Genomic DNA, 63,457 nt, shown 5'->3' with positions numbered 1-63,457 from the left:
GAGCATCCGATCTTCAGCCTTCTGGCCCAGGATCTCTGACAGACCGAGTCATGCAGATTATTAGGGCTGATAACTCTGTCTTGGCAGATATAATCAGTCGACTATTCTGCAAGTGTGTCCTTTTCTGGACAGTAATTTGTCTGTAGATGGAAAGAGGCAATTCTTGTCTAGTGGCTGTCTCACCACAATTGGAATAACTCCAAAGATGCTCAATTTCTTCTTAGAATCCAAGACAGGAAGCTGTCAGGAGCAGACAGGTCTCTAATCAAAATGAACATTAATACAGAAATGTTTGTAACATCAATTCTGTGGACTTCGGATGTTTTGAAAACCAACTATTCATGTAAGGTAATCTGGACTACTCCTCTCAGCTATTTCTAAATAACTATAGCAAATACCCTAACAATAAACTCAAAGCCATGAATTTGCTATAGGCCCTTAACTCACAGTCTAACCATCTGAAGTCAGTTAAAAAAGTTAAAGAAGGACTGAGTCTAAGCCTTGTATTCCTAAATGTGTTATATAGGCACAATGCCTATGAGAGTAACAATATTCATCTCACTTTTATATCAATAAAAAACTCGTACCAATGAAAACCTTAATTTGAAATCAAAGTAAATTTTGTACTGTAAGAAATAATGACTTCATCTTAATAACAGTTATACTTATTACTACCAGTAGGTTATGGCTATGCAATAAATCCTAGCTAATCCTCCTCCCTGTTCCAACAAAACCATTATTTTTCCCTAGAAAGACAGCCCAATATTAACCACCTCAGTTTCCAAGCCCAGGGAATAGAGGCACTGACTCTTCATTAACTTCTTCAAGCTGATTATGGGCGTTGAGATATTAGAAGAGGGGCAGGAGGAAGAGTAAATTGATAAGCCTCTGACACTGTGTCTTCACTGCATCCAGCTGGAATTCCAGAACATCAGAGGTTCAAGCAGGTCTGCTCAGCTGGCTTGATGAGAAGATATACCAAGGCTATATATTCTGCAATATACAATTCTCAAAACAAATTTTAGTATCAAGATAATTTTTTGTTTGAATTCTGGAATCTCGTTTTCTGGTGGCCTGTCTCTTTCATGTCTAATCCATATAATTCTGGGAGTCTGTGTGAGGGTGTGCTCCCACCATCCTCCCATTTCTACCTCCCTGCTCTCGAATTCCACAACACTAGGGAATCCAAACTTTCAGGCACCAAGGCCCTCCACTTCCACTGGATGCCTAACCCCTTACCCCATCCCCCCCTCCTCTAATTACTATGAGTGTGTGTTCCCACCATCCTCTCATTCCTGCCTCCCTGCTCTTGCAATTCCCCAACACTAGGGAATCCAAACTTTCAGGTACCAAGACTCTCTACTTCCATTGATGCCTGCAAGGCTACCCTCAACTACCTTCCAGGTGGAGCCATGAGTCCCTCCTTTGTGTTCTAGCCTGGAGATTTTAGAATGACTACTCCAGCTTGTTTCTTAGGACCATTTGCTTGAAAAATTGTTTTTCAGCCTTTTACTCAGAGTCTGTCTTTTTTCACTGATGTGGCAAAATGTTAGGTCCTGTTTATGTATCCAGTCCATTAGCCTATGTCTTTTAATTGGGGAATTGAATCCATTGATGTTAAGAGATATTAAGGAACAGTGATTGTTGCTTCCTGTTATTTTTGTTATTAGAGTCGAAATTATCTTTGTGTGGCTATCTTCTTTTGGATTTGTTGGAAGAGGATTACTTTCTTGCTCTTTCTAGGGTATAATTCCCTCCTTGTATTGGAGCTTTCCTGCTATTATTCTTTGTAAATGCTGCATTTGTGGAAAGATATTGTGTAAATTTGGTTTTGTCGTGGAATATCTTGGTTTTCTCCATCTATGGTAATTGAGAGTTTTGCTGGGTATAGTAGCCTGGGCTGGCATTTGTGTTCCCTTAGGGTATGTATGACATCTGTCTAGCATCTTCTAGCTTTTATAGTATCTGGTGCGAAGTCTGGTGTAATTTTGATAGGTCTGTCTTTAAATGTTACTTGGCCTTTTTCCCTTACTGCATTTAATATTCTTTCTTTGTTTTGTGCACTTGGTGTTTTGATTATTATATACAGGAGGTATTTTCTTTTCTGGTCTAGTCTATTTGATGTTCTATAGGCCTCTTGTATGTTTATGGGCATCTTGTTTCTTTAGATTAGGGAAATTTTTCTTCTATGATTTTGTTGAAGATATTTATTGGCCCTTACATTGGGAATCTTCACTCTCATCTATACCTATTATTCTTAGGTTTGGTCTCCTCATTGTGTCCTGGATTTCCTGGATATTTTGTGTTAAGAACTTTTTGCATTTTGCATTTTCTTTGACAATTGTGTCAATATTTTCTATAGTATCTTCTGCACCTGAGATTCTCTCTTCTATCTCTTGTATTCTGTTGCTGATGCTTGTGTCTATGACTCCTGATTTCTTTCTTAGGTTTTTCTATCTCTGGGGTAGTCTTCCTTTGTCATTTATTTGTTGTTTCTACTTCAATTTTTATGTCCTGGATGGTTTTGTTCAATTCCTTCACCTGTTTGGTTTGTTTTCCTGTAATTCTTTAAGGGATTTTTGTTTTTCCTCATTAAGGGCTTCTACTTGTTTACCTGTGTTCTCCCATATTTCTTTAATTGAGTTATTTATGTCCTTCTTAAATTCCTCTATCATATTCATGAGATGGGATTTTAGATCTGAATCTTGTTTTTTAGGTTTGTTGGGGTATCCAAGGCTTAATGTGGTGGGAGAACTGGTTTCTGATGTTGTCAAGTAGCATTGATTTTTGTTGCTTATGTTCTTGTGCTAGCCTCTCGCTATCTGGTTATCTCTAGCGCTAACTGCCCTTGCAGTCTCTGACTTCTTGCCTGTCCCTCCTGTGATTCTGGTTGTGTCAGAACTCCTCACAGTCCAGCTATCTCTGTAAGTCTGTGATTCTGGGATCCTGGGATCCTGATATCCTTGGTGTGTCAGAATTCCTGGGAGTCAATCTTTCTCTGAGTATTCCAGTAGTGGTTGGGTAGCCAGAGCCCTGTGTCTGCTCCCAGCACAGGTGCAAGCTTGAAGGAACCTGTGCCTATGGCTGGGTGTGGGTTCATGTTTCCCTGGTTTCTGTGAGGGTCCCAGTTATGCCAGGTGTTAGGAAAGATGTGACCTCAACTGAGATCTTGAATATGTCAGAGCTCCAGTGATTCTGGGTGTGTCTGAGTCCCTGGGAGTAAAGCTTCCTCTTTGATCCTGTGATCCTGTAACCTTGGGTATGTCAGAGCACCAGGGAGTTGAGCATTTTTGGGGTTTTGTATGAGTGAATACACAGACAGCACTCCAGGTCTGTTCTAGGCACAGGTTCAAACCATAAGGAACCAGTGTCTCTGGCTGGGCAGGGGTTCCTGTGTCCCTGGATCCTGAGAGTCTGAGTTACTCTGCATGTTGGAGCAGATGTTGGTGCCTCACCTGCGATCCTGGGCATGTTAGTGCACCTGGGAGTCACACTCCCTCTGGGTGTTGTGGGACTGGGTACAGAGCCAGTGCCTCAGGTCTGCTCCAGACACAGGTCCAAACAAGAAGGAACCCATACCTCTGGCTGGGCAGGGGCTCTTGTGTCCCTGTGATCCTGGCCATGTTAAAGCTTATGTTCTTTCCTGAGGAAACATGGCAGGGACCAAAGGCCACACACTGCGCAGAGGTCATGGAGGTGTACTTCTCACTGGCTTTCCCTCCAGGGCTTTCTCAGCCTGCTTTCTTGTCCGGCCAAGGACCACCTGCTCTGGAATGCCACCCACGGGTTCCTTCCAGTCTGGGTCCAAGCACTGAGCAGATCTTGGGTGGCAGCTCTGCCCCCAATCTTTAAGAACCCAGAGGAAGCAGGGCTCCCAGGTGCTCCAACTCAGGCAGTATCTTAGGTAAGTAGACAGCTACTACTGCATAGTTCCTAATGTCTGTCTCTGTCTCTGTCTGTGTCTCATGCTTGTGGTTCAGGATGTGAGCTCTCAGCTACAGTCCCAGCACCATGCTTGCCTGACTCCTGCCATGCTCCTAGCCATGATGGTCATGGACTCCAGTCATGAGCCCCAGACTACAGCCTTTTAATTTCATATGTCAGTTTGCCTCATTTCCCTGATGACTAGAGTCCTCTTCAGAAAGGCTTCCCCTAGCTGCTCTGTGAAGTGTTCCCCACTTTCCCTCAGTCATTTCTAGGTTCAGGTCTATGTTAATGGCTTTGTTGCGCTTGAAGCTGAGGATGAGAGGTCAGTCTTCCACATGTCCTGTTTGTGCAGCACCACTTGATAATGAGGTTTCTCTTGGTAATTGAATACTTTTCTGTTCAATGAGTGTTTACTGCTTGTCATTTTACTTCGGAATACACCCCTTATTTTATTATCTAAAACATTTATTTTACCGAAAACATTCTCATTCAGGCTGGGAAAAGGCCTGAATAGACTTACTAGCCCCACTGGGTGTCTTCTGAGATGCTCAACTCACATGATCATTTGGCTGGGGAAGCAAAGGGGCAACATCTGGATCCCCAAGAGGTGTCCTGGAAAAAGTGCTATCAGAAAGGAAACTCATATGGCCACTGGTTATAGACGGAGAAACTAAGGACCAAAGGAAGTTCCAGCAGATCAGGACTCTAAGGAGAGTGCTCACAGATGTCAGGATCACAAAGAGACCCTGCCTGGTTTCTCAAGGAGGTCCTTAACCAGGTGAGGATGGGTCTCCTTCAGAGCTTGGTAGAATTGGTCTTTGCAGGCTTGACTCCAGGATTGGCTGAGGCTGAAGAGCTTCCTCATCTTGTCTTGATTTGTGGTCTCAGCCCGCACTGCCTCATAAGAATCTTCACTCAGCACCAGACCATGCAGCCTGTCCAGTAGAGGGTCCACTGATGTCACTCAGGTCACCAGCTCCCCCCGATGCTGGTCCATGAAGTGTAGCAAGGAAGGCGCATCTAAGGGTAAAGATGAGAAAGGCACTGAGCAAAGAAATGTTCCTTCGGGGTCTCTGACTGGCTGTCCACTTCTTGCCCTTTTCCTGCAATTGCTCTTTTCTTCTGCACCCCTGGCACCTTTCTTCCTCTGGAAGGCTAGTAGAAAATTATCATTACATTCTTGAAACCAGTATCAGTGTGACACTCTGCATAACCAGGGGTAGAGGTTCTAGGTAGGGTATTCAGTTTGTGATTGAGTAGAGGTATTGTCACCATGGAAGCAGGAAGGGGCATGAGAGGCATTCTGCACTGGGTATGAGCCTCTCCTATATTCTGGTGAGGTTTGCAAACTGAGGCTCCTTCATTGAGGTTATATCATCAGAATAGTATTGGCTTCTCTAGCCTTTTAGAGTTTTTACTAACCTTTGGGGGCTGAAGCAGTCCTGGGTAGAGCAGGTCTGAGGTCTCCTACAAGAAAAGAAAGATGAACCATCTAATTATGTCCATCCCAACACTCAGTGCATTCTGTGAATTTCTTACACATGCCTGGGATTTTGAGTATGAACTACAGAGATTCTGATATAATCTGTAAAGTCAACAGTTTATCAGTTATCCAGGGCATCTTAGGCCTAGCCCATCATCATAGTGAGAATAGACCTGAAAACGAGAACTAGACACTTCTCACACATGATCTTAGACTTAATTTTATCCTCAACTGAATTCCTTGTGAACAACAATGAAATCCTTTGCAAGATGGCTTAAATCTTTTGGTAAAAAAACATCTTTTTGTCCTTGTTTGATTTTGTATACTCACATATGACAAACTTGTGTGATGGATTTGATGGTAGAATTAAGGTGAAGCAAGACTGAGCACAAGGGAATAGTGAATGAATTTCATCCACATGTGAAGGAGATTAATAAATTGCAGCTCATGAATAAGCCTCAAGGGTTTGAGAGGTTCCTACATCTACTGTGCTCTAACAGTTTAGGGAAGTCAGTCCAAGGTTCCAGTTTGTGGTATTGAAAAGCTCTGGTTCCCATATTCATGGCTTTGAGTTTAATGTTAGAGTGTTTTCCATATTTTATTTAGAAATAGCTGAGAGGAGTGAACAGACAACAGTCCAGGTTACCTTATATGATAGTTGGTTTTCAAAACATCAGAAGTCCACAGAATTGACGTTACAAATATTTATATATTAATGTTCATTTTGATTAGAGACCTGTTTGCTCCTGACAGCTTCCTGTCATGGATTCTAAGAAGAAATTGAGCATCCTTGGAGATACTCCAGTTGTGCGGTGACAGCCACTAGGCAGAATTGCCTCTTTCCATCTACAGACAAATTACTGTCCAGAAAAGGACACACTTGCAGAATAGTTGACTGATTATATCTTCCTAGACAGAGTAATCAGCCTTTAATAATTCTGCATCACTAAGGTCTGTCAGATGATTCTGGGCCATAAGGCTGAAGATTTGATGCTCCAACGTTCGGTAGTATAGGGGCTTTTCAGGTGTTCAGCGGTCTCTAGAAATTGGCTAAGTTTTAGAAGCTATGTTTAGTGCTTCCCATAATTTCAGTTAACTCAGTCATTCTGGATTTCTGACAGGGTTGAAAATTTATAGTCTCATAGCCAATCCTGGCTATGTACTTTGAGAGAAAAGACTTGAGAGAATGGTTTTCAGCTGACATTCATTCTAAAGCCAAGAAAAAAATCAGGTTCAAAACTAAGTGTTTTAGTTAGGAGAGATAACAGAGGTTCTGGTTAGTCAACAAAATGATGGACTGGGTATTAGGACTATCTTGTACCTCACTGGTACAATTAGGAATAAGTATGCTCTAATTGTATTTTGAGAAAAGTTTTACTTTAAGAGAAAGGGTGATATGTAGGAGGAGCTAAGGGGGAAGGAGTACCGAGAGGAAGAGATGGAGTAAGGAGAGGAGAAGATGAAGGAGAGGAGAAGCTAGGTGATGAGAGAGAAAAAGAGAGAGAAAGAGAGAGGGGGCATGAAGGCAGATGTTCACGTGTCTCCACCAGTCAAAGATAGTTTATATATCTAGCTTGGGTATTGGGTTACACTTCTGATTAAGCATTAGCAAACTTATAAAGCATTTGATTTACATTTTAAAAAATTGTATAAAAGCAAAAAGGAAAAGGGGGCATGGGATAGGGGTTTTCTAGGGAGGGGAAATGGGATAGGATTTGAAATGTAAATAAAATGTAAATAAAAAAAGAAAAGCTCTGGTTCCATTTTTTTCTCTGTTTCCATTTGTATGCAAGGAAAATGTTATGGAGTACAATGCACTCTTGGTGGACCATCTTGGTGCAGCCTGATCTGTAGATAAATTGGAGCATCTATGAATGAAGAAAGTGACAGAGTGACCATGAATTTTAAAACCAAGATATAAGACTGGGGATACAAGTGGGCCACGATTATGAGCTTCCAATACTTGAATACTCTTCTGTCTTAGGGTTTGTATTCCTGCACAAACATCATGACCAAGGAACAAATTGGGGAGGAAAGGGTTTATTCAGCTAACACTTCCACCTTGCTCTTTATGATCCAATGAAAATCATGCAGGTCAAGAAGCAGGAGTTGATGCTGAGGCCATGGTGGGATCTTACTTAATGGCTTGCTTTCCCTGGCTTGCTCAGCTTGCTTTCTTATAGAACCCAAGAATACCAGCCCAGGGATGATACCACTCACAAGGGGCCCTCCCTGATTGATCACTAATTGTGAAAATGCCTTACAGCTGAAACTCATGGAAGCATTTTCTCAACTGAAGCTCCTTTCTCTGTGATAACTCCAGCTTGTGTCAAGTTGACGCAAAACCAGCCACTACACTCTCCCATATGGAAAGGAATAGATCATAATGAGTCCCAAAGGACAGGATTAAAAATTATGTGGAGGCTGGGTATTGGGGCACACATCTTTAATCCCAGCAATTTGGAGGTTGAGGCAAACAGATCTCTGTGTGTTCAGGGCCTGGCTTTGTTACATAGAGAAAAACTGTCTGGAACTACCCACCCATACCCAGAAGGAAACTACACATTTGTTATATGGAGCTTCTAAATGTCTTGAAACCAGAAAACTAGAAATGAGATTTTGTCTAAGGGATGGAATAATGGACAGTGGCAGATTGGTAAAATGTAGGTAGACTAGGAACCTATTATTAGGTAAGTATAAAAAACATAATACCATACAAGGCTTGAGATGGAGATTCTAGAAGTAGTGGGTTTCAAAACAAAAACCCAATTGAAAACATGGGATACCTCTTTAGGAGTTTGTGGTCAGGGAAGTCCTGGAGATCCCTAAGACAATATAGGCTCATGTCATTCTGACTAGTTCCCCAGAAGAACTAGTAGATAAGGCATTGTTTTTTATTACAGCTCACCTCTTAGACAGGTGATATAGAGAATTCATGCTGGAGGTGAGTTGGAAGCTTTCTTCCTGTTGTTAAGCCCTCAGGTTGCTGAGGAAGGAAAGGCATCAACAACAGTCGGACCCAGCTGTGTTCTCTACGGTCATAAACCAACCTGCCAAGGTGGTCCCTCTGCTGCACAGTGGCACAAACATGATGTGAGCAGTCACTAGCTCTGTGATTCCCACGCCATAAGAGAGACTGCATCCTTAGCAGTGTAAATCTTGTAAAACAAATAAACCATCCAGGTCTGTAGAAATCTTAGAGTCTTGAGAGAAGCTGCTATTGCTGATCAGCTATTTGGACATTGTACTAATGCCCTTCTAAATATCCATATTTCTGCCACAGACAAAAGGTACTTTCAGCCTCCATTAGAGAAGCCTTTCTTTGGTGTGAATGGAGGTGACTGCACACACTTATGGCTGTACAGGGTGCTGAGGAAAAAGTATGGGTGAATATTCATCCCTATAATTAAGTCATTTATATCACCCCATTAAGGCTTAAATAACATTGTGGAAAGAGAATTAGAGAGAATACAGCAACATACTGTATGGAGAAGGCTTGTGAAGTGCTGTCTTATAAGCAGGTTATTTCCATGGCCATCATGAACTCATAGCACCCACAGCTCCTGTCTCTGGACCCTCATTGGCTGGGCCTGTCCATCAATCCACTATCTATTGGGAAGCAGGATACAGGGACAGTGAACATACTGCTAAACAACTGGCAAATAATAAATTGTGAAAGACAGGGAGGTAAATATTCCATCTGTATACCTGCTGGTGAGATCACTATGTTTTTCAGGATAGTACAAAACCTTTGGTCACACAGATGGTCCAAGTTAAATTCTGGGATAAAAAGAACCCTTTTGAATGTGGCAAAGTGATTTATAGAAAAGAAGTAGAACTGGCAGGAGAAGGAGGTGGAGAAGAGAGGACTTTTCTTTCTTTTACTTTTATACATTTTTAAGGTGAAGTGACCAGAATGTATTGTATGTATGTATAAAATTAATAAAATAATTTATTAATACAAATTATATATTGATTTAACTTCACGTCTCTCATTTTGGCAAAATCTCTTCACTGTAAACCTGAGTTGTTATGTGAACTGGAGCCAGATCTTTGTGTACCTCAATCTGTAACTTCCAGGGCAATGGGAGTAGGAATTCAATATAGGATTGAGAAAACGTGGTTTAGGGAGTGTGGCGCTTTGCATCTGATGTGTTCCTGAAAAATGATCATGTGTTGAAGGACTGGTCCTGTAGCAGTATTCAAAAGTGACTGTCCTGAGGGCTGTGAGTCTATGAATGAAGCCATACACCAATGCTCTCATCATGGAGTGAGTACTGAGAATGGAATGAGAATCACATAAGAACATACAGTTGGAGAAGGAGAGTCACTGGGCATGTCTGGGAGAAAATGTAGTGTATGGACTTCCTCTTTCTATCATCTTACCTCCACTTCCTCCTCTTTTCCCAGTCCCTCTTTCTCTCTGCCTTTGTTTTCTTCCTTTTCCTTTTGAGATACCACACAAACAGCTCTCTCTCCTCCCATGCCCATGATATCCTGTTTCACAACAGGCTCAAAGAGATGGAGGCAGCTGACCATGGATGGAAACTTGGTTCTAAGACCTTGAATCAAAGGGAATCTTTCTTCCTCTAAAATTTTCTCATATATTGGTCACAATTGTGCAAAGATGACTAACATAGTGTCATAGTTTAAACTGTGCTCCTACCACCTTTTATTGATCTAGAAATCTACATGACTGATCTATTTTGTGGCACCAAGAAATAATGAGAATACACCTCTCCTTAATCATTACCTTTCTTCAACTCTTAGGGTCTCTGGTCTTAAACTAATTTTACCTGGTTTCAGCAAGGCCTCCCATATGAGCTTTATATACCTCTTGTCTCTGATTTGCAGCTTAATCCCTGAACCCATGTGTCCAGTGTAAATCTCAGAGAAGAGCTGGGATTCCCCTGGGCTTCGGTAACACAGTTCGAGTTCCTGGAGATAGATATATAAAGATAGATGATATATATATATATATATATATATATAGATAGATAGATAGATAGATAGATATGGAGAGACAGAGAGAGACACATAGAGAGACAGAGAGAGATTGAGAGAGAGGCTGTGTGAGAAGCCTCTACTCATGTGAATCAGGACTTTCTATGGTCCCATAGTCTCTTCATCTTACACACCATATTAAACACTGACTATCTTTTGCACTGAGGTGACCCTTAACCTTTGAACCTACATCTTTACTCTCAAGGCTGAGGACCCAGCTGTGACCCAGCATGCTGGTTCTTTTCTCATTATTCTGACAAAACCTGACAGAAAGCACCACAAGGAAAGGCTTATATTGTTTAGTTTCATTGTGGTGAATGCATGGAAGCTGGGGGTCCATTTAAAGTGAAAAAAGTTGTGGCATGGACTGTTATATTTCAGAGGCTTAGGAATGAGCAGTCTGAGGTGGGAGCAGAGCAAGGCTGTAAGCCTCAAGACTTGCCACATATGGTTTGTTTCTGACAGACAGGCCTCACAGATCTGGTTCCACAAATTTTCAAAATACTACCACTGTCTGGAGACCAACATTTACTGTTTAACATCTACACCTGTAGGAGACATTTCAGATTCAAACCATAACAGCCATGGATGAGTGAGAGCTCATCCTGAAAGCCCTGCTCACAGATCCTCAGCCTGGACTGCTTCTCTCCATGTTTACCCGAAAACTTCTCTGTGTCAGTCTGAATCAGATTCTTCAAGTTTCCAGGCCTACTCTGTATTCTTGTTGGGTTCCTTAATTTTCACCTAACTTTGATGTATTCTTGCTCATCCCAAATCTTAATGCTTTCTCTCCAATCTCAGCTTTTTACAAATCCCTGTAACCAGCCCACAGGTTCCCCAAGTCTTGCATAAGAAACACCTGGATGCTCACCATTGGGATAATTTCCACCTCTTTTGAGCCAGACAGGATATAGCGGGAACCAACATAAAGAGCATCTACTGGGGGTGGCTTGTTTATGCGCACAAATTGAAACTTCATTTCTTCATCATCAATGGCCTGGGAACATTACAGACAGTGGTTTATCTAGATTTCTGGACTACAACATCTAATCTGAATAAAGTGAGGTGGTTGATTGGCACATTTTGTGGGATAGGGTGATGACACCTCATGAGTTTCCTTCTACCTTGTGTTCTGACATACTGATATTTGGATTGTTGACCCTGTTCATGATCACTGTGGGAACAGAACTGCCACAGAAGAAGAGAGCTGCTGCAGTTTGCACATAGGCATTTTCATCCTTCTGGTTGGTTTGGAAAGGTGTTATAGCAGCTGTTTGGGAATTCATAAATTCTCATCAAATACAGTTGAGTGAGACTCTGGTGTGTGGGTTTCAGAAAAAGAAGAAGGCACACCTTCTTAATTATTGTATAATAACACGTTCTTAAAAAGGTTAATTATTGTATAATAACACCTTCTTAAGAATTGTATATGCACACCAGATTCCCCATATAGACATATATCCCAACTCTCAGTTCAGAATCTCTCCAAGGGGCTCAGTAGCTATAACTCAAATTTTCTTTTTGCCCACCATGGCCCCACATTTGTGGTCCTCAGTGTCACCTTCCGAATAGTGCAGTCATTGGGTACCAGGTAAAGGTGAAAGGTGACGTCCTCGAGAGAGTGGTGATAGTAGATGAGTGTGATTGAAGTGATAGGGATGAGTTGTCTGACAGCAGGAATCAATCTCAGTAGAACTCCTATTGGGGAGAAGCTTGGGTTTTCCAGTACTGCATAATGCTGTCCCACCCTTGCTGGGGTTTCTAGGACCATCCCATGTTCTTGAAAGTGAGCAACATGGAACAAGGAGGTGTCCACCATCATATCTGTGAAAGAAGAGATTCAAGGTTTGTAGTTATAGTATTTCCCTCTATCCATGCTGGGCTGGGAAACTGGTACCCCATGATTGAGAATGATTGTGAATTTGTGGTTTGAATGAGAATGGGCTGCTCTAATTGTTGGAACTGCTTGGGAAGGATTAGGAGGTATTCCCTTGTTGAAGGAGCTGTGTCACTGGTGGGCTTCAAGGTTTGCAAAGCTCATACACTATCAGTTTTCTTTCTTTCCCATCAGAATGTAAGCTCTCAGCCATTGTGTAAGCTCTGGTGCCGTGCCTGTCTGCTTGCTGCCATGCTCCTTCCCATGAAGTCTTTGAATCATCCTCAGAAATTGTAAGCCCCGATTCAATTTTTCTTCTATAATTTGCCTTGATTATGATTTCCATTTAGTCTGTATTTATTTTCTTGATGCTTATTAGAAAAATTGACTAATATAAGATTTACTAATTAACTTCCAGAGATAACACTGCAGAACTATCAACTGTTTTCTGCCTACAAATTCTTGATGCCAGGGAGGATAAGTGTGACTTGCTTCCAGGGGTTAACTCATGCAGACAGCCTCTCAGTGGAAGGCAGCTTTTACTTGTCCCTGGATAGTTGCTACTGGAATATTCACAGTGGAGTGAAGGTTCATGATGCTCTTCTCCATGAATGATATAAAGAGGCTACTACCAGAAGCTTGACAACCCTCAGGTTCACTAAGGCGCTGTCATCACTAAGCTAATTGTTTTGGGATTTTTGTAGTGTCCACTAAAGTCTATGTTGCTGGACAGTTTTGCTGTTATGAATGAGATCCAGGGTACCTTTGTCCACTAAAGTTAAAGGCCTAAGAATCCTTGGAATTGTTAATCTTAAATGTGAACCTAATGAAATCTAGCATCACGTTGGATCTAGGCTTGTAGGCATAATAGAAGATTATCTTGATTAGGGTAATTGATTTGGGAAGATCAGCCACAGGTGGTAACTCCATTTCATGGAATAGGATCCAGGACTGAGTTAAATGGAGAATGTCACATGAGCACAAGCATTCACTGTTCTCTGCTCCCTAACTGTTGATACAAGTTTACCGGATGCCACACCTCCATGTTCTCAGACTTCCATAGCATAATGAACTTACTTTACCTTTGAACTGTGAGCAAAAATACATCTATTCTTTCCTAAGTTTCATTGGTCAAGTATTGTTTTTTGAGTCACAAATAAATTAACCTGGACAGAGATTTGATATTAGGACTTGGGCTTTTGCTATAAAAAGGCAGATCCAGTGGTTCTTAGGCCTTTGGAACTCTTTGGGGATAGATTATCGCAGAATTTGATACTTAGGACTGGAAATACTCTACTGTCCTGAGAGCAGAGCTTTTGGTGACATTCTGGTGAATGCAGGGAAGACAGTAATGCCTATAGAGCTAGTGGAGGCCAGTTCACGAAGTTCCAGAGAGTAGAAAGGTTTTTATTGGGAAATTTAAATGGAGAGAATCTATTCATGCAATAATGTGTTCTAGAATATAGATTTATTGTATTAATACCCTGAATGTGAGTGAAGATGAGTTTCAATGTAAAGGACTAATTTGGCAAGAGAAATTTCTTGAAAAACACTTTCTGAATGATTCTTCAAAATCATCAGTAATTGTTAAAGAGATCTTCATCATAGAAGAGAAAACTGTATTGTACTGTGTCAGTAGGAAAGGTGTCTTGAGGGTAAAATCTTACTCTATAGGATTCATCTTATGAAGAGCCAAATTAATTGAAATGCAGAAAGCCATAACTGATGGTTTTCTCTGTTCCAAACAACTCAAGTGAGCATTTCCCTCCGGTCAGTACCTTATACAGCTATCAGAGTGGCCACATCTCAAAGCTGTCACTAGAACTTGACAGTATCATCTCTGTAGGGGTCTTTTATGTTTGAAAGATGCTCTATTGAGGGGGTTCATTGAGTCATGATGCACAGCTTCAGAGAGAAGCTGAGGCCAGGCAGTGTGTCTGAGTCAAAGATCCTGTGAGGAGGTCCTAGGAGGCCATTCTATGAATGTTTGAAAGTGAAGCCTAAGAGGGAATGTAAATCCTAGGATGTTGCAGAAACCAGAATCACATTTTTTTTCTGTCAAATAAAGTTTTATACAAGGAGTTTTAAACACAGCCTAACAGAGAGGCTATGTGTGTTTCATTTGTGGAACTTGAGGGGTGGAGCTATCTAAGTGCTTTGTAGTCCAGTGAATGACACCATGAACTCTGTGGCTGGACACAAAGCTGCAGAATTTGTGATGATGGAATTTGTCTTGCTGTGGTCTGAGCACTCCTTGCTATGCTCTGACTCTTCCATGTTAGAATGTCAGTGTTTATTCTGTGCCATTGTATGTTGGAATTATGTAACTTGTTTTTAATTTCATAGGAGCTCATGGTTAAGACATTGCCTTGCATCTCTGTTTAGAGGCCAATTTTTGAACTCTTTGAGTTATTAAGCTCTAATGGGATCTTTGAAACTAGATTGTATTTTTCATGATGAGATGAAACTGAAATTTTAGAGACATAGATTAAATAGTTATGATTTAACGTGATATGCTTGGTTATGAAGTTGAAAATGATTAGAACTGTGAAGTTTAATGTTCCTTGTCAACTTGATGTGGTCCCTGCTAATGGACCCATTCCCATGACCCTGGGGTCAGATTTCTGGACTTCATCAGGTGGTGAGGGACAAGAGAACAGAGGACATCTCTTCTGTTGCTGGCCCATGCTACCTGATTGCAGGTGGGTGGTGGTGCCAGCTCTCTCTCACTATGTACTCAGGACTGGCTCACCCACTCCCCCTTGATCAGGGCCATCACTATTGTGCTTTTCAGGTAAGCTGCAGGCCTGGCTCCCCCGAGTGCTGTGCTAGTCATGGGCAGAGCCAGCTCACCCACTGTGATGACCTAGGATAGTTCTCTCAACTGCTCCAGGTGGTGAGGGTCTCAATTGTGTGTGTGCATATGATGCTACCCATCATCTTCATACTATGAACAAACACCTTCCTTTGCTATGAGTTGTATTCTATTGATGTCTACAGTGATCCTATTGCTGTTCTCCTTGTAGCAGGAGAGGAATTAAACCTCACCAGCTTCTTGTACGACTCCCGATTTTCTTGTTATTTTTGCTTTCTTTGGTAGAGTCTGGCTGTGTGGTCTATAATGCTCTTGAATTCTAATTTATTCTGCCTCACCATCCAGAGTGCTGGGATCACAGATTGTAGTAATGGCTTTTAAAAAATGAGATCATTCATTGAGAACCTTGTACTTATCAGACCATTTTCTGAAGGTATCTTTGGAGATCACTGTGGTTGGAACATTTTATGAGCCTTCTATCTTATTAGAATACTCCACTTTTGTGGCTCTAGTTCCCAAATGGTATGTGTTGGCATCATTTCTCCCTGCCTGTAAGAGTGTAATGGCTTACAGTGTTGGTTGACCCTGAATAATAAATATTCCTTATAGTTTCCAAAATTCACTTTAAAAAAAACATTTTCAAAGCAGTGGCAGGCCCCTCCTTCCTGCCACACCTATGTCTGCTGCAGTAAAATGCCCCACAGGAGGTGTCCATTATGATACCTCAGAGTAGATGCTCGCCTGAGGAGCTGTTCACTCTAGGTACACATTCTCCCCTGCCTAATATAGAACCTTGGTGAAACTCCACTGCAAGACCTGTCCCACAGGAGCTGGCCACAGTGGCGGCACCTCCTCTCCAGCCTCCCCAGAAATTCCACAGAGATGTTGCCTCAGCAAAAGCCAGCTGCAATTGGGAAGGACTTCCCACCATAACCCATGAGCCTGATGTAGGGAAATGGAGGTGAAAAAAAGTCACCAATTCCTTTTCAAGGAAAACCCACCAATCTCTGAACTTCTTTCCTACAAACCCCCACCAATCTCTGAGCATTAAACTCCACCAATCCCTGAACAGAAATACCCATATATCCTTAAACTCCCCAAGTTCAGGACTTGAAATCTCATCGACCCTGAATCTTTAAATCTCTGCCATAAAAGCTCCACCCCCCAGAAATACTATATAAGCCTTGTCCATACTCCAATTCCTTGCTGTGCACTCCTGGGAGTGGGAGCAGAGGGCAGCCATTTCTGATCTCTCCCTCCAGAACCTGGAGCCTACAATAAATGTCTTTCGTGGAATTTTCTGCCTTGTGTGACTCTCTGATTGGAAGACTCAGAGAAGAAAAGAAGCAATGAAGAGAAGAGAAGTGAAGAGATGGAGCAGGGCTGAGGGTCCTTAAGCTCCTGAGCTCAGCTAGGGAGACCCTCCCCTGGGAGCTGCAATGCCTCTGCTGAGGATGTTTCCTCTCAGAGCTGTGTGGTTTCTGAGTTCCCATGTCTCAGGATGATTTTCCCTTGGAATACCTTCTCCCCTCAGAACTGTATAGTTCCTGTGCTTCCAGTCCCAGGATACCCTTCCATCTGAGCAGAAACAGTACACTTTGAGGGACATATATTTAAAGAGTAATTGATAATCAATTAATATTGTAACTGAGGTAATCACTGTCTAATTAGGGATTCCTTTTGGTAAAATAGAAGTAAAGTTGTAAGGCTTGGAGTCATGTGCTTTAAAGAAGATACATCAGACAAGAAGGGGTGACAAAACATATCATTGTCCACCTCTGTAAACTGCTGTGCCTCATTAAGGAAACCTTGAAACACTTCTTTATCATCCACCATCTTTTAGTTCCTATATGGCCTGTCAAGCCCACCCATTATTACAACCTTTCTCCTTAAGCTTCTATTGGTTACCTTGGAGAGCTACAAAATGAGGGAGATACATTGCAGTCACAGCTCCTTGCTCAGCCTTGATGTCAAACAGAGGTCCAACCACCATGTGACTGTGTTGAAAGGGAGTCTTGTCCAGGTATTGGTTCCAGGCACAGAATTCAATGCTTATTGTCACTGCACTTGTCACCACAAAGTGGAGTCCTGTACTGGGACAGTGGTAGGAACCAGCCATGGGCAATTGAACTCTGAAAGAGGAGAAACAGAGACCAGTTCAAACCAGTACTACCCATCTGTTGTTTGCAGACCCAGTGCAGAGATCAGGACACAGCAGACTTCAGGCAGCTGGCTCTGAGTTTTATTTCTTTGCTCTATCTGTGGATCCATGATTAGTCATTTAATCTCCCAATCTGTTTCCTCATCTGTACATAGGGTTAATGACAACATCATCTTAGAGAGCTTTGAGTACAGAGTGACCCAATACAAACCTCCATGTAACACATGTAGGGAACACTCAGCTGTTCCTGTGATGGTGATGAAGGTCATGAAATAGGTGTGTGTGTGTGTGTGTGTGTGTGTGTGTGTGTGTGTATGTGTGTCCCTGTCAATGTACATGTATGTGAATTTTGGGAGATAAACCTAAGACATTATGCACACCTGATAAGGGCTCAAACAATCAGGTACATCTTCAGTTTTTAGTTTTATATTCTTAAAGTGTATGTATACTTTCCAATAATTGTTGTCTATCTGATGATAATAGTGGTAAATTGTTGACCCCAAAACACTTTAACAAGATCTTCAGTTATTTTCCCAATGCTGTCTGTTTGGAGAATGTTGGGTAGACAAGTGCCAGTTCTGTGGTAGGAAATGAAGAGTGACAGTTTCTTTAGCTGAGATAGTGTGTCAGTATTGGAAGAGGGTAACATGTCAGGGAAGATACCATCATTGTGTATTTAGTCAGTCATTATTCATGAGACTATAATTTTTTCTTTTCTTTTTATATTATTTTTTATTTTTTCCATTATTTACATTTTATTTACATTTCAGATGCCATCCCCTTTCCCCATTTTCCTTCCCTAGGAAACCCCTATCCCATGCCCCCTTTTCCTTTTTGCTTTTATACAATTTTTAAAATGTTAATCACAAGCTTTATAAGTTTGGTAATGCTCGATCAGAAGTGTAACCCAATACCTAACCTAGATATATGAACTATCTTTGACTGGTGGAGACACGTGAACATCTGCCTCCATGCATCCCCCCTCTTTTTCTCTCTCATCACCTAGCTTCTTCTCTCCTTCACCTTCTCCTCTCCTTACTCCATCTGTTCCTCTCGGTACTCCTTCCCCCTTAGCTCCTCCTACATATCACCCTTCCTGTTAAAATAAAACTTTTTATGAGACTATAATTTTTGGAGGATAGGGCTACCATACACATGATAATTTTCTCAGCTTCAGGGGGTTCTTGGCACACAATGGTTGTTAGTAATGTAAGAATGCAGAGAATACAGGGATGTAATGAAAACCTAAGAGACAAGAAAAACAAATAGGAGGGTGGTGCTGTTTATAGCAGGAATACAGTAATCACCAGAAAGTCTGCATTTTACAGACTGAGCAAAGCTAGCACAGACTGTTCAGGTGAAATGAAGTACTCAGGTCAGCACAGTTGTGGAAGACTATGTCCTATCTTAATCATAGGGATGCCTAGTAAAATTATTGTGGATGAAATCATAGGATGTCATGGCCATATATTACTGTGACAGTTGTACTATCACAATAATGTAATAGTGTTGACAAAGAAAGAGTGAACATAGCTGAAACAAATTGGAAGTGGTTGATAGATCTGAGGAACTGGACAGAAAAGTACTTGTCTCCTGTTTTATAAATTTTTGAAACTTTTTTGGAAGAAAAATAACAGCCCCAAATTCTATTGTAGTCCTGTTCTAGTCTTCTGCATTGGCATAGGAAGAAGTTACAATAGAGACTGGGTTGGGGGTCTATCTGTGGGGATCTCTTATGAGAAATAGACTGTGAAAAGCAAACCTCTGCCATTCGAAGCCTACTCACAGGTACATGTTCCTCTCTCTGTCTACCACCTCAGTAGCCACAGGTCCTGTAGGGCCCATGAAGTTGTCCTCAGTTCCCAGAGGTTCCATGCGTTTCTCTTCTGGAGAGACAGGAGAGCATGGATGAAAAATCTTTAATGGTACATGTTATAAGTCTTACTCCTGTAGAAGAGGCCTGGGAGTGGTCAGTCTGTAATGTAATGTACCATAACTGAACCCTTTTCTAGATTGACCAGCTTAGTCCTTATCATGAAGTGCAGTTTCAGTCTGTATCACTGGCCCTTGGGCTGCCTGCATATATATATGTCTGTGTGTGTACGTGCATGCGTGTGTGTATGTATGCACACGTTTGTGTGATTTTGTTTTATTTTCTTTACATTGTGCTTTTTGAGCAGCCATCCAACATATATGCTTTTAAGCCAGCCTTTGTGTTTTCTTTCTTCCTAGCATGTCTCAAGTGGGTATGCTGAGAACAGAACTCAAAAAGTAGATGAGTAGAGGGACATGGAGGTGAGTCCTAGGCTATAGCAGAGCAGAATGAGAGTGGGAACCCTGGAACAGATCCTAATACAAGCTACAGACTTGAGAGAGGGGCAACAGTAGCCTCCAAGGCTGAGAGAGGAGGAAGTAATCTTCCCTCTGAGTTCTAGCTGTGGAAGGTCTTGTAAGGGTGAGGCTCTTGCTTATGGCAAGCTTGTACTGTTCCATTCCAGAGACAGGAGGATAGAAATGATGACCACTTCCAGGACATTTATTACAGATAATGCTTTTTGTATGGGACAGGGAATGTGCAGCCATAAAACCTCACTAATATCACTGCTTCAACAAGATCTTTCCAATAACAACAGTAGTTGACATGCTAATTTGGATGAGGGAAATCTCTTAATGCTCCATGCCAAAATAATGAGCTATAGGCACTTAACATCTGATAGGAGAGAGGTAACCTCAGTCTTCCCAGGCAAGGGTTACCACATAGGTTTTACAATCCTAAGTGGCCACCCTCAAACATGAATACATGACCAACAGTAAATGGACTCATCACATTATATATAGACATATATTTAAGAACAATAATATTAAACAATTGGTCAGGAATTTGAGAGTTTGTCGATGGAACACAGGAGGAGTTGGAATGAATATATGCAGGGGCAGGAATAATGTAAATACAGTACTTGTGTATGAAATAAAATATTCAAACAAGAAAGAGAAATGATGTCTTTCCCACAGATGCTCTTGCATCCAATACTTACAGACTCTGGGTCAATTCCTTTACACACCTGACTGTTGTCTCTGCTGCTTTAATAAGGCTGGGCTATCACCTACTTCTTTATCCATGTTCGTAGTAGGGACCATTCCATGTGGCTTCCTACACATAGACATATTGTTTCCCTCAGAAGTCATGAGAAGCATGGAGAGTCAGGGCTGTGTGCACAATATCCCCACACAAAAACCAACCCATCTGGATTTTTACTCTGTCCCATGCTTCTTCTTTGAGCCACAACAGTATGAAGGCCCCCATCCTCCTGTGCATCTATGGTGCCAGAACCAGGATAATCTCAACTCCTCTTTTGTTTTATATGAATGTGTTCCCCAGTGTTCACACGTTAGAATGTTAATCCTGAATGTAATGCCACAGGCCTCATTGGATGAAGGGTGAGACACAATGAGATCATGACAGCTCTGACTTCATTAAGGGGTCAATAAATCACCACAGAGGTAGATTCCTGTGCCCTCACCAGATTGCCACAAAAGCCAGCTTAACTTCTTGCTTTCAACTTTACCTGTGGTGAAATCAGATGGAGCAAGAAAGACTTCTCTAGAAGCAGAGTCCATGCCCTTACCCTTCCTTAAATCCATAACTGCACTAAATATCTCTGTTCTTCATATGTGGTGCCCCGTGTCAGACATTGTGTTATAGCCAGAAAACTAATAATCACTCACTGTAAATGCCAATCACCTAGACAATACCTTCTCTGATGGTATTGTCTCCCCCTTTTTGTTCTCTACTCTAAACTCACAAAGCCTGCATCCTAGTCCTAGGATGAACTGAGCAGTGTCCTGAGCCACCACCTACATCCTTTGACAGGTATTCCTGCTTCTGACATGGTCCCTTCCAGCACATTTTCTGCACAGTAGCTGACCATAAAACATGGGAAGAGATGCCACTTCATGACTGAGGCCATGCCTCTCATTGCCTCTGGGGAGAAGTAGAAGTTTCTTGGCATGGGCCAGTCTTCTTACTCTGGACCCAGTCCACTCCAGGGCCTTCTATATCTTCTTTTCCAGCCCATTGGTTTAGACCAGTGGCTCTTAAATTGCCATGTTCAAATGTCACCTGGATAGCTTGCTGAATCAGAACTCTCATTGAAGGAAGCTGCCCTACCTGAAATTCTGAATGAGCAGAGATGGAGTGAGGCCTGAGAACCTGCATTTCTGTTGATCTCTCAGGTGATGGTGAAGCAGAGCTGAAGGTCTCCACACATGATTTCATCTCCCTCCTAGAAACTTCTCTCTCTGCTTCCTTATACTTTATACCTGGTGTTTTCTTTTTCCTTCCCTAGATTTTTCATCTTTGAGAGGTTACCATAGCTCACCTCAGCTTTGGATGAGTTCAGACAGACCACCATTGTACTCACAGACTCCCCTGGTATAATTATGTGGTCAGTAGGTTCCCTCTTTGCTAGACTGAGGTAATAAATGTTGGGCCATGTCTGCTTTGTTCATGAATGTGCCCTCGGATGCCCAAATAGTGTTTGATGCATAGTGTTTCTTCAGGAATGTTTGTTCAAAGATGGGTGACCCTCCTATGTCTAGAGCCCATTCCATTTCACATGCAGCACAGAAGCTACAAACTTGAGAGCAGATGGAATTCACAGTAATGAGCTGAAATATGCCAAAAACCAGGCTTTAGCACAGTCCTTGGGGGTGTGTGTGTGATGGAAATGGACTTCTTCTCTGAGGCTTCATATTTCATAGTAGTGTGTGTGTGTGTGTGTGTGTGTGTGTGTGTGTGCATGTATGTGCATGTTTGTGAATGTGCATGTGTGTGTGTTGGAGTATGCACATTATCTTGGTGTATTTGTCTGAGCATTAGAGTTGAAACAGTGATACACAGAGTGTATTTTGTTCTTAAGCATTTCTCTATGTCTTTCTTCACTATGGGTTCTGCTTTTATTGATCCAGTGGTTTGTCTTTACTCATGGCTAATATCATCACACTTGCTGTTCCCAGAGGACTCTCTACAAATTGACCCTTTTATATCTTTTCTGAAGGAAGAGCTTAAGTAGGCATGTTGTATGATTCTATTTTTGCTAAAAAATAAATACAACCTTTGTGCCTACAGACCCTTCCTTACTTCAGTCACTGTGGTTTCCTGGTTTCCTCCAGGCTCTCTGTGTTTTTCCCATTTCAGGTCCCATTTCCCAATTTCTCAGCTTCTAGCCAGCCACATAGGGCCAGGGTTGAGGAGAGGGAAATCTTTGTCTCCCTCCTCTTCTTACCATGTGCTGTAGATGAGCAGGTCTGCAGTCTTTGCTTCCAGAGTCCTGAGCTCTGTCATCACTTGGTCACTGAGAGAGGCCTGGTCCAGCCTACTAGTACAAGATGGGGCTATTTCTTCTAGGATCCACTACAGAATCTTGAGAATTCAGAGTCCACGATCTTGGAATCTGTTGTCTATGGAAGGAGCCAGTGAGGAGGCTCATTTAAACTTATAATTGATCAAAAATCAGGACAAGGAGAGAGACAGAGAGAACAGCAGCAGGCTGAGAAGAAGGAGATGTGTCCATGAGGCAGTCTCAGTGTTCAGTGAGATCTGAATCTAAGAAGTGGACCTTTGAAACATTCCAGAGGTGAAACATGAGGCTGGCCCTTTATACCTCCTCTCCACAGGTCAGTCTTTGGAAATAGATTGTCCCAGGGAGGGGAACATGGCCACAGATAGGGGACTCTTGTTGGCAAAGGGCACATCTGTAGGTATCAGAATTCCAAAAGGCTGAGAGTCATGTCCATATCCCCAAAGGGATTTTGGGCATCTCTTCAAGGTGCACACATAGTGCCAGGATTCAAAGTTTCATGTTTTCATTCTCACCTCCCCCCTCCATTCCCTTGGTGGTAAGGAAGGAAACCTTGTCCTTACACAGAAGCCAATACCAAGGTCCTCTGGTCCATTCTTATGACCCCAGGTTCCAGGGTTGCTGATCCTGTTAGAGTAGTGCCTGACTTCTCTGGGTTTCAGAGTCCTCAGTTCCTAAGCATGGACACATCACTCCCACTCTGCCTGCTGAGAGGCACAGACAGCACAGGAGGGGAAAGTCTCTTCCTCTCTGTGAGGCTGTGTAATGATACCAAGCTGCTTTTTGGGGAGGTCAACAGAGCCTTTGAGTTCAAGAATGTTCAGTCTTTAGGAGGGAAGAAAACAGTTAAGAATCCACATGTAACTGAGCTGTCTAGAAGGCAGATGTGCAGCAGAGGTCAGTTCTGGACATGTTCTTCAGTGTGTGAGGAACAGTCATGGCTGAAAATATGCTGAGGAACAAAGGTCCCAACATATAAATCTTTTAAAATAATTTATTTATTTTGTTTATATGAGTATATTGTCACTGTCTTCAGACATATGCTAATGCATGTGATTGCACCATGCCCAGCTCCTTACCTACTATTATTTTTGTTTTTATTATCTATATTATATGTTATTTTATGTGTACTATGTAATATACATTACATGTCCATGAGATGGGTATCACATTCCATTTAATCCATGAGGACACCGAGTTTTCTAGAAGAAAGTGATTTTTTCAATCACAGGGTATAAGTGGCACATCCGGTTAGGAGAAGGCTGACTATGAATTATCTATCCCTTTTCTTTTCTATGTTTTGTCATCTGGGAACTCACCTATGTCCCTTCCCCTCCTTATGTCCAGAAAGGAATTGCAGGGCTTGCTTACCGCAGGATGCTGAGGTTGCATTCAGGATTCCTGAGCCTCTCACACAGCAGCCTCACACCACGGTTACCCAGGTCATTCAGCTGCAGGTCTACCTCAGTCAGGCTGGAGTGGACACTGAGCACTTCGGCCAGGAGTGAGCAGTGTGTGGATGTGAGGCCACATTCAATAAGCCTGCATGGGAGATGCTCACATCAGCTTCCCCAGGGCTCATTGCTTTTGAAAACTTACCTCTGGTCTCCATTTGTCAGCCTTGGTGGTTAGCTCTCTGTGTGCCTTTTCTGCTCTAGGGAGATAATTCCATGTTCTATTCGCTGAGCTTCAGGAGCAATGGATATAGGTCAGGACCAATTCTCTGCTACCATTGGACATGGCAGAGCTCCATAGGCCCAGGATAGCTCACGGGTACATTTCAAGAATCATGTGACATGAAATTTACCAGATACAGAATAGGGCATGATCTCATTCATTAAGTCAAATCTTAATCCAGATAAAGTCCATAGAAACCAAGTAGAAGTCTGATTACAAGGGCAGAGGGTAGGAGGAAATGGGGAGATGCCATTTCTTGGACCAGAAGCTTTCTTCCCTCAGGCTTCCCTTTGCTTCTGTGCTCTTCACTTTTGCTTTAGCCATATCCCCAGGAAGTGTGCTCCACTGAAGCCCTCATGAGTCATTTGCTATCATTTGGTAGTGGGATTTCTTGATGAATGCAGACTCTCATGATTCCCAAGAATAGAATCCCATTTGTGTATATTGAAAAGTCTGCCATATGTCATATGTATGGTAAAGGGAGTTCAGTGAATACTTGATAAATACTAAGCCTTTCCTTAGAGTCCTCCTTTGCCTTTAGTCTCCTCCCATCTACCTGCTTCAGGGGAGAACCCAATGCAGACTCACCACAAGATCTTTAGTTGGCAGTCAGGGTATCTAAGGGTTTTACAGCCCTCCTGCAGTCTGAGGCCTCCGGGTAAGTGCACCCAGGAGCCCCCCAGACACATTCTGGGGGATCCATAGAACCCATAGCCAGCGCTAGCATGCCCCTTCCGCCGCTTGCCCCTTTTGCAGTCTGAGGCCTGCGAGTGAGTGCACCTAGGAGCCCCCCAGACACATTCTGGGGGATCCATAGAACCCATAGCCAGCGCTAGCACGCCCCTTCCGCCGCTTGCCCCTCCTGCAGTCTGAGGCCTACGGGTGAGTGCACCCAGGAGTCCCCCAGACACATTCTGGGGGATCCATAGAACCCATAGCCAGCGCTAGCACCCTCCTTCTGCTGCTCAGCCCCCCCTCCGGTCTGAGGCCTGCAGGGTCTGAGTCCCAGACCAGACCTCTACCAGGTCTGCAGTTGTGTGGACCCCGGATTCCACCTGAGACATACTGGAAGGTCCGCTCAACCCAGAGCCACAGAGGAACAACTGAACTCAGAGTGTCAGACAACATACCCTGAGATATCCAAAAGGAGACACTGCACCCAGAACAGCAGACATCTAGCTGGACTGCTACCTTGGAGGCACCATATCCTGAGGCATCCTAGAGATACCACTGTAATCAGGGCAGCTGGAAAAAAATCACAAAGACATCTGGACTCCTAGAAGACCAAACAAAAGCGAGACAACTGGAAAGACAGGCTTCAATCAGAGACAGAAGTACAGGTAGCACTAGAATTAACCAGATGGCAAAAGGCAGGCGCAAGAACGTAAGCAACAGAAACCAAAGTTACATGGCATCATCAGAACCCAGTTCCCCCATCATAGCAAGCCCTGAACACCCCATCACACCAGAAAAGCAGGATTCAGAATTAAAATCACTTCTCATGATGATGATAGAGGACTTTAAGAAAGACATAAATAACACTCTCAAAGAACAGATAGAAACCCTTAGAGAGGAAACACAAAAATCCCTTAAGGAATTACAAGAAAATGCAACCAAACGGGAGAAGGAATTAAACAAAACCATGCAGGATCTAAAAACGGAAGTAGAAACAATAAAGAAATCACAAAGGGAGAACACCCTGGAGATAGAAAACTTAAAAAAACAATCAGGAGTCATAGATACAAGTATTACCAACAGAATACAAGAGATGGAAGAGAGAATCTCATGTGCAGAAGATACCATGGAAAACATTGACACAACTGTCAAAGAAAATGCAAAATACAAAAAGCTACTAACCCAAAATATACAAGAAATCCAAGACACAATGAGAAGGCCAAACCTAAGGATAATAGGAATAGATGAGGGGGAAGACTCCCAACTTAAAGGACCAGTAAATATTCTCAACAAAATTATAGAGGAAAACTTCCCTAACCTAAAGAAAGAGATGTCCATAAATATACAAGAAGCCTACAGAACTCCAAATAGTTTAGACCAGAAAAGAAATACTTCCCACCACATAATAGTCAAAACATCAAATGTACAAAACAAAGAAAAAATACTAAAAGCAGTAAGGGAAAAAGGCAAAGTAACATATAAAGGCAGACCTATAAGAATTACACCAGACTTCTCACCAGAGACCATAAAAGCCAGAAGATCCTGGACTGATATCATACAGACCCTAAAAGAACATAAATGTCAGCCCAGACTACTATACCCAGCAAAACTGTCAATCATTATTGATGGAGAAACCAAAATATTCCATGACAAATCCAAATTTACACAGTATCTCAACACAAACCCAGCACTTCAAAGGATAATTGGTGGAAAACTCCATCACAAGGAGGGAAACTACAACCTGGAAAAAGCAGGAAAGTAATCCTCCAAAAACCGTAAAAGAAGGTAGCTACACAAACATATCTCTACTGCCAATAACAAAAATAACAGGAAACAACACTCATTTTTCCTTAATATCTCTTAATATCAATGGACTCAATTCTCCAGTAAAAAGACATAGACTATCAGACTGGATACGTAAACAGGACCCAACATTTTGCTGCATTCAGGAAACGCACCTCTGTGGAAAGGACAGACACTACCTCAGAGTAAAAGGTTGGAAAACAATCTACCAAGCAAATGGTCCCAAGAAACAAGCTGGAGTAGCGATTCTAATATCAAATAAAATCAGTTTTCAACCAGAAGTAATCAAAAAAGATAAAGAAGGACACTTCATATTCATGAAAGGAAAAATGTACCAAGAGGAACTTGCAATTCTCAACATCTATGCCCCAAATGTAAGGGCACCCACATACATAAAAGACACTTTACTAAAACTTAAAGCATACATTGCACCCTACACAATAATAGTGGGAGATTTCAACACCCCACTCTCAGCTATGGACAGATCATGGAAACAGAAACTAAATCGAGACACAATGAAACTAACAGAAGTTATGAACCAATTGGACTTAACTGACATCTATAGAACATTTCATCCTAAAACAAAAGAATACACCTTCTTCTCAGCACCTCATGGTACCTTCTCGAAAATAGACCATATAATTGGTCACAAAACAGGCCTCAACAGATACAAAAAGATTGAAATAATCCCCAGCACCTTATCAGACCACCATGGATTAAGACTTGTCTTTGACATGGACAAAAACATCAGAAAACCGACATACACTTGGCAACTGAACAATGCTCTACTCAATGATAACTTGGTCAAGGAAGAAATTAAGAAAGAAATTAAAGACTTTCTAGATTTAAATGAAAATGAGGACACATCATATCAAAACATGTGGGACTCATTGAAAGCAGTACTAAGAGGAAAAATCATAGCTCTAAGTGCTCACAAAAAGAAAGTGGAAAGAGCATACATCAACAACTTGACAGCAAACCTGAAAGCATTAGAACAAAAAGAAGTTAGTATACCCAAGAGGAGTAGATGGCAGGAAATAGTCAAACTCAGGGCTGAAATCAACCAAGTCGAAACAAAAAGAACTATACAAAATATCAACAAAACCAGGAGCTGGTTCTTTGAGAAAATCAACAAGATAGACAAACCCTTAGCCAGACTAACCAAAGGGCGCAGAGACAGCATTCAAATTAATAAAATCAGAACTGAAAAGGGAGACATAACAACAGAAACAGAGGAAATTAAAAAAATTATCAGATCCTACTACAAAGGCCTATACTCAACAAAATTGGAAAATCTGGAGGAAATGGACAATTTTCTAGATAGATACCAGGTACCAAAGTTAAACGAGGAGCAGATAAACCACCTAAACAGTCCCATAACGCCTAAAGAAATAGACACAGTCATTAAAAATCTTCCCACCAAAAAATGTCCGGGGCCAGATGGTTTCAGCGCAGAATTCTTTCAGACCTTCAAGGAAGACCTAATACCAATCCTCTTCAAGTTATTCCATCGAATAGAAACAGAAGGAACACTACCCAATTCATTCTATGAAGCTACCATTACACTCATACCTAAACCACAGAAAGACCCAACAAAGAAAGAGAACTACAGACCAATCTCACTTATGAATATTGATGCAAAAATACTCAATAAAATTCTCGAAAACCGAATCCAACAACACATCAAAACAATTATCCATCAAGATCAAGTAGGCTTTATCCCAGGAATGCAGGGATGGTTCAATATTCGGAAATCCATCAATGTAATCCACTACATAAATAAACTCAAAGAGAAAAACCACATGGTCATATCACTAGATGCTGAGAAAGCATTTGACAAAATTCAACATCCCTTCATGTTAAAAGTCTTGGAAAGATCAGGAATACAAGGCCCATATCTAAACATAGTAAAAGCAATATACAGCAAGCCAGTAGCCAACATCAAACTAAATGGAGAGAAACTTGAAGCAATCCCACTAAGATCAGGGACTAGGCAAGGCTGCCCACTCTCACCTTACCTATTCAATATAGTACTGGAAGTCTTAGCTAGAGCAATTAGACAACAAAAGGAAGTCAAAGGGATACAGATAGGAAAGGAAGAAGTCAAAATTTCACTATTTGCAGATGATATGATAGTATACTTAAGTGCCCCTAAAACTTCCACCAGAGAACTCCTAAACCTGATAAACAACTTTAGCAATGTGGCTGGATGTAAAATCAACTCAAACAAATCAGTAGCCTTCCTCTACTCAAAGGATAAACAGGCAGAGAAAGAAATCAGGGAAATGACACCCTTCACAATAGCCACGAATAAAATAAATTATCTTGGAGTGAATCTAACAAAGCAAGTGAAAGATCTGTACGATAAGAACTTCAAGTCTCTCAAGAAAGAAATTGAAGAACATCTCAGAAGATGGAAAGATCTCCCATGCTCCTGGATTGGCAGGATTAATTTAGTAAAAATGGCTATCCTGCCAAAAGCAATCTACAGATTCAATGCAATACCCATCAAAATTCCAAATCAATTCTTCATAGAGATAGAAAGAGCAATTTACAAATTCATTTGGAATAACAAAAAACCTAGGATAGCGAGAACTATTCTCAACAATAAAAGAACCTCTGGGGGAATCACCATTCCGGACCTCAAACTGTACTACAGAGCAGTAGTGATAAAAACTGCTTGGTATTGGTACAGAGACAGAAAGGACGATCAATGGAACAGAATTGAAGACCCAGAAATGAACCCGCATACCTATGGTCACTTGATATTTGACAAGGGAGCTAAATTCATCCAGTGGAAAAAGGACAGCATTTTCAACAAGTGGTGCTGGCTCAACTGGAGGTCAACATGTAGAAGAATGCAAATTAATCCATTCTTATCTCCTTGCACAAAGCTCAACTCCAAGTGGATAAAGGACCTTCACATAAAGCCAGATACACTGAAATTAATAGAAGAGAAGTTGGGGAAGACCCTTGAATACCTAGGCACAGGGGAAAAGTTCCTGAACAGAACACCAATGGCTTATGCTCTAAGATCAAGAATTGACAAATGGGACCTCATCAAATTGCAAAGCTTCTGTAAGGCAAAGGACACTGTCAACAAGACAAAACTGCAACCAACAGATTGGGAAAAGATCATTACCAATCCTACATCTGATAGGGGGCTAATATCTAATATTTACAAAGAACTCAAGAAATTAGACGCCAAACAACAAAATAACCCCATTAAAAAATGGGGTACAGAGCTAAACAAAGAATTCTCAACTGAGGAAACTCGAATGGCTGAGAAGCACCTTAAGAAATGCTCAACATCCTTAGTCATCAGGGAAATGCAAATCAAAACAACACTGAGATACCACCTCACACCAGTCAGAATGGCTAAGATCAAAAACTCAGGTGATAGTAGATGCTGGCGAGGATGTGAAGAAAGAGGAACACTCCTGCATTGTTGGTGGGGTTGCAAGCTGGTACAACCACTTTGGAAGTCAGTCTGGCGGTTCCTCAGAAAATTGGACATAGCACTACCTGAGGACCCAGCTATACCACTTCTAGGTATATACCCAGAAAATGCCTCAACAAATAACAAAGACATATGCTCCACTATGTTCATAGCAGCCCTATTTATAATAGCCAGAAGCTGGAAAGAACCCAGATGCCCTTCAACAGAGGAATGGATACAAAAAATGTGGTACATTTACACAATGGAATATTACTCAGCTATTAAAAATAATGAATTCGAGAAATTCTTAGGTAAATGGATGGATCTAGAAAATATCATCCTGAGTGAGGTAACCCAATCACAAAAGAACACACATGGTATTTACTCACTGATAAGCGGAGATTAGCCCAAAAGTTTGAAACAACAAAGATTCAACTACCAGATGACACGAAGCTCATGAAGAAGAAAGAACAAGTGAGGATGCCTAGGTCTTTCTTAGAAGGAGTAACTAAATAACCAAGGGAGCAAATATGGAGACAAAGTGTGGGTCAGAATCTGAAGGAGGGGTTGTAGGGAGACCATTGTGTCTGGGTATTCATTCCATAGGCAGTCACCAAAAATAGACGCTGATAGGGATGTCAGGATGGGAAAGCTGACAGCAGCCTGATAAGGCTGTCTCCTTAGAGGTCTCTCAGAGTCGGACATACCCAGAGACAGATACCCACAGCTATCCATTAATCTGATCAAAGTTCCCAATGGAGGAGTTAGAGAGTAAATTGAAGGAACCGTGAACCATAAGGGCTGGTGGCCCTGTGAGGAGAGCAAGAATACCAACCAGCCAGAGCTCCCCAGGGTCTAAACCACCAGCCCAGGAGCACATAGGGAGAGACACATGACTCCAGCTGTATATGTAGGGGAGGATGGCCCTGTTGGGCATAGGTGGGAGACAAGATCATTGGTACCCTGAAGGCTGAGCACTGAGGGGGGGAATCTGAGGGTGGGGAGGGAGGCTGGGGGTAGGTGGGTAAACACCTTCATAGAGGCAGGAGGAGGGAGGATGGGATAGGGGGTTCCTGGGTGGTGGTGGAAATATGGTAAGGGGATAAAATTTGAAATGTAAATATTATATCCAATAAAAGGGGGGGAAAATAGAAAAGCGGTTAGAACCAACATTCTTAATAAAATATCAGCCCTCTTTAAAAAAAAAAACTATCTTGATACTAAAATTTGTTTTGAGAATTGTATATTGCAGAATGATCAGCCTTGGTGTATCTACTCAACAAGCAAGCTGGGCAGACCTGCTCAAACCTCTGAGGTCCGTGAATTCCATCTGGAGGCAGCGAAGACACAGCATCAGAGGATTGTCAATTTGCTCTCCCCCCCACTCCTCTTCTAATATCTCAACGCCCATAATCAGCTTGAAGAAGCTAATGATGAGTCAGCGCCCCTATTCTCTGGGCATGGGGACTAAGGTGGTAAATGTTGGGCTGTCTCTCTAGGGAAAAGTAGTGGTTTTGTCGGAATAGAGAGGATTAGCTAGGGTTTATTGCATAGCCATAACCTATTAGTGGAAATCTGTATAATTATTATCAAGATGAAGATATAAATTCTTAAATGGACCAATTTACTTTGTTTACAAATTTTAAGGTTTTCATTGGCATGAGCTTCTTAGTGATATAAGAGTGAGATGAATATTGTTACTCTCATAGGCATTGTACCAGTATAACACATTTAGGAATACAAAGCTTAGACCCAGTCCTTCTTTAACTTTTTTAACTGATTTGAGATGGTCAGCCTGTGAGTTAAGGGACTATAGCAAATTCATGACTTGGAGTTTATTATAAGGGTGTTCTCTATGTTTTATTTAGAAATAGCTGAGTGGAGTTAACAGGCAACACTCCAGATTACCTTACATGGATAGCTGGTTTTCAAAACATCAGAAATCCTTAGAATTGACATGACAAACATTTCAGTATTAATGTTCATTTTCATTAGAGACCTGTCTGCTCCGGACAGCTTCCTATGTTAAATTCTAAGAAGAAATTGAGCATCCTTGGAGTTACTCCAGTTGTGGTGAGACAGCCACTAGGCAAGAATTGCCACTTTCCTTCTACAGACAAATTACTGTCCAGAAAAGGACACACCTGCAGAATAGTCGACTGATTATATCTGCCTAGACAGAGTAATCAGCCCTTAATAATTCTGCAGCACTAAGGTCTGTCAGATGATCCTGGGCCAGAAGGCAGAAGAACAGATGCTCCAACGTTTTGAAGTAGAGCGAGTGTCCAGGTGTTCAGAGGTCTCTATAAATTGGCTAAGTTTTAGAAGCTATGCTTTGTGCTTCCCACAATTATAGTTAACTCAGTCATTCTGGATTTCTGACAGGGTTGAAAACTTATAGCTATTTACCGTAAGAGAAAAGATTTGAGTGGATGGTCATCAGCTGACATTCATCCTAAAGCCAAGGAAAAAGCCAGGTTCAGACCTAAGTGTTTTAGTTAGGATAGATGACAGAGGTGCTGGTTAGTCAACAAAAGGATGGACTCAGTATTAGGACTATCTTGTACCTCACTGGTACAAATTGGCATAATTATGCTCTAATTGTATTTTGAGAGAAAAGTTTCCTTTTAACAGGAAGGGTGATGTGTAGGAGGAGCTAAGGTGGGAGGAGTACTGAGAGGAAGAAAAGGAGTAAGAAGAGGAGAAGAAGAAGGAGAGGAGAAGCTAGGTGATGAGAGAGAGAAAGAGGGGGGAGACAGGGAGGCAGATGTTCATGTATCTCCACCAGTCAAAGATAGTTGATATATCTAGGTTGGGTAGTGGGTTACACCTCTGATTGAACAATACCAAACTTATAAAGCCTATGATTAACATTTTTCTAAAAAATGTATAAATGCAAAAAGGAAAAGGGGGCATGGGATAGGGGTTTTCTAAGGGGGGGGGAATGGGGAAAGGGGATGGCATCTGAAGTGTAAATGAAAGATCTAATAAAGAAAAAAAAAGAAAAAAAATAATATAGACTTCCCACCAAAATTAATAAAAAGGTTGATAATTGGAATCGAGTCAAGGAATGAGAAGTAAGTCCAGGTACTTATGCATCTTAAGTTTTGACAAAGAAGGCAAAACTACACAATGGAAAAAAGAAAACATCTTCAATGCAAGTATATTCATATCTATCACCCTGCAGGTATCTCAGGTCCAAGTGAACCAAAAAAACTCAATAAAGAATCTGATACACTAAATGTGATAGAAGAAAAAGCAGGAAGTAACGTTGAACACATTGATACAGGAGACAACTTCCTGAATTGAACTCCAAGAGCTCTGGCCCTAGTATCAACAATAAATAGGACCTCATGAACTGAAAAGCTTCTGTAAGGCAAAGGACAGTGTCAAAAGGGCAAGTGGTAGTCTTTGAAATGAGGAAGATTTTCACCAACTCCACATCTAACAGATGTCTGATATCCAAAATATAGAAAAAAAACCTAAGAAACTATGAGGGACAAAGCCATGAGAGCCCACCCCAACACTACTAATGATACTTGGCTCTACTTGCAGACAGTCACCTTGCTTTACTGTCATTGGAGAGGCTTCATCCAGTAGATGATGCAAACAGATGCAGAGATCCAGGAGGTCTCTGCGTGAGGTGCATCTTGGGAAATATTGTGGAAGAGGGGCATGATAGGTTGAAGGAGCAGGAGAAGTCACACACATTATAAGAAATGTACAGAATCAATTAAGCTGGGCCAATATGGGCTCACAGAGTCTGAACCACCAACCAGAGAGCATGCATGGGATGGATCTAGGCCCTCTACACATATGTAACAAATGTGCAGCGTGGTCTTCATGTGAGATCCCTAATCGCAGGAGCTGGAGCTGTCTCTGACACTGCCATCTGCCTTTGGATCTCTTTCCATAATTGGTCTGCCTTGTCTAGCTTCAATAGGAGAAGATGCACCTGCAACTTGAAATGCCAAGGTGGGTTGATGACCACGGGAGGCCTCCCGTTCTCTGAACATAAAGGGCAAAGGGTGGGGAGGTGAGGTGAAGGGTGGAACTGTAGTGCCAGGGAAGTTTAGAGATCTCTTTAGAAAACAGACAGGAGCCAATCTGATGCAACTCACAGCAGGGTCTTTATTCTATTCCAGCAAGCTTGGGGCCCCTTAGCTCACTGCTGACAGGCAGGATGGTTTTGGTGGAGAGAGGAGCCCTGACTGTCTGTTGCGGCAAGGCTTTATAGTAAGCAACAAGAAGGGAGTACGTGTGCAAGCATCTAATAGGAAAGCTACTGTGGCTTTTAACATAATTGGCTGGTGCTGGGAGTCATATTATAAACTTAATTTCTGTTGTTCTCTGCATTGGTGGTCATTAGGCAGGGAGTGGGCTTGCAACCATGGGGTGCAGATTTGTTGGGGGAATAACCTGGAGATACTGGTAATGTTGGGGGTGTAACCTGGAGATGCTGGTCTTGCTGGGCATGTAACCTGGAGACTGGAGCTAGGCCCAGGTTTTGCTGCGGGGGCGGGGGGGACGACTTGGAAACTAATGCTAGGTACCAGCCTGTTAATTTACCTGAGTCAAACTTAGGTCAGGTTCTCTAAAATGGACTCTGAATTTAAAAGATTTGGCCTCAGAGAACTGGGAAGAGAGGAGGGGGGAAGTTGCAATTGGGATGTAAATCAATCAATCAATTACTGAATAAAATGGGGTACAGACCTAAACAGAGAATTCTCAACAGTGGAATCTTTAAAGTATATGAAGCACTTAAAGAAATATTCACCATCCTTAGTCATCAAAGAAATGCAAATCAAACAACTCTGAGATTCCATCTTACACCTGGCAGAATCGTTAAGATAAAAATTCAAGGAACAGCTTATGTGGTGAGGATGTGGAGCAAGGGGAACACTCCTCCATTGCTGGGGGCAGGGGGGTGAAAAGCTGTACAGTCGTTTTGAAAATCAATTTGGCAGTTTCTCAGAAAATTGGGAATAGATCTACCTCTAGACACAGCTATATCACTCCTGGACATGTATTCAAAAGTAGTTCCACCATACCACAAGGACACTTGTTCCGCTGTGCTCATCGCAGCTTTATTTATAATAGCCAGAAACTGGAAACAGTCTAGATGTCCCTTAATCGAGGGATGGATAAAAAAAAAATGTGGTGCATTTACACTATGGACTCAGGTATTAAAAACAATAGCATGGTGAAATTTGCAAGCAAATGGATGGAACTAGAAAAAGATCATCTTGAGTAAGATAACACAGATCCAGACAGACAAACATGTTAGTTACACATTGAGACATAAACACAGCCAAAAACCCTCAGACCCACATTTGTCTGGTGTACAAGAAGGGTAGGGGTAAAAGATGGAGCAGATTTTGAGGGAAGGCCAACCAATGACTGGCCCAACTTCAGACCTATGCCATGAGATGGAGCTCACCCCTGATACTTTTAATGCTGTTTTCCTATAGTTGAAGACAGAAGCCTAGCATAACTGTCCTCTGAAAGGCTTCACTTTCTGAAAGGCAACTGGTAAAAATTGATGCAGAGATATATAGCCACATATTAAATGAAGGTTGCAGAATCCTGTGGAAAGGGAGAGGAAGGATTGATAGAGTCAAAAGACACCACAAGAAACTACTACTACTACTTCTTCTGCTGCTACTGCTACTGCTACTGCTACTGCTGCTACAAACCCTACAGAATCAACTAACCTGGGCCCATAGGGCCTCACAGAGACTGAACTGCCAATGAGTTGCAGTGCATGTGATGACCTGGACCCTCTGCACATACATGACATTTGTGCAGTTGAGTCTTCATGAAGGGCTGAATTGCTTGCCTCTGCTTTCTGAGTTTTGGATGACAGGTGTGCTCAGCCAAGCTCAGCTTCTCCAATTCTTAATGCTGTCCTCTATGAGAAACTTTTTTGTTTTGATAACTGATATATCATCAGTTTTCTACAAGCATTTATTAGTCCATCCTAATAATAAAAAATAATCATTGACACCTTCCTGCATGTGTGTAAGACTGTTTAATCTCTTGTGCTCTTTGCCCACTTCCCCCTTCTCCTCACCCCGTCCTGTTCTCTCACAGTCACTCCACTACTTTCAAGTCATTTGGTTTTCACATGAGCTTTTTATTTCCTGTCAAAATGGTGTCAAAGTATTGAAATGAAGGAATTTTTCCCCTTTAGCCTCCTGAATGATAGGATTTCAGGATTATGCCAGCAAGTCCAGCTCAGATTATTAGGAGAAAAAGTTTCAATAGATAAAAACAGAAGATTTAAATAAAAATGGTTACTCTAATGGTTTGTATATACTTGGGCCAGGGAGTAGCACTGTTAGGAGGTGTGGCTTTGTTGGAGTAGGTGTGTCACTGTGGGCATGGGCTTAAGACCCTCATTCTAGCTTCCTGGAAGTCAGTATTCTACCAGCAGCCTTCAGGTGGTGATGTTGAACTCCCAGCTTCGCATGCACCATGTTTTCCTGGATGCTGCCATGTTCTTGCCTTGACGATAGTGGACTGAACCTCTGAAGCTGTAAGCCAGCCCCAATTAAATGTTGTCTTTATAGGAGTTGCCTTGGTCATGGTGTCTGTTCACAGCACCATGTTAGGGTTCACAGCGGTTAAACCCTAATTAAGACAGTTACTTACCCCAAGAATCTCTCTATTTAAGTAAACACTCCCTTCCCTGATGCCCAGTGTATGCTTGATCATGGCAAAAGGCAGTCCCTATGTAATTAGAATATTTGACTGTCTTCTCTCCCAGTTTCTCTGGTCCTTGGACAGCAATTGTATTTCTCCTCTTGTAATTGATTGGTAGGTCATTGTATAAAATAAATACTAATGAATATTTATGGGATGAATCATGTAGAGGGAGGTGAGACACATATTGATACTAAGTAATTGATACTTCCAGGGGTAGCAAATCCTGGAATAACTCTACCTTACTACTGGGATTGGCAGAAAGTTAAGGAGCCTTTGAGGTGAGTGCCAAGGCCAGGCTGCTTTCATTGACACATACAGATATTATCTGGGCAGTGAAACCATAGGGACTCTCATACATATGCATTCTGAGATGATGGGGAAAGATTTCAGGGCCAAGGTTACTTTCATAGGGATAGCGATGGTGCCTACAGGAATAAGCTGTTTCTCAGAGAGAAAGTATGTTAAGAGGGAGGATTAGTAACTGTGGCCATTGGAATCCCATGAAGGGTAAAGATAATTTGAGTAAGAGAAGCTGGGTGTTCCTCACTGAGGCATAGGGAGAGACAAGTTTACAGTACCATCCCATGATCGAGCACACTGAAGGAAATAGAGAAATGTTCAAAACACGTGGTCTCATGTTGGGCCTTGGACGAGGTAACTCCATTTAATCTGTTACCTTTGGTCACGTAGGACAGGTAGAGGGCGTGATTAATAAGTCTCTACTTCCAGAGATTTAAATATTAATGAATTATCAAAAGGCCAGGGGCGTAGCTAATTAAGTTATTCCCTCCCCTTTCTCCCTTCCCTATAAGACTGGTCTCCCCTGGCTTTTTTGGGGGGGGGGAAGCGCACAACACCTGCATCCATTCACCATGCCATGAACAATAAAAGCTTTGGAAAACCGGACTCCACGTGTCCATGGTCTCTCCGCCTGATTCCCAGCTTTTGGAACCCTGGAACCTTGCCGATGCAGCTGCCGGCCTGCCCACCGACAACTGCGTGAATGTGGGATCTTCCGCTGGCGGCGCGGGAAGCTCTGGTGCCGGACCGCCCTGAGACTCTGTCACCGGACTCCCTCCCCCTTCCCCCCGCCCGCGAGATTTCTGCCCCACAGTCTCATGAGACCCACAGGGAATCTGGAGAGAGGATTGTGTCTGGATACTCACAGGACCATCCTTGGGGCCATCAGTGCATATCCTTGCTGTCTTTCCATATTCACCTGGAGACTCCTCACATGGCAGCAGAACTGAATGCAGAAAGTGACCACCATGAGCTCCATGTCTGTCTGTATCACCAGGTGCTTCACATTTGTCTGGAACACTGTGTGTGCAATGTCATTTGGGTCAGGCACTATTGTTTCTTGAAGATCATGCATTACGTGTGTCAGGAGCTCCTTTTCCTGATTTTCATACAGACAGTAGAGCAAACCCATAGAAGGTGGTTGATAGGGTTGGGTTTTTGCCAGGATCTTCCATAGCAGCTTCAACTTTGTCTTCTTAGAAAAGTTGCAGTGAAAGAACTTTTCCATTTCTTTCAATCCCTCTTTACTCAAAAGACCAAATAGAAAGCGCACAGTGGGTGCCTCAAACAGGTTGTATCTTCCATACTGTTCTACCAGTGTTCCCACAATTCTGTCATCTTCCATATCACCATGTCTTTCCTCACTGTCCTCCAAGATGTAGGACATTGCTGCAAAGAACTCCTGGAGACACAAGTGGGCAAAGCTGTAGCTCAGAGAGCTGGGCTGCTTTTGAAGAACACCAATCTTCAGGAAAGTGGCAATGGCATCCTCTGCTAACCCTTGGTTACAGAGGTCGCTTTCACTGAACAGGGTCCTTCTTTGGCAGATCCCCTCAGCAGCCAGTGAGCAGAGGGCTCTGAGCTGGGTCCTCATGTGCTGACCTGAGATTGTCAGAGAAAGGTATTTCAGGCAGAGGGCTGTGGTGGTCTGTGAGGTCAGTGAGAAGTCTCCACCCTGCTCCATCTGCTTTTTCAGGCAAGTGCAGACCAGCCAGCACACCCAGGGAACGTCACACAGGGTCAGGAGCACTGGGTTAGACTCAGACATCCTAAAAGCAGTAACTACATCTATTTCATTTGCAAAATAATTGCAAAAATAGTTTCTCTGTTCATACTGAGCGAATCCTAGGACTTCCACCCAACATGGCTGCTTCAAGGGAGGAATGATCTTCTGCAGAGCTGTGTTCCGAGCTGTGAGCAGGAAGGAAGCCTCAGGAAGGATGGATTTTCCTAGTAAACTTCCCAGCAGAGTGTTCACAGGCTGTGTTTGACTCCAGTGCAGACATAGCTCAGGATTCTGGTCCTCTAAGACCCATGCTGGCTCATCTATGCCATCCAGGATGAAGAGCAACTTCTCAGGGTGAGACAGGATCTGACTGATGGGAGCTGTGGGCACTTCCTGGCCTTGTGCTATGAGCTCAGCCAGACTCAGCTGTTTGCACTGGGCCAGCTCTCTGCAGCTGAAGAAGAAGACATGCTGGAAGCGATCCCTGTAGAGCTGACCTTCCTTCCAGGCTCTCCTCACCTGCCTGACCAGTGTTGACTTGTCAATGCCAGCAGCCCCTTCTATTATGACCAACTGAGGCTTTTTCTTGGTATCTAAGTTTGGGCCAAATAAATCTTGGATCTCAATCACATGTCCTTCTTCTTCTGGTACACATGGATGCCAGCTTTTTTTGACCAAGTTCTCTGAGCCTCTTGGGCACAATTTTTGGAAGAGTAGTAGGCTTGTGAAATTTTGGAACAAATTTTCCCCTTTCAATGAATGTGTAGAGCAAAGTGTCACTTCTTGATTCATATGTACTTCTTGAAATGTTTCTAAAGGAAGAGAAAGTTTGAGCAGCAGTGTATACATTAGTGTTGTGTGTTCTTCAATCAATCCTCCCTTCTTTCCTTTCCTCTTTCCTTAACCCATATATTTCTTCCTTTCTTTTTTTGATCCTTTATCATTTGGATACGTATAGGTATTTGTTTAAGCTGTGGGCACGGGAATATTTTAAACAGTGTAGTGCAGAAAATTTGAGTTTAGAGTAGAAGATTCTATTTCAAGTGGTCATGTGACTAATAATAATACTGGCTGACTTTCATTCATGCTTCAGCCATTCATCGACTTCTTATCCTGTGCCAGAGTTGCTCTTGAGCTGGAGAGAAAAGCGTGAGTTCACAGACATAACTCTGTCTTCATCCAGCCTATGAGATGATGCAGTAGCTCCACTGAGCTCTGATTTCCCATTGTAATTTGGTGTCTGGGGTCTCTCCATGTAGGAGGTTGTAGAGTAGTGGGGAGATTACAGACAGTGGGGCGGATGTCTGCTCCTGACAGATCTTACTGAGTCTACCATTGCAGCCCTGACAACATCATCTGGAAGTCCTGAGACTGTGGGTCTGTGGGAAGGTCTAGTAATGCCATAGATTTCATGTTTTAAGACATAGTCTTGATTCCCAGTCTCCAGGCCTGGCAATCTTGGGTGTATTTTATTCTGTATTCAACACAAGCCTTGTTTGTGGCTACTGTTTGAATCTTTTTGCCCACTCTGAAACTGAGGTTGAATCTCAGTTGCCAGTGTAAGAGTAAGGGTGCTCAGGAGTAAGGGATACATTTCTAGTGCGGGCTTTTGTGGTCATGGTGAGAGGCCCCTTAATAATTGACCAATATTTTTCTTTTAGGAATAGGCAAGTTGTTGTGGGAATGGGTACACTTTCTTTCCTGCAGGCACCTGTTTGTGCTTGTATGGCCTTTTTGAGGCTGTGGCGTTACAGTTTTGAGTCTTAAACACACAGCCTCTAGAACTATAATTAACATGCATGCTTGAAAAAATCACTGAACATGTTACTGTAGCTATATAACTTTTCATTGAGAAGACACAGGCAGAAGAATCAAGAGTTCAGGCTGAGCTTTTTCATATGGGGAATTTGAAACCATCTTAGGCTATCAACCGATCATTCAGTCAGTCATTCTATTAGTAACTCAATCAACCAACCAAAAACAAGAATAAAAAAAGTTGTTTACTCACTTAGAAGGAGGAAGAAAGTAACCACAGGAAGGAGAGGGAGTGAGAGACCTTGGAGGGAGAGGAAATGGGAACAGGATCAGGTTTGGAGCAGGACAGGAGAGAAGCCCAGAGGGCTAGGACAATGAATGGAAATAAGCAGCCTTGGGCGGTGGGAGGTTGGGGAACCCTTTAGAAAGTACCAGAGACCCGGGAAGTTAGGAACTCTTAAGACTCAATGGGGGTAACCTTAGCCAAAATTCCCAACACTGGGGAGCAGGAACTCAAAGAGTCCACCTGCAGTAGACAGGACCTCAAGTGGAGAGACTGGGTTATTAACTCACAGTCAAAATTCCTGACCCAGAATTGTTTCTGTCTAAAAGGACTACAGGGACAACAATAGAGAAGAGACTGAAGGAAAGGTGGTCCAATGACCAGCTCCACTTGGGATCTATCACATGGTGGGGCATCAAGGCCTAACACTATTACTGATGCTTTCATGTGCTTACAGATGGGAGCCTGGCAGAGCTGTCCTCTGAGAGGCCCTACCAGCAGCTGACTGAGACAGACATAGATACTTATATCTAACCATTGGACTGAAGTTGGAGACCCCTATGGCTGAATTAGGGGAAGGATTGAAGAAGATGAAGGGGAGGGTGACCCCATAGGAAGACCAGCAGTCTCAACTAATGCAGACCCCTGGGAACACCCAGAACTGAGCCACCAACCAGGAGCATACATAGGCTGGTCTGAGGCCCCTGACATGTATATGGCTAAGGTCTGCCTGATTGGGCCTCTGGGAGATTTGCTTAATCCTCAAGAGACTTGAGGCCCCAGGGAAGGGGGAAGCCTGGTGTGGGGTGATACCCTCTTGGAGGCAAGGGGGAAGAGGAATGGGATGAGGAACTGTGGGAAAGGGGCCTGGGAGAGGGCAATGACTGGAATGCATATAAATAAAATGATTTTAAAAACCTGGCCAGTCTTTTCTTTCTGCCTGCAATGGAAGCCAAACTCAGACAATTGTTCTCAATTTAACATGCTCCACAGTTTGCCACTGTGCACTTTGCTGAGTTTCACTTTTCCTGCCCTACTCTTGCTTTCTCCAACCAGCACATCCAAAGATTCATCTCTCCAGATTTTGAGCAGAACACAAATCTCATCTCAGTATCCGTCATTAGAAGAAACTCAAGCCAAGACAGATAGGAGGATGACCTATGGACCAGAATCCAAGTTCATTCCTCAATACCAGTCAGTTGCTCAAAGTACAAGGCAGCTGCTTGTACTGCCATGGATGAGATGTTGAAGAAAATTTAGTGAGAGCACCAAGTGTACTAGCATCAGTTCACACAATTAGCACTTGAGGGTCTGGCTTTAGGTGGCAACTTGCCTCTGAAATTAGGAACTGTAGGTTTGCTCTTATTGTCTTCTGAAGGAGGACTTCTAACATCTCCTGAATGTTACAAGGTTGACACTCATGTCTGTGGCCAAGGTCTGCCTAGCTCAGGCCACATCTCCTCAAAGTGCCAAGAGGGGCCCAGCTGTTCTTAGAGCACGTTCTCCAAGACCTTCCAGATGGAATGTATCTGTCATTATGCAAACACCTAAATTGTCTTAAGTTCCATTACACTTGGAAGGCATATTGGGGAAGCAAGATGGCTCAACCTTTAAAGAACTTTCAGCTAAAGCATTTGTGCTAGAATGTGTATCCCAAGACTTCCTTTACATGCTGAATTCACTTTGGGGTCCCCTGTAATTTCAGGCCCAGAAAGCTGAGACAGGGGCTTCCCCAGGGTATGATGATGAGCCAGTCTTGCTACTTGATGAGCTCTGGGTATAGATGCTGGGATATTCTGCCTTCATCAGTAAGAAAGCAATTGAGGAAGATTTCTGACATCAATTTAGTGCACTCACATGTACATGCACAGTGTGACTCCTCATATATGCCCTCACACACACACAAACAAACATATATATATATATATACATACATATATATGTATATCAGAAACACACACATACAGACAAAGAAGGAGAAGAAGAAGAAGAAGAAGAAGAAGAAGAAGAAGAAGAAGAAGAAGAAGAAGAAGAAGAGAAAGAAGAGAAAGAAGAGAAAGAAGAGAAAGAAGAGAAAGAAGAGAAAGAAGAGAAAGAAGAGAAAGAAGAAAGGCCAATAAATCAAATCTCACATAAAGTGGATGGAAGTGGAAAATATTCTACTTAGTGAGGTATTCATTGCCTCCAAATACAAATGCCACAAGTTTTCTGTCATATATGTATTCTTGCTTTACATATTTTGATTTGCATGTTTAATTTGTTTTTGAAGTGTTCTGTAAAGTTCTTGAATTTTCTACTTACATCCCACATTTACATGATTCCCACCTTTCCCTAGTCCCGGTGAACTTCTCCTGACTCCTCTCCTCCCCTCTCACATTTAGAATCTTTTTTCTTTAATTTCTGTCTTGTCTTGAGTTCCTTCCAATGAAGATGCTGAGATGAGGTTTGTGTCCTGGTCAAAATCTGGAGAGATAAATCCTCAGTTGCACTGGTGAGAGGAAGCAGGAGCACAACAGGGGCGGTGAAGCTCAGCAGCGTGCACAGTGGCAAACTGTGAGCACATTAAATGAAGAAGAAACATCTGAGTTTGGTTTCCATTGACAGGACAGAAAACAGAGATGGGGTAATACACACAGATTCTGATGAGTCCCATTAGAGCCGATAGAGTAGGACATTTCTCAGTAACACTGTCAAAGTGTTACTGGTCACGAGGAAGCAGAGACTCCAAACCCAAAGAAGCCTGTTACCATTGTTCTTCACAGTCTAAAAGAACTAGAGTTAGACCATGTTGCTGAAGACAGCACTTATTTTTGTACAGGAGTTAAAAGAACTAAGTTGGAACAGTCATGCCATTTCATCTATGCTGGTAGGTTTTCTAGTTCTAGGACATGATATGAGTCCATTTGTAGAGAAAAGCCATGAATGGAATTAGTCCCTGCTTCTGAGCCTGAATGCTACAATACTGACCTGCCAGGGAAGTCATGCTCCATAGTGCAATAGTTGCCTGAAGATTATAGGGTAACCAACTGTTCTATGATTACTATGAGGAATTTCTGATTAGATTTGCATTCCACAGGAGGGAGTTCATACCTGGTACTATAAACGTGTTCTAAAATCCATGTCGTAGGAGTTCATGGGCCCTAAGAGAGGACCTATTACTGTTGTTTTGCTAAATAGACATATTGTTAAACCGACTTCTGATTATGTTTATACTCACAGATTAACCTCAACCTTGTCCAAATAAGCTTCTCTATGCAGTGTTCAGCAATTAACATAGCGACTCAGAGTCAAAATTCTGATTAAATGTCTATTGATGGCTTGGTCCTAGGTGGGAGTTCTAAGAGAGTTTTCCAAGGCTCTGGGAACACTTCAAGTGAGTTGGCAGAAAGAACGAAATAGTGGGAGCACAGAAAGGAGTGCGGTGAGATGTGCTTTTCTGAACACTGCATGACTGTTGTAGTCTTGAACTCAATACAGATAGAGTTGTTTTTGCAAGAGGAACACGAGTGTAAGCAGACAAGATCACTCAGTATTCTGCCAGGCAGCACTAACTGGCATGAGAGGTTTAAATAAAACAACAGTGAGTAGCAGACAAATCAACACCAATGATAACATCAACAAAACAAAAGGTCAGAGGACATGCGAGTGGGAGGGCGTGTGCTAGAGGGTGTTCTTGGGAGTGGATGTGATCAAGCTACAGTGTATAATGTATGAAGTTTTCAAACAAATTTATTTAGACCTGCAGAACCAGACACAGATCTCCACTGTGGTTACTGCACAGCAGCTGCCAGTGGTCCTGATCTTCTTTTGAGTCTCTCCTACACGGGACTCCACTGATTACACTTTATCTCATCCAGGTGGTGTGGAAACAATCTACCTGAACTCTCTGTCATTACCAACCCCCATACCTTAAGCATGCAATCCTGATAGTCCTGCTGCTGCTTCAAAGTGATCATAGCCTTCTGGTTCTTCTCTGTTTGGCACTCACTATATCATAGCACTGTCCCCACTCTAGCACAGTCATATGGAAATGAGACACAATTTTTAAACTACACATTCTCTGTGTGTTTCCTGACACAGCTATTGGCCAACTCTGGTCAACCCACGGCTGCATGTATCACGTCTATCCTCCAAGCTCACCCTGTGCTCAGGCTCAATCTAGTGAGTGTCCTTGCCCCTGCCCTGAATGCACCCTCTCCAATACCAGACCCAGCCCAGGTCCTACTAGTAGGATTCCAGCCCAGGCTGGAGAGGTCCATCTCCACTCTTCTTAACTCCAGATCCAGGCTGTGTAATACATCCCATGTGTCAGTACAACTCGGTATGTCCATATCAGACATAGAACAACAACAACAGCAACAACAACAACAGCAACAACAACAACAACAACAACAACAACAACAACAACAGAATAAAACCCATATGCCCAGGTCTCATTGCAACAACAAGAACAAAAGTTAAGACAACACTTGCTGTTTCCCAGTCCACCAGTCCATAGAAACATTCTCCAGTGAGAATTACCAAGTTTTCTGTAAAGTTCTTGAATTTTCTACTTACACCCTACATTTACATGATTCCCACCTTTCCCTAGTCCCGGTGCACTTCTCCTGAGTCCTCTCCTTCCCTCTCACGTTTAGAATCTTTTTTCTTTAATGTCTGTCTTGTCTTGAGTTCCTTCCAATGAAGATGCTGAGATGAGGTTTGTGTCCTGGTAAAAATTTGGAGAGATCAGTTCACAGTTGCACTGGTCAGGATACTGAACTTAGTGGCAATCATGGATATTATATTGTTAGGGAGTTTTAGAAGTCAGAGACAAAAAGCTTAATGAAGTTGAAAAGAATGAACTCAGGGAGAATAGATGCCCGAGTTATATATGCAAGAGAAAAAGAATACAATGCCAAATAAAATAACAATGATTTAAAAACTGAATTCAAATGAGATATAAATATCAAAGGAAACTCAACTAAATTGAAGATCAACTTGAAAAATTCAACAACACAATTACAAAATTCAAAGAAAGCCTTATAAGTAGAACACATCAAGTAGAGGATAGAAAATAAAGCATGGGAATTAGACCACATAAGTAAAAATAAATTGGTAAAACTCAAGGGGAACGTATAGGAAATGTGGGGACACCAGGTAACGACAAATCTTCTATTGATAGGTAAAAGTGAATGGGGGGAGGGGACTCCCAGGTCAATGCACAGACCAAATCTTCAATAAAATCATAGGAATCAGGAAAGACCAACTCACTCAGATAGATACAAGAAGTACACTGAATACCAAATAGAAAGGAGCAGAAAGACAACTTCCCACAACAGAGAGTTACAATACTAAATACACAGAGCATAGAGAGGTTACTGAATGTTACAAAGAAAAAGAGCCATGGCACATAAGTCACATCTGATGGCAATGTCATCAGACTGGTATCAAGCCAGAGAGAGGAAGCCAGAGGAATTAATGGATTTCCTAGTATTGGTGGATATGGAGCCTGCACTTTTCATTTTCTGTAACTAGGCAAGGCTTTCAGATGTGGGACTGGGAAACCAACCTACCCAGAAAACCTTTGATGCACAAGGTGTCCTGCCTGCAAGATGTGCTTGAGGGAGTGGCCAATCAATAAATGTTCTAACTTGAGGCCATGGCCACAAGAGGGAGCCCATGCCTACAGGACCTAGATGGCCAGGAATTGGAACTTTGATGGCCCAGAGACCTAGGGTAGAACCAATCATGATCAAAAAGCAAGGAATGTCAATGAACTGATTTTTAATGATATTCTGCTGTACTCAGAGATTGGTGCCTAGCCCGATGACTATCAGAGAGTCTTTGTCCTGAAGCTGATGGGAGAACACACAGGGAAATATTACAGAACCCCAAATAGACTAGACCAAAAAAGAAATACCTCTCGTCACATAATAATCAAAACATCAAATATACAAAACAAAGAGAAGATACTAAAAGCAGTAAGGGAAAAAGGCAAAGTAACGTATAAAGGCAGACCTATAAGAATTACACCAGATTTCTCACCAGAGACTATAAAAGCCAGAAGATTCTGGACTGATATCATGCAGGCCCTAAGAGAACACAAATGCCAGCCCAGACTACTATACCCAGCAAAACTCTCAATCAATATTGATGGAGAAACCAAAATAGTCTATGACAAATCCAAATTTACACAATATCTTACCACAAATCTAGCACTTCAAAGGATAATTGGTGGAAAACTCCAACAAGAGGAGGGAAACTACAACCTAGATAAAGCAAGAAAATAATCTTCCAACAACCCTAAAAGAAGGTAGCTATTCAAACATAACTCCACTGCCAATAACAAAAATAACAGGAAACAACATTCATTTTCCTTAATATCTCTTAATATCAATGGACTCAATTCTCCAATAAAAAGGCATAGACTATCAGATTGGATACATAAACAGGACCCAACATTTTGCTGCATACAGGAAACGCACCTTTGTGAAAAAGACAGACACTACCTCAGAGTAAAAGTTGAAAAACAATCTTCCAAGAAAATGGCCCCAAGAAACAAGCTGGAGTAGGGATTCTAATATCAAATAAAATCATTTTTCAACCAAAAGTAATCAAAAAGATAAAGAAGGACACTTCATATTCATCAAAGGAAAAATGTACCAAGAGGAACTTGCAATTCTGAACATCTATGCTCCAAATGCAAGGGCACCCACATACATAAAAGAAACTTTACTAAAGCTTAAAGCATACATTGCACCTCACACAATAATGGTGGGAGATTTCAACATCCCACTCTCAGCTATGGACAGATTGTGGAAACAGAAACTAAACTGAGACACAATGAAACTAACAGAAGTTATGAAGCAATTGGATTTAACTGACATCTATAGAACATTTCATCCTAAAACAAAAGAATATACCTTTTTCTCAACATCTCATGGTGCCTTCTCCAAAATAATTGGTCACAAAACAGGCCTCAACAGATACAAAAAGATTGAAATAATCCCTTGTACCCTATCAGACCACCATGGACTAAGACTTGTCTTTGATATGGACAAAAACAATGGAAAGCCCACATACACGTGGAAACTGAATAATGCTCTACTCAATGATAACTTGGTCAAGGAAGAAATAAAGAAAGAAATTAAAGACTTTTTAGATTTAAATGAAAATGAGGACACATCATATCAAAATTTGTGGGACTCCATGAAAGCAGTACTAAGAGGAAAAAATCATAGCTCTAAGTGTTCACAAAAAGAAAATGGAAAGAGCATACATTAATAACTTGACAGCACACCTGAAAGCATTAGAACAAAAAGAAGCTAATATACCCAAGAGGAGTAGTCGGCAGGAAATAAACTCAGGGCTGAAATCAACCAAGTTGAAACAGAAAGAGCTATACAAAATATCAACAAAACGAGAAGCTGGTTCTTTGAGAAAATCAACAAGATAGACAAACCCTTAGCCAGACTAACCAAAGGGCGCAGAGACAGTACTCAAATTAATAAAATCAGAACTGAAAAGGGAAACATAACAACAGAAACAGAGGAAATTTAAAAAATCGTCAGATTCTACTACAAAGGCCTATACTCAACAAAATTGGAAAATCTGGATGAAATGGACAATTTTCTAGATAGATACCAGGTACCAAAGTTAAACGAGGAGCAGATAATCCATCTAAACAGCCGCATAACCCCTAAGAAATAGAAGCAGTCATTAAAAATCTCCCCACCAAAAAAAGTCCAGGGCCAGATGGTTTTAGTGCAGAATTCTATCAGACCTTCCAGGAAGACCTAATACCAATTCTCTTCAAACTATTCCACAGAATAGAAACAGAAGGAACAATACCCAATTCGTTCTATGAAGCTACCATTACACTCATACCTAAGCCTCACAAAGACTTAACAAAGAAAGAGAATTACAGACCAATCTCTCTTATGAATATTGATGCAAAAATACTCAATAAAATTCTCTCAAACTAAATCCAAGAACACATCAAAGCAATCATCCATCATGATCAAGTAGGCTTTATTCCAGGAATGCAGGGATGGTTCAGTATTCAGAAATCCATCAATGTAATCCACTACATAAATAAACTCAAAGAAAAAAACCACATGATCATCTCACTAGATGCTGAGAAAGCTTTTGACAAAATTCAACATCCCTTCATGTTAAAAGTCTTGGAAAGATCAGGAATTCAAGGCCCATATCTAAACATAGTAAAAGATATATACAGCAAGCCAGTAGCCAAGATCAAACTAAAGAGAGAGAAACTTGAATCAATCCCACTAAGATCAGGGACTAGACAAGGCTGCCCACTCTCACCCTACCTATTCAATATAGTATTGGAAGTCCTAGCTAGAGGAATTAGACAACAAAAGGAAGTCAAAGGGATACAAATAGGAAAGGAAGAAGTCAAAATTTCACTATTTGCAGATGATATGATAGTATACTTAAGTGCCCCTAAAACTTCCACCAGAGAACTCCTAAACCTGATAAACAACTTCAGCAAAGTGGCTGGATATAAAATCAACTCAATCAAATCAGTAGCCTTCCTCTCCTCAAAAGATAAACAGGCTGAGAAAGAAATTGTGGAAATGACACCCTTCACAATAGCCACAAATAATATAAAATATCTTGGAGTTAATCTAACCAAGCAAGTGAAAGATCTGTATGACAAGAACTTCAAGTCTCTGAAGAAAGAAATCAAAGAAGATCTCAGAAGATGGAAAGATCTCCCATGCTCCTGGATTGGCAGGATTAATATAGTAAAAATGGCCATCTTGCCAAAAGCAATCTATAGATTCAATGCAATCCCCATCAAAATTCCAAATCAATTCTTCATAGAGATAGAAAGATCAATTTGCAAATTTATTTGGAACAACAAAAAACCCAGGATAGCGAGAACTATTCTCAACAACAAAAGAACTTCTGGGGGAATCACTGTCCCTGACCTCAAGCTATAGTACAGGGCAATAGTAATAAAAACTGCATGGTATTGGTACAGAGACAGACAGGAAGATCAATGGAATAGAACTGAAGAGCCAGAAATGAGCCCACATACCTATGGTCACTTGATCTTTGACAAAGGAGCTAAAACCATCCAGTGGAAAAAAGACAGCCTTTTCAGCAAATGGTGCTGGTTCAACTGGAGGTCAACATGTAGAAGAATGCAAATCAATCCATTCATATCTCCTTGTACAAAGCTCAAATCCAAGTTTATAAAAGACCTTCACTTAAAATCAGATACACTGAAACTAATAGAAGAGAAGGTGGGAAAGACCCTAGAATACCTAGGCACAGGGGAAAAGTTCCTGAACAGAACACTAATGGCTTATGCTCTAAGATCAAGAATTGACAAATGGGACCTCATCAAATTACAAAGCTTCTGTAAGGCAAAGGACATTGTCAATAAGACAAAACGGCAACCAACAGATTGGGAAAAGATCTTAACCAATCCTACATCTGATAGAGGGCTAATATCCAATATTTACAAAGAACTCAAGAAATTATGCTCCAGACAACCATATAACCCTATTAAAAATGGGGTACAGAGCTAAACAAAGAATTCTCAACAGAGGAAACTCAAATGGCCGAGAAGCACCTTAAGAAATGCTCAACATCCTTAGTCATCAGGGAAATAAAAATCAAAACAACCCTGAGATACCACCTTACACCAATCAGAATGGCTAAGATCAAAAACTCAGGTGATAGTAGATGCTGGCAAGGATGCAGAGAAAGAGGAACACTCCTCCATTGTTGGTGGGATTGCAAGCTGGTACAACCACTCTGGAAATCAGTCTGGTGGTTCTTCAGAAAACTGGACATAGCATTACCAAGGATCCAGCTATACCACTCCTGGGCATATACCCAGAAGATGCTCCAACATATAATAAGGACATATGCTCCACTATGTTCATAGCAGCCTTATTTATAATAGCCAGAAGCTGGAAAGAACCAAGATGTCCCTCACCAGAGGAATGGATACAAAAAATGTGGTACATTTACACAGTGGAGTATTACTCAGCTATTAAAAATAGTGAATTTGAGAAATTTTTAGGTAAATGGATGGATCTAGAAATTATCATCCTGAGTGAGTTAACCCAATCACAAAAGAACACACATGGTATTTACTCACTGTTAAGCGGATCTTAGCCCAAAAGCTCGGAATAGCAAAAACTCAACCCAGAGACCACATGAAGCTCATGAAGAAGGAAGACCAAGAGGGGATGCCTCAGTTCTACTTAGAATGAGTAACAAAAATTCTCAAGGGAGCAAATATGGAGACAAAGTGTGGGACAGAAACTGAAGGAAGGGCCATCAGGAGACCATTCCACCTGGGTATTCATCCCATGTACAGTCACCTAAGCTAGACACTGATGTGGATGGCTGGAAGTGCATGCTGTCAAGAATATGATATAGCTGTCTCCTTAGAGGTCTGCCAAAGACTAACACTTTCAGAGGACGATGCTCACAGTTAACCACTGATATGATCAGGGGTTTCCCAATGGAGAACTTAGAGAGAAGACTGAAGGAGCAGAAAGGACTTGTGACCCCTGGAGAAAAGCAACAATACCAAATAACCAGAGCCCCCCAGGGTCGAAACCACCAGCCTGGGAGCACATAGGGAGGGACCCATGACTCCAGCAGTATATGTAGGGGAGGATGGCCTTGTTGGGCATAGGTAGGAGAGGAGTTTCTTGGTCCCATAAAAAGGGAACACAGAGTGGGGGGGGGAATGTGAGTGTGGAGAGGGGGTGGTGGTGGGGTAGGTGCAGGCACTGCCTCATAGAAGCATGAGGAGGGGGCATGGAATAGGAGGTTTCTGGGTGGTGGGGGGAAGTGGGATAAGGGGATAAAATCTGAAAGGTGAATATAATACCCAATTTTACCAAACTTATAAAGCCTTTGATTAACATTTAAAAAATTGTATAAAAGCAAAACGGAGGAGTGAGGATGGGATAGGGGTTTTCTAGGGAAGGTAAATAGGGAAAGGGGATGGCATCTGAAATGTAAATAAAATGTAAATAAAAAAAGAGCTGGCTTGACCCCTATGCCAACCTTCTCAGAGACCTCTCCATGCCTAACTCTCCCCACTACAGCTTGATGGTGCTTCTTTCAGAGGACCATATAGGAACCTGAGCATGCACTTCTGTAGAACATAGTGTTCTCCTGTGTTCAGTTAGGGGTTTCTGAAAGCCGTCCTGTTCCAGCCTCTCTTAGAGCCTGTGAACTCTTTTGACATGAGGCTAGCCTGCTCATGGAAACCTTGGCAGGAGGGCTCAGTAGTTATGAAGGGGTCACAGAGTGATGGGTTGGGGTTCTTGGTGTACTTACCTAGCAAAGAGTCCCTCTTTGGCTTAGGTCTGTTATTCATCTGCTTCAACGGAACATAATGGTCTGTAATGGGGTTGGTGTGTATGTCCTCTTCATCTTTACAGCAAGCCATCCTTTTGTCACTTTTCTGCTTGGACTGAGATTTTTCCATGGTGATAGAGCTCTGGGATACTGTTTCTCTGAGCAGTTGTGCTCTTATTGCTTCAAGACTCTCTTCTGTTGTTCCAAGCAAGAGTCCAGTTGCTTCTTGTTTCTGCCAGACGCTTCTTTCTGGAAATGGGTATTCAATACTGATAGAGGAGACCTGGTAATAAAAGAAAGCAGACAAACCTCTACAGGGTCAGATGGGCCTTTGATCAGAACAATTGAAAGACACAAGTCTCTCCTGAGGAGTGGGTACTGTGTGTCCAAGTGCAGGGGCTTGGGCTTCATAGGGCAGAAGAGGGAACTCTGGGACAGGAGTGTTTAATCGTGAACATGTTCTTTAACATTTCACAGCTGAATGATGCTGGTGCCTGTTCTAGGTACTGTGTTGACTTTCCTGAAGACAGGTGTGCTAAACATTATACTGTGTTGGGGGTTTCTTAGCTTGTCTAAGGTTCTTCTTTTAGATCATTAAGGTTATTTATCTCACCTTAAGGACACACGAAAAGAATCATGGGTGTTTCCTTTTACTGATTGTTTCCTGTGTGAGGATGATGATGGAGGTGGGCCTCGGTCCTGTACCTAGGGGCCAAGGGGTGTGTATGTTGTGGGTGGACTTCATGTGCTGCAAAGAGATTTTTAGCTTGATCTGCTCTACTGGATCAGTCATGTGATTGATGCCATTCCCTTCTGGAGAAACCTTTGAAACAGACATTACACAGGAGGCTGTGAAGTGTACAATGAGATTGAGGATAGGGGACCTAGTAGGCTCTAGCCAGGGCAGCCATTGTCCTAATGTGGACTGAGTAATAACAGTGATTGGATCCAGGTGGACCTTGTGCATAATTTTTAAAGGACAGGATAAAACTGATGTATGAGGATAAGGAGAAATGGAGAGATCAAGGGCAGGAGTTGAGTCAGAGGGAACCAAAAGCCCATCCTTAGGAAGACATTATTCACTACATTTTGCTTATGGGGGGGTCTGGTCCTTCACTAAATCTTTGGGTGCTGTTCACCCCTTGGGTTTGTTGGGTTTGTGGGTGCATAGCAGTATTGTTCCTGAAGTAAGGCACTAGCCCCACAGTAGCAGTGTGCAGGAGATCTAGCTCTCTTTAACCTTGGAGAACCACAGCAGGGAAGACTGGCTCAGCCTAGGCAGAGAAATTGATGGAGACAGAGGAGTGGGAAGGTGGGCATCTAGAGAGTGGGGAAGTGTAGACGTAAGAAGAAGGAGGGATGCAGGTCAGAGCGTGATGGTTGGGAGGATAGAGGATGCAAATCAAGGGATGAGGGGTTGGGGGTTCTGGGGTACCAAGGACAGGATGGTAGGAGGATAGAAACACAGGGATGAAGGATGCATCAAGGACCATGCAGGACATTCGCTATCCCAGTGTCCTCATCTTGTTCCTTTTCTAATGTCCCACTCTAAGGAGATCAATATTTCAGCCATTACTGTGACCCAGTGTATGGTGGGAAGATACAGGACAGAGGTGGAGTAAAGGCTCAGTCGAAGTTCAGGCTATCTGGTTTGATAGATTTTTAGAAGTCTTCTGTCCCTGGGTACCACACAGGGGGAGCAATACTGAGCCAACTAACAATTTGATGGAAGGCACATTACCCAGAGAAAGCCAAAGAGTCACAAAGGGGACAGACCAACACAAGACTTCTTAGAGGCCCTGACGTAAGGATAAAAGGAACATTAGTTTTGCACCCTTGTCCAGGAGTGGACTTGGTAAGGCTGGTTTAACACTGAAGCCTGTGCCTCAGAGAAGTCAAGATTATAGTATCTGGAAATTCATTCTTCCCTGTGTGCACTGTGGCTATCAATCTTAAGGCAACTGTGTTGAGGTGTCTTGTGTTTCCTTCATTAACTTTGTTTAACGTAGCTCCCTGGGGACCTTGATTCTCCCACACCACCCCCTGTAAATTTTGTATATGATACTTGATATATATCACATCCATGAATACCTCATCATTCTGGATCCTTATTCCTGCAAATTCAGGGTAGACAGGAGGGTGCAGGATAGACTATGACAGGAGCAGACACATGAACCATACAGGTGAATCCAGCAGTCTATCATCCATCAGAGCTGACCTGCAGACTCTCCAAGCAGAGGCTGGGGCCCTGGGCCCTGGTTTTCCGGACAAGGTCCCATGTCTGTCACAGTATGTTTTAGTGGAATGAGGCCAGCTCTTCTCCTCCCACAACTAAGTGTTTTGGTGGAATATGGGTCCCACTACTCACCCTGCTCCTGTATGAGGCCCACTGTTGTGTGTGTCCTTGAATAAGGGTTCTCAGCTAGGAATGTGTTCTGCAAAAGTGAAAGAGACTCTGTCCCATTTTCAGGAAGGCAGGCATCAGAGAGCTGCAGATGTACTTCCTCTAAACACTGGGAGCGGAAGTTGAACATGATTCAGCTTGTTTCCTGTTAAGAGTCTGCAGATGCCTGGGCTGGAGGAGTCAGGCTGAGAGCTTCTTCTAGGTTTGCAGAAGCCCTGTCTACTTGACCACAGGACTCATGTCTGAGCTCAGTTCCCTCCTCCATTAAATGTGGAACACCAGGTTTGTCAACAGGTCCCAGGTCAGCAATAGCTCCTGGATCCCCCCAGATTTGTGCTCTGGATCTCTGGGCTTCTCTCCTTCCCTGTAGCCTGCCCAGTCACAGGCTGTTCATTTCAGTAATGCATCTTAGGCCACAAACCCTGTCTAATTTGTTATTTTTTTTGGCTCTTGATGTCTCCTAAATGTCACATTCAGGGTTTCTCTGTGTAGTCCTGGCTGTCCTGGAACTCACTCTGTAGACCAGGCTGGCCTCGAACTCAGAAATCCGCCTTTCTCTGCCTCCCAAGTGCTGGGATTAAAGGCGTGTGCCACCACCGCCAGGCAGGATTTGATTCTTATCATCACCATATATTTCTTCTGTAGGTGTGTGCAGGTTCATATGCAAATGGACTCATGTGTGTGTCCTGAAAGCTTAGGGACTTGGTTAGTACAGCTAGGCAGCTAACCCAGAACACTTACTGTTTCTCCTTTCTGAAATCTGGCATTACAAACCTGTAACCATGCCCAGCAGGCATTTGTGAGGATGCTGGGGATCAGAGCACAGGTCCTCAAGCTTGCATAGCAAGTGCTTATCCTCTGAGCCATCTCTCCAGCCTCCAGCACCATCTTATCCACACTTCTGTTATCTGACTCACTGTGCAAGGAGTGTGCTGGTCCAGCCAGTCTCCTGGATCTCTCCCCAGCATCCTACCTCTCTGCTGGTACTGTCGTCCATTCTCAGTCTTGAAGCCAGAGTCACACATCTAATAGTGAATTAGTTACATATTTTCCCCATTTATATCTTACAATCCTCTCTATCTTGCTCTAAGTGACAAACACGTTTCTTCCAGTTTTTACAGGGCTCTATGTGACCTGCTCATTCCCACCTTGCTCACTTTTTGGTAATAAATCCTACTTCAAGCTTCTTACTTTTTCTGTCATGGTTTGCTGCTCTACCTTCCTATTTCTTTGAACACACCAGGAACGTGCTCACCTCAGGACCTTTGCACTGGCTTCACCATTTTCTTGAAATGATTTCCCACAGGTCAGAAGTTTGTTACCTGCCTTCTGCTGCCCTTCCAGCGTTACCCTCCTTTACTCTCCTGCTGACTCTTGTTACCACCCAACACCACAAACTGGTTTGCTTTCTGTCATGTTGTCCTGCAATGAGAATGGAAGCTCTTGGCTAACAGCACTTGGCCTTTTGTGGTGATTGTTAAGGCCTGTATGTTTTAAACTAGGTATATTTGATAAGCTATTCAAGAATACACTAAAATAATTTAAATTGTGTAATTATAGGATAAAAACACTGCCAGGAAAGGTGATTAATTTACCATAAAACATCATGATTTGATTTATAATCTTAGTCTGTTTTGAGGTTTGGCTCCAAAAGTCTGAAGATCACACACATGCTCCATGGACTTTGTACAATCATTTCCAACTTCTCTTTGACTGTTTAGACTTGAGACCAAAATAGAAACAATAAATAAATTTAAAGATCATTTGTTTAAATAATCTAATAATATGTTTTAAGTAAGGTTTAATAATATACATTTTTATATTTAGTCTGTATCTGTACATACTGTGTACAATCATTTTTTTCCTTTTTTATTGAATATTATATTTACATTTCAGATTTTATCTCCTTACTCCATTCCCCCCACCACCCAGGAACCCCTTATCCCATCCCCTCCTCCTGCTTCTATGAGGGTGTGGCCCCACCTACCCCCCCACTCCTATCTCCCCACTGTCGAATTCTCCCCCCCCCCCCAACTTGGTATTCAGCCTTCATGGGACCAAGGATCTCCACTCCCATCTATGCCCAACAAGGTCATCCTCCCCTACATATACAGGTAGAGTCATGGGTCCCTCCCTATGTGCTCCCAGGCTGGTGGTTTAGACCCTGGGGGGAAGGAGGGGGAGGGGAGGAGGAGGAAGGGAGGGAGGAAGGGCTCTTTTGGCAACTTGTGTGTGTGTGCATGTGCATGGACAAAATGTAGCAGTAGAGTTCCCTGTTATCATGGCGGATCTGAAAGGATCCACCACTGGAGGATTAGATCTTATGAGGCTTACAGGATTAGGTTTTGTTGTTGTGCTGAGAGACTGAATTACCATTGTTCCTAAACTATGTGGTGTTTTTCTTCTGGAGGCAACTTGACTGAATATGAGAGAGAAAGGTACAGCAAAGCCTGGGTTTGCATGATGTGTGTCTCATGTGCTCAAAGGCCGTGGGGGTTTGAAGCATGGAAATGGGCGTGGTAGTGACCCGACAGTGGGAACTTAGAGAGCCGAGTGGAGAGATTCTGGAGCTCTTGTCGGTGTTGAACCTTGGAGCAGGAACTTGGATGTCGGCTAAGCTGGGAGCTAGCTGGGCACATCATTATTAATACCTCCTGCTACAAGGCCCTTTAATAATTAATCGACCAATACTTTTAGGAGTGGGCAAACTTTTGTGGGAAGGGGTAACCATTTTTTTCTGGCCAGACCTGTTTGAGGCTGAGTAGTCATAGTGGTCAGTCTTAGTCTTCTAGCATCTATAACTATAATTTTTGAAAAAAAAGTCACTGAGCATGTTCCTGTAGCTCTGTAATTTATCACTCAGAAGATAAGCATGAGAATCAGGAGCTCAGGCCCAGCTTTTCCATATGGGGAATATGAAACCATCCTAGGCCACAATCAGTCTATCAGTCAGCCGGTCAGTCACTCGTTATCTCAATCAACCAACCAAAAAACAAGAATAAAAATTGTTGCCCAACCACTTAGAAGGGGGAAGAAAATACTCACAGGAGGGAGAGGAAAGGAGGAACCTGGGTAGGAGAGGAAAGGGTCAGAGGAAAAGGGAAACAGGATTAGTTATGCAGGGGTCTAGGAGAGAAGTCAGGGGGCCAGGAGAGTATATGAAAATAAGCAGCCTTGAGGGATGGGAGGTTGGGGAACTCAAAGAGTCCACCTCCAGTAGATAGACAGGACCTCAAATGGAGGGGCTGAGTTACTAACCCACAATCAAAATTCCTGAGCCAGAACTGTTCTTGTCTAAAAGAACTACAGGGACAACAATGGAGAAAAGTCTGAAGGAAAGGTGGTCCCATGACCAGCTCAACTTGGGATCTATCACATGGTGGGGCATCAAGGCCCAACACTATTACTGTCGCCGTTGCTCCTCTCTGACCAGCAGAAATAAAGCACGGCAACTCCGAGTTCCTTCTCCAAGCAGTTTATTCACACTTTATGATACAAAAATAGCACATTCTCCCCTTCCGCGTCCGGCTTATATCCCCTTAAGGCCAGCCAACAATTCTCAGCCACGTGGCATAATACTATGGTCACTCTACTATCGAAAGCTTCAAATTGTTTACATATTCCTAATAAGGCTTGTTTTTACAGGTACAAGCTTTTGCCTGGCTGCCTGCCAGGTGCCATCTTCTGGGCACGGCTCTCCACATATTACTGATGCTTTCATGTGCTTACAGACAGGAGCCTGGCAGGGCTGTCCTCTGAGAGGCCCTACCAGCAGCTGACTGAGACAGACACAGATACTTACACCAAACCCTTGAACTGAAGTTGGAGACCCCTATGGTTGAATTAGAAGAAGGATTGAAGAAGCTGAAGGGGAGGGTGACCCCATAGGAAGATTAGAAGTCTCAACTAAAGAAGACCCCAGGGAGCTCCCAGAGACTGAACCACCAACCAGGAGCTTACATAATCTAGTCCGAGGCCCCTGGCATATATATAGCTAAGGTCTGCCTGGTCTGGCCTTAGTGAGAGACAATTCACTTAATCCTCTAGAGACTTGAGGCCCTGGGGAAGGGGGAGGCCTGATGGGGAGGCACCCTATCAGCGATAGAGGATGCAGGATGGACCATGGGAGACACTCACTATCCCATGTCCTCACTATCCCAGGTTTCTTTTCTACTGTCCTACTCTAAGGAGATCAATACTTCAGCCATTATTGTTACCCAGGGTAAGGTGAGAAGATACAGGACAGAGGGGGAGTAAAGGCTCAGGCTAAGTTCAGGAGAGCCTCTTTGAAGGAATCTTTAGAAGTCTTCTGTCCCTGGGAAGAATAACACAAGGGGAAGAATACAGAGCCAACTAACAATTTGATGGAAAGTACATTACCCAGAGAAAGCCAAAGGGTCACATGTATGAAGGGGACAGACCAACACAAGACTTCTTAGAGGCCCTGATGTAAGGATAAAAGAAACATTAGTTCTGTGTCCTTGTCCAGGAGTGGACTTAGCAAGGCTGGTCTAACACTGAAGCCTGTGCCTCAGAGGAGTCAAGATAATAATATCAGGGGACCCACTATGACTCCTGTGCTGTGGTTATCAATCCTAAGGCAACTGTGTTGAGGTGTCCTGTGCTTTCTTCACTAAGTTTGTCTAACTTAGCTCTCTGCAGATCTTGGCTCTCCCACACCACCCCCTGTAAATAGCTTATATGATACCACACGAATATCATCATCATCATCATCATCATCATCATCATCATCATCATCATCATCATCCCTGGCCCTCCCTCTGAATATCTCATCATTCAGGACACTTATTCCTGCAGATTCAGGGCAGACAGGAGGGTGCAGGATAGGTTATGACAGGAGCAGGCATGTGAACCAGACAGGTGAATGCAGTGGTGTATCATCCATCAGAGCTGGCCTGCAGACTCCAAGCAGAGGCTGGGCCCTGGGCCCTGGTTTTCAGGACGAGGTCCCCATGTCTCCTACATACTCCATAGTGGAGTGAGGCCAGCCCTTATCCTCCCACAACTAAGTGGTTTGGTGGAATCTGAGTCCAACTATTTACTCTTTTATGGTGCCCACTGGAGTGTGTGTCCTTGAATAAGGCTTGTCAGCTAGGAAACTGCTCTTCAAAGTGAAAAAGGCGATGGTCCATTTTCAGGAATGCAGGTGTCAGAGAGCTGCAGATGTACTTCCTGTAAACACTGGGAGTGGAAGTTGAACATGATTCAGCTTGTTACCTGTTAAGTCTCTGCAGATGCCTGGGCTGGAGGAGTCAGGCTGAGAGCTTCTTTTGGGTTTGCAGAAGCCCTGCCTGCCTGACCACAGGACTCATGTCTGAGTTCAGTTGCTGTCTCCATTAATGTGGGACCCAAGGTTTGCCAACAGGTTCCATCCAGGCCAGCAATAGCTCCTGGATTCCCCCAGATTTTTGCTCTGGATACTTTTGCTTCCTCTCCTTCCCTGTTTCCTGCCCAGTCTCAGGCTGTTCATGTCAGTAAATGCATCTTAGGCCAAAAACCCTAGGTATTTTTTTTAACTCCTGAAGTTTCCTAAATGTCACATTCAGGCGTTGATTCTCATCAACACTGCATTCTTTCTCTGTAGGTGTGTGATGTGTGTTCATGTTCATATGCAAGTGGACTCACGTACATGCACATGGATGTGACCTGAAAGCTTATGGATATGGCTAGTCCAGCTAGCCAGCTAACCTGGAATAGTTCCTGTTTCACCTTTCTGAAACCTGGGATTACAAACCTGTAACCATGCCCAGCAGGCATTTGTGAGGATGCTGGGGATCAGAGCACAGGTCTCAAGCTTGCATAGCAAGTGCTTATCCACTGAGTCATCTCCCCGGGCCCCGGCACCATCTTATAAACACTTCTGTTATCTGAGTCCTTATTGTGGCCAAGGAGTGTGCTGGTCCAGCCAGTCTCCTGGATCTCTCCCCAGCATCCTACCTCTCTGCTGGTACTGTCGTCCATTCTCAGTCTTGAAGCCAGAGTCACACATCTAATAGTGAATTAGTTTAAATATCTTCCCCACTTATACCTTTCAGTCCTTCCCGTCTTGCTCTAAGTGACAGATTCTTTCCAGTTTTTCACAGGGTTCTACATGACCTGCTCATTCCTGCCCTACGCACTTTCTGGTAATAAATCTTACTTCAAACTTCTTGCTTCCTTTGCCATGGGTTTGCTGCTCTACCTTCCTATTCCTTGAACACAGCAGGAACGTGCTCACCTCAGGATCCTTGCACTGGCTTCACCACTGTCTTGGAATGACTTCTCACTAGTCCAAAGTTTGTTACTTGCTTTCTGTAGCCCCCTGGCCCCAGAGTTCCTTCCTTTTTTCCCTTGCTGACTCTTTTTACCAGCAACATCACAAACTTTTTTCCTTTCTGTCATGTTGTCTTGCAAAGAGAATGAGAGCTCCTGGCTGACAGCACTTGGCTGCTGTGGTGATTGTTAAGGCCTGTATGCCCATGAAGTGCCTGAGAGTATCAGTACAAGAGATGTTCATAGTCTCTGAGAGGTGGCCTTTTAAAAAATACTAACATTTATTTATTGTGTGCTTGTGTGAGTATGTCTGTGTTGTACATGTGCATGTGAGTTATATGTGTTTATGTGTGTATGTATATGCTCATGCCATGGTGCACATGTACACATCAAAAGACAACATTCAGAATTCAGTTCTCTCTTTCCACCACATAGTGTCCTGTGATTGAAACAGGGCATCAGGCTTGTTGCAGGTGCCTGCTGTGTCCATGTTTTGTGTGTTTGTTTTAAATTGTATTGTGTGGGAATTTCACATCATGTAACCCAATCCCACTCTCTTGCTCTCAGGGCTGGTTCATTCAAGCCCATGTCATCAGGGCCAGCTGTGCCCTGCTGCCCAGGTGAGGTGCAGGGCCTGCTCTCCCAAGTGGTGCAGCAGGTGAGAAACAGGGCCAGTTGTCATTCTCTCCAGACCCTGGGCTCAGCTTTCCAGCCTGACATTGGTGGCTGTAAGAGCAGAGCCTACTCTTCTTTGCTCACACCCTCAGGTTAGCCTGCAACCCCCCACATCAAGTGCCAGCTCTACTGTGCTGTGCAGGCCAGGTGCAGGGTTCACTCTCCCAAGTGCTGCAGCAGGTGAGGGGCAAGACCAGCTCTCCTGCTCTCATGACCCCAGGGCCATCTCTCTTGCCAGTTATAGGGGTATGGGGAGGGGAGGAAATCTTTCCTTTCCCCAAGCTGATGCAAGGCAGAGAAATTCAGTGCCATGTCATTTGCCCAGGGCCAGCTCTCCTGTGCTCTCATCATGACTGGCAGCTGTATCATGTTCCCCAGGTGAGGTGCTGGCCCTTCTCCCAAGTGCTGTAGCAGGGCCATCTCTCTCACTTTCATGAACATAGGGCCTGGTTTGCTGCTTGCTTCAGGAGGTGAAGGAATAGTTGGAGAGGGAGAGGAGTATCTCCCCCCTCATCCATGCCACTCTTGGGGAGACAGTGGCAGTGCCAAATTTTCCATACTCCCCTGAGTACTCCAGCTGGCTAGGGCAGATTCTGGCTCTGATGCCCTCTAGGCCTGTTCTCCCAAGATGTCCAGGAGAAGAGTGGGGCCAGTTCTGCACAACCCTCAGAAATCAGTATGTCCCTGGACAGCAGCTCAGACCAGTGATTTCTGTCTGGTCTTTGGCGGTAATTCTTCCCTGCTACTGAAGGACCATGGATCCAGATGTGGCCTCAGAGGCAGCACAGGACAGGACACCACCATGGTAACAGGTGGCATCCCTGGCTACTCACATCAGACTGATCCTCACTACTGTCAAGTCTCCAGTTCTGCCTCTCTTCATTGTGCCCACATCCCCCTGTTTCTCTTTCTCTTCCATTTCTCCACCACTTACTTGCTCCTCTTAGTGGCCTGAGGGGCTTGAGTGTCTGGGGTGGTGTCAGGTTTGGTCTCAGAAGTGTGATGCCCTGCCTATGCTTCATGGCTTTGGACAGGGGTCATCTCAGGCATGGTCTGCTCCCCATGCTCCTGACTTACCCACATACTGCTGCTTGGTGGTCATCTCAGGCTAACTCCATGTCCGGGCCCCATGGTGGTTGTCTAGTGCTCACTCTTGCCCCTGCCTTGGCTATCTCCCCACCTGGGCTAGCTCCCCACTCTGTGAGTACACAGGACTTTGTTGTCTTGGGCATGCTTTGTTTAGATTGTGTTAGGTTACTAATCATTCAAAAGTCCATAGGTCAGAACATTGAGCCTAGACATAGGCTCTATCTTCTCTGCCACCTACTGACCCACACATGACACAGCAGCCACACCTGCAGGTGTTGTGGGAATCTTTTCCTGGGACAACATGATTGGTAGAGAATGGCAATGTCCATTGTGTGTGGTGCCATTCCTAAGCAGGTGGTCCTTGGTCGTGTAAGAAAGCAGGCTGAGCAAGCCCTGGAGAGAAAGCCAGTGAGAAGCAGTCATCTATGGCCTCTGCTGCAGTGTGCAGCCTTTGGTTCCTCCCGTCTCCTCAGGAAAGACTGTAAGCTGTACAGTGAAGTGAATGTGTTCCTCCCCAAGCAGCCTTGTTCAGTCCTGGTGTTTATCTTTGTAACAGAAAGGAAATGAAGGCACATGTTGTGTTTCAACAAATTTGGCTTCAAGATGAAGATTTCATCTCAGACAAAACTGCTATACTCCAGTGACTGAGCTATCTTGTAAGAGATCTGAGACATTTCTTCT

General features: G+C 42.9%; 1 non-coding gene and 1 pseudogene across 2 annotated transcripts; both read right to left on the bottom strand.

The window, feature by feature from the left end:
* Positions 1 to 4,376: 4,376 nt before the first annotated feature.
* Positions 4,377 to 39,758, bottom strand: LOC117702178 (NACHT, LRR and PYD domains-containing protein 1a-like; annotated as a pseudogene). Its single transcript, XR_013070337.1, has 11 exons — positions 38,095 to 39,758; positions 23,998 to 24,168; positions 22,552 to 22,641; positions 20,329 to 20,417; positions 19,053 to 19,152; positions 17,014 to 17,237; positions 11,976 to 12,238; positions 11,286 to 11,411; positions 10,207 to 10,348; positions 5,350 to 5,394; positions 4,377 to 4,947 (listed from the first exon to the last, which is right to left on the bottom strand). The product of XR_013070337.1 is annotated as an NACHT, LRR and PYD domains-containing protein 1a-like (transcript).
* Positions 39,759 to 62,932: 23,174 nt separating this feature from the next.
* On the bottom strand, positions 62,933 to 63,061 carry LOC117702180 (small nucleolar RNA SNORA17). The gene has a single exon (XR_004605983.1). It is a non-coding gene; the product is annotated as a small nucleolar RNA SNORA17 (small nucleolar RNA).
* Between the last annotated feature and the right edge of the window lie 396 nt (positions 63,062 to 63,457).

This window comes from Arvicanthis niloticus, unplaced genomic scaffold (genome assembly GCF_011762505.2).
Source record: "Arvicanthis niloticus isolate mArvNil1 unplaced genomic scaffold, mArvNil1.pat.X pat_scaffold_540_arrow_ctg1, whole genome shotgun sequence".
NCBI classification, from domain to species: Eukaryota; Metazoa; Chordata; class Mammalia; order Rodentia; family Muridae; genus Arvicanthis; species Arvicanthis niloticus.
Note: the sequence above shows the minus strand (reverse complement) of the source record. Positions and strands in the feature narration are given on the sequence as shown.